This window comes from Humulus lupulus, chromosome 1 (genome assembly GCF_963169125.1).
Source record: "Humulus lupulus chromosome 1, drHumLupu1.1, whole genome shotgun sequence".
Classification (NCBI taxonomy): Eukaryota; Viridiplantae; Streptophyta; class Magnoliopsida; order Rosales; family Cannabaceae; genus Humulus; species Humulus lupulus.
In genome coordinates, this window is record NC_084793.1 from 83190892 (window position 1) to 83251839 (window position 60948).

General features: G+C 35.9%; 2 protein-coding genes across 2 annotated transcripts; both read left to right on the forward strand.

Annotated features, from left to right (window-relative positions):
• The first annotated feature begins 45472 nt into the window (after positions 1-45472).
• On the forward strand, positions 45473-47511 carry LOC133817462 (uncharacterized). The gene is made up of 3 exons (XM_062249992.1): positions 45473-46677; positions 46813-47389; positions 47482-47511. The coding sequence occupies exons 1-3, from the start codon at positions 45473-45475 to the stop codon at positions 47509-47511; spliced, it is 1812 nt and encodes a 603-aa protein (XP_062105976.1).
• Positions 47512-54801: 7290 nt separating this feature from the next.
• Positions 54802-56715, forward strand: LOC133817472 (uncharacterized). The gene is made up of 3 exons (XM_062250005.1): positions 54802-55734; positions 55918-56163; positions 56251-56715. Exons 1-3 carry the CDS (start codon positions 54802-54804, stop codon positions 56713-56715), a joined length of 1644 nt encoding a protein of 547 aa, XP_062105989.1.
• The last annotated feature ends 4233 nt before the right edge of the window (positions 56716-60948 follow it).

A 60948-nucleotide genomic window follows, 5' to 3' on the forward strand; every position in this document is an offset into this window, starting at 1 on the left:
CCTCGAAGGTGTCAATCATGGTGCCCCTGCCCTTGGAGTTCATTACCTTGGCCCAATGGCAGGTCCTCCAACTCCTGCAGCTCCCGCTGTCCCAGAAGCTACCTTGTTGGCCACTCTTCTGGGGCCAATGGTCATAGAAGATGTCATCGACCTTGAGGTCTCCCCCCTCGAGATGAGGGGCCTTCTCGGAAGGGAAAAGAAATCCATTATAGGGTGTCCGACCATCCTTTGGTTAGGACACCTCGCCTAGTGGTCTTCCTCGAGAACTTCAAGGCACAGATGGGATGTCAAGTACTTTAACACCCATCTTGACGAAGACAACGAGGATTTCAAAGTCCTCACAGAGTACCTGCAGGAAGACAGACCACAAGGTCTGGTTGCTCCACCCAGCTGCGAGGAGTTAGAGCCTCTACTCGCAGGGAGAGTCGGGGAAAGGACGACCCCACACACCGCGAAGCTACTCCAGGGATTGGCAGGGTCCCTGTGGGACATGCCCTTCCGCATCTTTCCTTGTTGTGGAAGTGACAATGAGATCTCGCTAATAGCTGCCAGCCACCACATCTCCTTGAGGGTATGGCAAAAAAACCTTCAATTCCCCTTTTGTTCATAGTTTTTTTATTGATCTAACAAGTGTTGTTCTACTGCAGAACGCGACCTTCAACCAACGGCTTAGGGACATCGTGACCATGAGGTCCTTCAAGCTGAAGGAACTTCAGGAGGAGATGGCTCAACTCAAGGAGACTACGGTCTCACTAGCGAAGCACTTGCTGATCTAGAAGGTCTTTGATGATCTAAAGGCCCGTGCCTTAGAGTTGGAGACTCGGCTGGCCACAGAGTAGTCAAAGTTTTCATCTCTCAAGAACACTTCTGCAAAGCTGCTAGAAGATGTCGCGAGTCAAACTCGGTCTGTGGAGGAGGTCAAAGGCAAGTTGTCAGTGGGGCTTAAAGTTGTTCGGGAAGAACTCCGTTTGAGCCGCGAGGAGAAGAAGCTGCACACACCGCATCTTGTGCTGATGACTAGAGGAGTTAAAGAGGGATCTCAATGTGATGGTAGTTGACACCCTATTTGTGGCATGGAAATTCAACAGGTATATGGACCTATCATTCATTGAGGATCCCAACATGCGGATGATGCTTGAGGATCGTCTCTGTGCTGAGGAGGCCAAGGTAGCTCATGAAAGGGAAGCCACAGCGGCCAGTCGTACTCCCGAGATGGATCCTGTCATCGAGGTGGTGGCGGAAGTCCCTTAGGACGATGGCCCGAAGATATTTTATTTCTGTTTCTTTGGGTAAGTAGGCTCGCGTGCCTCTGTTCACTTGGGTACAAACAATTAAATGCTCAAGCCCTCGAGCTCAATTGTAAATACCATTTAACCTCTACAACTTGCACTAATTTTCTTACCATTATTGCTTTTTATTAACATGCTAACATATAATAGATATGCAATTTGGTCTCACTAGTTTAGCTGGGTTTTCACACCACTCAACGTAACCTAATGCCAACCCATCCACATTTTATGGGCCTCGAGTCTTAGAGATTTAGGTCTTGTGCTCGGATCTTAGTGGCCCAAGTATTTATCAACTTCTCTTAGTATTTGGGATTAACTTTTTGTGCGATGTCAAGTGGGATTACTTAATGCTGCCCTATGTCCCAAGTCCCAACAACTCGGGGCTTAGCCCATCCATTATACTTAGAGCTTGAAGATCTCTCTCTGTGTTTAGATGCTTCAAGCTTTTAGTGTTGTCTCCCAGGCACGCAGTCCTCAGAGTTAACTTTAACACCTCGTCAAGTAGAAAACTTGATGGTCCTAGACTCCTGAGTCCCAATAACTCGGGCCTTAGAAGGTCTATTGCGCTATAGGGTTATAGGTTTCCTATCTCAGAATTGGCGCTTTGGGAATTTAGTGTTTGTTCCTAGGCTCGTTGTCCTTGGGAGAAACTTTAACGCATTCCATTCACATCCTTGAGTGCCAATCACTCATGCTGTGGGTGGTCAAATGTACTGAGATAATTGCGCCCCATGGCATACTTTCCTCGGGATGTTGTTTTGGGCTTTCTACCCTGCCCCCCGAGTACAACTACTTGGACCTCCGCCACGTGGATGTCATGAACTCATTCTCCATGGGCTCTAAGTCCGCAGAGCATGCAATTGAGTTTCACGTCCTTAGGTTGGGCCCCACGACGTTAGATTTCTGTTCACTTCTCAAGTTTGCAATCACATTACTTGGATTTCTCATCGCCAGGGTGATTATTTTGGGGTTATGCCCGAGTAGAAATGACTCAGGATTTTGTTCACCTCTTAAGGATTGGGACCTGATTTTCATTCCTCGGGCGTGTGCTGTCCTCGGGAGAATACCTTAGGTCTATCCTCACGTTACTTGGATTTTTCTGGCGCTAGGATTTTTCCTAGGTCTTGGCTTAGGGGTCCCACGGCACATAGGTTGATTCACTCGTCGACTAGCTTAGCTTCCCAGGTCATTGAATTCCAGCGCTAGGATTAACCTTACAGTGCTCAAGTTTTGGAAACCCAAGGTTTTGGGCCCAAGTACAGATGACTTGGGATTCTGTTCGCTTCTCGAGTTCTAAAAACTTGGTCATGGATCCTCGAGCTCAATGTCCTCGGAAGGGGACCCAAGTTCGCTCTTGTGCTGCTAGAATCTTTGAGTCATGGACTTCCCAGACTTTGCTTAGTTCAATAGATTTTTCTATTCCCTGGGTATTGACACTAGGTTGACTCCGCTTTGTGACAAGCTTAGTTTGCTAGGTCATCCTCTGCGAGACACTATACTCTGTGAGGCTGCCCTAACCCCATGCCCCTAAGTAATCAGAGACTAGTTTGCTTTCACTTGTCTAGGCCAGCAAGCAGGCGCTCTACGAGTAGTACGAGTAGGATAAAAAGGGAAACTAAAATATAAGCAAATTCTTTTAAATTCTCTACCCTGTTTTGTCTACACGGTTTCCATTACTTTTGCTCGGAGGCTACAAAATGATTATAGAATTTGATAACAAAAATACATTGCTCACATCACTGGTAATATCGACGGAGATGCTCAGCATTCCAGGTGTGGGGTACTAACTCCCAACCAAGTCAGGCAAGCTTGTAATTCCCAGGACATATAGTGCTCTCGACTTGGTACAGACCTTCCCAGTTAGGGCCCAACACCAGGGTCTCGAGTGGCTAAGAAAACTCTTTGCAACACCAAATCTTTAACCCTAAATTTTCAATCCTTCACTTTGGAGTTAAAATATCTCTTCTGTTAGTAGGAAGCTACCCGAATCTTAGAAGCTTCGTGGAGCTCCTCCACTAGGTCCAGAGATTCCCAAAGTAAAGTGTGATTTGTTGTCGGATCCTATGTATCTCTTCGGTGCATGGAGATTGTTGCCTCAACTAGGAGCATAGCTTCATACCCGTAGGCCATGGAGAATGGTGCGGTAACTCCATAATGCCTTAGGTAGCTCATCGGGCCAAGCTCCTCAGGCCAAGCTCCCTTCGCCTGCTCCAATCTTTTCTTTAAGTTGGATTTAAGCATCTTGTTGACTACTTCCACTGACCCATTTGCCTCCGGGTCGGCTACGGAGGAGAAACTCTTCATCTCCCCATGCCTTTGACAAAAATCCGTGAACAACTCACTGTCGAACTGTAGGTCATTGTAGGAGACTATCTTTCTCGGGAGCCCATAATGGAAAACGATATTCTTGATAAGGAAGTCCAGTGCCTTCTTGGAGTTGATGGTAGCAAGGGGTTCGACATCGACCCACTTTGTAAAGTAGTTGATCACCAGACTGCGAAGGGCCATGGACTAGTCATCTGAGTGAGCTCAGTTGGAGGAGCTCGGGGTATGTTGGCGAAGCGTTGGCACTTGTCACACTTCTTGACATAATCTATCATATCACCATTCGTAGTGGACCACAAGTACCCTTGTCTCAACACTTTCTTGGCGAGGCTCTGCCCCCCAGCATGGTCTCTGCAAAAGCCCTCATTTACTACCGGAGTATAAGACTGGCTTCCCGCCTAGACATAAATCGGAGCAAGGGAAATGAATCCTCACCTATACAACTTACTTTCCATGATGAGGTACCGAGGTGTCTGGTAAAGCTGCTTCCGAGCTGCTTTTTTGTCCTATTGCAACTCCCCAGATACAAGGTACTTCACAATGGGCTCCATCCAGCCGTCCTTTGGCTAAACTGCTTCTACCTCCTCGAGAGCTGAGATGCTCGGAGCAGCCAAGTAGTCAATCGAGACTACATTGATTAACTCAGCATATTTGGTGGTGGCAAGCTTAGCCAGAGCATCGGCATTAGAATTCAGTTCCCGTAGCACTTTTCGTATGGAAAACTTCTTGAAGTTGTGCAACATTTCTTGGACTTTTTCCAGATAAGCAACCATCTTTGTCCCCTGGGCTTAGTACTCTCCTAGCACTTGATTGACTACCAATTTTGGGTTGCTGAATATTTCAAGACCCTCGACCTTAAGCTCAAGGGTCACTCGGATTCGAGCGATGAGTGCTTCATATTCAGCCTCATTGTTTGAAGCATCGAACCCAAACCTTAGGGCACTGTGGACCCTGTGTCCCTCGGGGGAGACCAAGATCAGACCCACTCCAATTCTGTTCTCATTGGAAGACCCGTCCACGTAGGCCCGAAAACTAGGGCATCCCCAGGTCTTTCTCGGTGATGAAATCTGCCATTGTTTGCCCCTTGATGGTTGTCCTCGAGTGATAGGTAATGTCGAACTGACTTAATTCAACTGCCCATTTAAGGAGTCTCCTAGATGAATCCGACTTCTTAAGGACCTACGACAAGGGATGGTTAGTAAGAACCTTGATGGGATGTGCTTGGAAATAGGGTCGTAATTTCTGAGAGGCCACCATTAAACTGTTGGGGTTTTATGCCCTAATTAAAACCCAATTTCTTTGTAATCTTATTTATTATCAATAAAATAATATAAATCATTTTTTGACATGGTCAATCACTTTGCTCACCCGCACGCACCCATGCGCGCCTCCACCATCATTTTTTTCTTTTTAATTTTTTTTTAATCAAAGAAAATAATATTGTGAAAGTTGATTATTTATAATGAAAGCCAAAAATATCAGATTTGTTTTTGCATTTAAAAATGTTTTTTGAAATAAGATATTTTTGTTGGTTGAGATTTAAATAATTATATATTTTCTACAAAGATTCAAATTCAAATTTAAAAATAGACTAACAACTTAATTTTAAATCTTTTAATATATTAAAATATTAGAATTAAGATATCAGATATTTAAGATATTTTCTTTTAAATACTTGATATTTTTAATAAATTTTTATTTGAAAATATAAATATATGTTTATTCTATAGTTTTTAATATTTAAATTATTTGAAATTTGAAATTTGTTAGTTAGATATTTTCATGGATATTTGAATTTGTTTAACTGTTTTAAGATATTTTAGGATTGTTATACCTATTAATATTTTTTTTAAATGGTTAAAATATTAAATTATTGTTGTAACAATTTAAGATATTTTTTAAAACAGTTAAGATATTGATTTTAAAATTTTAAATTGGTTAAATTTTGAAAAATATCATTTTTTTCAACCAATTAATAAAATATTTTTTTAATAAATGAGATTTAAATTAACTTTGGTTAATTGTTGATAATCTTATTTAAATTAAATTAATATTTTTTTTCAAATTATCCCAAACCAAGTTGATTGTTGATAAATGAAATTTAAATTAACTATTGTTAATTGTTGATAAATTTAATTTAAATTGACTTATTTTTGTAAAAAATTAATTAATTCGATTTTTTTATAAATTCTAAAAAATTAATTGTGGTATTTTTGCGAATGAAATAAATTGTGGTATTTTTTCATAAATTCATAGACTTACTCATATAGTAACATGATTAGGCCCATCCAATTATAACATGTTTGTTTGCACTATATGTGGTATTTTTGCAATTGGGCTTAGATGCATATAGTGGCTCATAGGTTTGCTAGATATATGGATTTTGCCAAATAATATATTCATAAAATGAAAGGTTTTATTTGTGCCCATTAGAAATGTAAAGTTTAAATTCCTCTCTTGTGGGTAATTCCACTTGTGAATGCTCATTTGCTTTGCATGACTACAGTGAGCCTAATCAATTAATAAAACGAAGGTTTAAATTCCTGTTTTTTGGACCTTGTATCGAAGTATGGGGGCCTTTGTAGTGGGAACGACATACTGAACCCAACCCTCCTCCATACAAGCCCAATTGTTAAGACCCATTTACCTGGGTTGGACTTAATTGTATAGGTTCATTATATTAGTCAAACCTAAATATTGATTAGCAACAAATTAATTCTAAATTAATTAAATTTGTTTCAATGTGACACTTTAGAATTGATAGGAAATTATAAGACTTTGGTTTTAAAAAAATTTAATCTTTTCAATTTTTTGGAGAACCCTAGTCAATAATTTTCTAAAAATAAATAATAAAAATACTATTTTTTTATAGTGAGCTTATTTTAAGAATTATATTTGATCTCCACCATTGGTTTAACATAGTCTATAACTTAATGGAGCCTTGAGACACTTTGATTCGTCTCCCTACGGAAGGTGTTCATTAGTTATTTTGACAAGGTTAGATTTTGAAAGATAGATAATTATAGGTCAAATTCTACTAGACTTACCCCTACGGTGACTACTGGGACTAAATCTATGATTATCGAAATCGTGGGTCTAGCTCATAAAATAAGAGATTTTGTTTTCTTATTTTGATCGAATAGTAGGTTGTTAATAATAGTGTCCATTATTAAACAAGTTTACAACTTTATTTAACTAGTGGTATTTTTTACTCTCGCCAACCGGGACAAGGATATCATTGATTAGTTAAAAACCTAAAGAAATAGATATATAATTATTTTGGTATTTTTTCTCATATCTTACATATTTTTTATATATCTTGCGCTATTTCTTAAAATTTGTGTGAATAGGAGTTTTATTGAGTAAATGTGATTGATTTCTATTTTATTGATAATTTGTAGTTAGTTAAGTAGTGTCTGTGTCTACTCCCATCCTTTCTCAACTTTCGATGGAGAAACTCACTAGAGAAAACTTCCTTAATTGGAAGCAAAATATCAACATAAAGTTGATTGGTGACAACTCCGAGTTCGTCATGAATGAGGAATCCCCAGAACGAGCACCGTCTCCGCACGTTCTTGATGGCACCTTAAATGCTCGGATAGCACCGTCTCTGCACGTTCGTGATGACACCATAAATGCTCGGATAGCACCATCTCTACACATACGTGATGGGACCGTGAATGCTCGAATGGCACCGTGTCTGCACATTCGTGATCAACTCAACTATGGTCTGACGCAGCTCATGAACGAGCTTCAAATTTTTGAGCCTATCATGGGTGGACCTAGTAAAGGAGAAGAAAATAAGACTACTGCGGTTACTGCTGATCCAGCTAAGGCTGAAGCTAACCCAGCTTCATCTTCGAAAGTTGAAAACAAGAGGAAAGGTGGACAACACAACAACCCCAAGCCTGCAAAGGCTGCAAAGATGAGTGCATAACCAAATGCATAGACGCCTAAGGGGGAGAATAAGAAAAACAGGATTGGAAACAGGTAAAGATAAGTGTTTTCACTGCAAAGAGAAGGGGCATTGGAAACAGGATTGCCCCAAGTTTCTAGCAGCGAAAAACAAAGGTAATGATTATAGTTCATTTATCTTAGAAACATGTGTTTTAGAGAATGATAAATCTGTTTGGATTATTGATTCTGGATCTACCAACCATGTTTGCAACTGTTTACAGCTTCTTGAATCGTGGGAGGAAGTGGACGAATGCGGCTTAAAGCTTAGAGTTGGGAACGGAGCGTTCATTGCAGTCCAAGCTAGAGGAAGAGCTTGTCTGAAGTTCGAAAATAAATACTTAATTTTAAATGATGTATTTTTTGTTCTGGATTTTAGTAGAAATTTAATTTTAGTTTCCATGTTGCAATTAGAACAATTTGTTATGACTTTCACAAGCTCTAATATATCTATTTCCTTCAATGGATCACAATTGTGTATTGCATGTTTGGAAAACAGGATTTATATTCTACAACCTAACGAACCCCTCGCTCTTAACAATCATTTATTCAAAGTAGCTAAACCTAGGACCAATAAACGTCAAAAGACTGATAACGATAATATGACGTATTTATGGTACTTGAGACTAGGTCACTTTGGCTATGATAGGATTCAAATACTTACAAAGGATAGGCCTTTGAAGGAACTTACCTTAGGTGAATTACCTGTATGTGAATCTTGTCTAGAAGGCAAATAGACCAAGCATCCATTCTCTGCAAATGGTGATAGGGCAAGAGAACCACTTGGACTTGTGCATTCAGATGTTTGTGGAACTTTGAATGTACAAGCCATGGGTGGTTTTGAGTATTTCATCACTTTCATTGAAGATTACTCTAGATACTCATGTCTTTACCTAATGCATAGGAAATCAGAAACATTTTAAAAGTTTCAGGAATTCCTAGCGATGACTCAGAACAACTTAGGTAAAGCGTTAAAGATCTTGCGATCTGATAGGATGGAGAATATTTGGATATGCAGTTCCAAGATCATTTAACTGAACTTGGTATTTAATCACAACTTACTACCCCATGTACTCCGCAACAAAATGGTGTAGCGGAATGCTGGAACAAAACTTTATTAGAAATGGTTAGATGCATGCTTAGTTACTCAACTATACCAACTTCGCTCTGGGGACTTGCAATTGAAATCGCGAACGACATTCTCAATGTCGTACCGTCTAAATTAATCCCCAAAACACCTTTAGAACGTTGGAATGGTCGTGAACCTAGTTTATGTCATTATAGAATCTGGGAGTGTCTCGCCCACGTCCTGAGGAAAAAGGAAGGAAAGCTAGAACTGCAAACTGAAGTTTGCATGTTTGTTAGCTATCCTAAAGGTACTCGGGGTGAAATTTTCTATAGTCATTTAGAAATGTAAGTGTTTACTTCTACGAATGCTACTTTTCTGGAAAATGACTATGTCCAAAACTTCAAACCGCGCAGCAAAGTAGTTTTAAAGGAGATGGTTAAAGAATTGATTCCAACCAATGTTCCATCGTCATCAAAACGAGTTGATGATGAAATTCCCACTCTTCATGTCCGACTGACGCAAGTCGATTTAAATGAAGATAGTACCATTGTTCCTTAGCAAATATTGACAGAGCCTCGTTGTAGTGGGAGGGTTTCTAGGAACCCAGTTCGCTATGGTTTGGATGGTGAAACCAATATGGTTGTTGGTGACACTAGTGATGATGATCCATTGTCTTTCAAACAGGCAATGGCAAGCCCTGAAAAGGAACTATGGCTCAAAGCCATGAAACAGGAAATGGAGTCCATGTACTCAAATTCCGTCTGGGATCTTGTGGAAGCACCTAGTGACTTTACGACCATTGGGTGCAAGTGGATTTACAAGAAGAAACGAGGTGTTGATGGAAATATCGAGACTTATAAAGCTCAATTAGTGGCAAAGAGTTATACCTAAAGAGAAGGCGTGGACTATAAGGAAACTTTTATTCCGATAGCCATGCTCAAGTCCATTCGCATCCTCGTATCCATAGCAACTGCTCTCGACTATGAGATCTGGAAAATGTACGTCAAGACAATTTTTCTTAATCGAAAGCCTGACGAAGTCATTTATATGGATCATCTAGAAGGTTTTAAAGTAGCTGGACAAGAAAGAAAAGTTTGCAAGTTGAATAGGTCCATTTATGGACTTAAGCAAGCTTCTCGTTCCTAGAATCTTAGGTTTGATGAAATAATCAAAACCTATGGCTTTGAACAAAGTATTGATGAGCTTTGTGTATACCAACTGAAGGCAAATCAAATAGTGGTATTCCTGGTTCTTTATGTAGATGATATCTTACTCATTGGAAATAATGTTAAGAAATTGTCAGATGTGATGAATTGGCCGAGCACTTAATTCCGGATGAAGGATTTGGGTGAAGTAAGTTATGTTCTAGGTATCCAGATCATTAGGGATAGAAACAACAGACTCTTAGCTCTATCTCAAGAAACTTACATAGATAAAGTGCTTGAACGATTCTCAATGAAAAATTCAAAGAAAGAACGTTTACCGTCCCGCCATGGAATTCATCTTTCAATGAAACAGTCTCCCCATACTCCTGAAGAGGAAGATGCAATGAGAAAAGTTCCTTACGCATCTACAGTTGGAAGTCTGATGTATGCTATGTTGTGTACTAGACCAGATATCTGCTATGTAGTGGGAGTAGTGAGTAGGTATCAGTCAAACCCAGGACCGGAACATTGGATAGCAGTTAAGCATATCCTGAATTATTTAAGGCGGACTAGGGATTATATGTTAGTCTACAAGAGTGGTGTTCTGAACCCCGTAGGCTACACCAATTCAGATTTTCAGACTGATGTCGATGACAGAAAGTCTACTTCTGGAATGGTGTTTATTCTTAGGGGTGGAGCTGTGATATGGAGAAGCGTAAAGCAGTCTACAATCTTAGATTCCACCATGGAGGCTGAGTACATAGCCGCGTCAGAAGCAGCTAAGGAAATAGATTGGCTAAATAAGTTCTAATTGGATCTTGGTGTTATTCCAGAAATGGATAAACCGCTTATGCTGTTTTGTGACAATACAGAGCGGTAGCCAACTCGAAAGAACCTTGTAGTCACAAGAGGAGTAAGCATATAGAAAGGAAGTATTACATTATTCGAGAATATGTGGCCAGGGGAGATGTGAAGGTTATGAAGATTGCATCTGAAGACTATTCTTGCAGATTCGTTTACAAAGACACTACCAGAAGCTGCATTTGATAAGCATATCAAGGAAATGGGATTAGTAGAATTAAGGTATTAATTTCAATTAGTGCAAGTGGGAGTTTGTTGAGATTTTCTGTCCTAATTAAAACCCAATTTCCTTGTAATCTCATTTATTATCAATAAAAGAATAGAAATCATTTTTTTACTTGGTCAATCACTTTGCTCACATGTTTTATTTTCATGATTGTTTTTTTAATATAAACTTCTATTAAATCCCGAGCATATAGCTAATCGTATTTATAGTGACGTAATCACGGTGGAATATAAATATGATTATATGTTCAAAATAAGATTGTCCTAAGATTAGTCAATGCACATGATTTACATTGACTTGCCAATCTACGAAATGATCTACTTACACATTGTAATGTTATGTTCTTTCCAGAACATTAGCAAAGTAGATAAGATCGAATGTATTTGTTACATCGTACTGGACCGATATTGACAGTTGATAGGATAAGTAAGCATACCGTTATTATCTATTCTAGTCATATCATATAGTTGACCATAGGTCAATTCAATCTCAATTCTGAGTGGTTAGTATTCTAACTGATTGTATTATTTGAGTTCTTTGACTTGATCGTTACCAACTTACCTTACGAACTAGCCCATACTTACATCTTGGGAACTCGATAGTATAATTGAGTGGGAGTGTTAATCATAGATATGAACATTTATAGCTCCTGATGAAGAAGTGAAATGATGGTTTCCTTTTAGTATGGTTCAAGGTGCTAAATGATAGAGGTCTCATTTCAGTAATTAATATTAGTTTATTGAAACATCATTTACAAGGAACTAAGTGTTTTAAGGATAAAATACAATGAGGGGTAAAACAATATTTTAGTCCCATCTCATTGTAGACCGTCTATAGAGGATTGAGTGACAATTATGGTTGTAACAATGGACAATTAATATCGTATCTATATTTGTTATAGAGCGTTCTATGAATTCAAGAGTGCAATTCCGAGTCTTTAGTGGAGTCACGATAAATTAATAAGTTAGTAAATTTATTTGTTAGATTTATGATAACTTATTGGAGCTTGATTTCATAGGCCCATGGTTCCCACAGATAAAATCATCTAGATAGTCTCAATTAATTGATTTAATTATCAATTAGAATTATCAAAGTTGACTAGGTCAATTTTGGATAGTTTCACAGAGTTGTGTAATTTAGAGAAGAAAAGATAAATTATGGCGGATTCATTAATTAAGATAAATTGATATCTAAATTAATAAATAAGTTTAAATCAAGGTTCAATTTATAAATAGTTAATTTGATAAAGGATTTCAATAATTATTTAATTAATTAAATCAATAGAAAATAATACATGCCTTGATTTTAAGTCCAACAGGCTTATAATCAAATGGAAAATTTCACGGGCCTAAAGCCCATGATAATTTCGACCTAGGGCTGTTAATTGGCTATTATTTTATTGATTTTTTAATTAAATAAATGACCTAATTGAGTCTATAAAAGGAATGTTAAGAGAGAAGTCAAAATAGAAGTTCAAATTTCTGAAACACAAGTTTCTAATAGGTTTTAGATTCTCTCTAAACATAAGTCCTTTTTCTAAGCCTTATTGTTCTTCTCTCTTCTTCTCTCTATATCTATCTCATGTGTTGAGAATTGTACACTCTAGTCAAGATGATTCTATGGATACTTTGGAAGGCTATGAAGAAAATTGAAGATCGGTTCAATTTCTTGGTAATACTTTGTGACAGAGCGGATACAAGGGTTAGAGAAACTGAAGGAAGGACTCATTCATTCCGCTGTGTATAATGTAAGTACTCTTATCATTATTTCTCGTTGAATTCAATTTTAGAAACATGTTCTAGGTTGTCTCATATTAACTTGTTTAATATTAAATCTACATGAAAATAAATAAAGATCATGTATAAGTTTCCTAACATAGACAAAGTTAACTTCTCCATAAGTGGATATATGGACTCTGCCCCAATGAGTCTTTTACTTGTATAGTGCAGGGGGTGCTAGACTCGGCCTTCCTCGCTCACCAATGCGGCACTGATGGCACTATCCGACACAACCATATAGAGATTGAGTGGTTCTCCATCTACAGGCTTCGAGAGGATCAGTGGGTTGGCCATGTGCGCCTTTAATTTCTGGAATGCCTGCTCGCACTCCTCCCTCCATTCGAACCTCTGACCCGCTCAAAGTATGTTGAAGAATGGTATGCAGTTGTCAGTTTCCTTAAGACAAAGCGGCTCAGAGCACCTATCCTCCCGGTGAGACTCTGCACATCTTTATGCTTGCGAGGGGATGGCATATCGACCAAACCCTTCATCTTCTCAGGATTTGCCTCTATTTCTTGGGTGCTGGCAATAAAACCCAAGAACTTTCCGGAGGAGAGTCCAAATGTGCACTTATGGGTATTAAACATCATTCCGAACCAGGGGAGTAACGAGAACACTTCCGCCAAGTCTTTCATGTGATCGAGAGCTGTTCTGGATTTAATCAGCATGTCATCCATGTGAACCTCCATGTTCCGACCTAATTGGATTTTGAACATACAGTTTACCAACATCTAATAGGTGGCACCAACATTCTTGAGCCCGAAGAGCATCACTTTGTAGCAGTACATTCCATTATCAGTTCAGAAGCTAGTGTGCTCTTGGTTCGCGACGTTCTTGGAAATCTGGTTGTACCCCGAGTACGCGTCCATGAAGGACAAGAGTTCGTATCCAGAAGTGGCGTTGACCATCTGATCTATCTTCGGTAAAGGAAAAGAATTTGTTGGGCAGGCCTTGTTGAGGCTGCGAAGATCTATACAGGTCCTCCAAATGCCATTTGTCTTGGGCACTAGGATTGGATTTGATACCCATTTCAGATAACGAGCCTCTCAGATGAACCCATTCACGAGAAGCTTGTTCACCTCGGCCTTCAAAGCCAGCGCTCGGGTTAGGTCGATAGTCCTATGCTTTTGTTGGATTGAAGCGACGTTGGGATCGATTTTCAAGGTGTTGCATATGATATTCGGGTCAATGTCTGTCATGTCAGAGTGAGACCAAGCAACAAAATCTTGGTTGTTTCAGAGAAAGCTCACCAGAACTTCTTGGACCTTTTCCTTGAGGTTTTTCCCAACCTTGGTTTTTTTGTTAGGGAGGGATGTGTCCATAGTTACATCATCAACCTCCTCCATGGGCTCAACAACCCTTTCTTCTTGAACCCGAGGGTCCTATTCATCAAACTCTTCAGCTTGAACAGCCTGAACCTCCATCTCCTAGGGAGGTTTCTGCCCCAGGGCTGTTGCCTCGATCACCAATACTGGTTACCTAAGGGATGTGTTGTATCATTGCTTAGTCTCCTTCTGGTCTCCACGGATTGTGCTGATTCTCGCCTCCGTGTGAAATTCATGCACATGTGGCGAATTGAAGTGATAGCTCTGAATTCTACCAAGGTCGAATGCCCCAAGATGGCGTTGCAAGCCGAGGAGCAGTCCACTACAACAAAGGTTCACATGTACTAACAAGGCCTAACAAGGCACTTCTCCGAGTGTCACATGTAGATTGATTTTCCCCCATCGGAATGAGCCCTTCCACTGAGAACCCATATAGAGTCAAGGTTCACAGGGACATGTCGCTTGTGGTCAACTCATTTTTCTCGTAGGCTAACTTAAATAGGATGTTCACTGAACTCCCATTTTCCACTAGGATCTGAGCCACCATCATATTGGAAATCTGGCTCTCGACCACTAAAGGATGGTGGTGGGGAAAATGGACCCTCCGAGCATTGTCCTCGGAGAATGTGATGACTTGGTCAGTCATCCTAGGCATCTGTACTTGCAGCTAAGCTAACGCTATCACTTCATCATTGTGATTCAAGGCTTGCACATATCTATCCTATGAACACTGAGAGGTGCCCCCCAAGTGAGGTCCACTGGAGATAGTTCCTACTCTCCTAGTCATTGGGGGAGGCCCGTGGACTAATTGTTATTGTGGGGCTATGGGTACTGTTCCCAGAGTCTGGGGAGTTTCCTGCTGCGGAGGTGCTCCTGCGATCGGGGGCTGAACTGGCCGTACCTCACCTTGAGCATACTGGTGTAGATGCCCTAACTTGATGAGGTTCTCAATCTCATCCTTGTGTTGTCGACACTTGTTGGTGTGGTGCCCCACGCCATTATGGAACCGACATAATTTTTTGAGATATCACATCTCACTGTCCCTATTGATGGGTTGTGGCTTCCGGTAGTGGACATGTTGCTCCGTGGCCAAGAAGTTGTTCTCCCGAGACTCCACCAAGTCCGTGTACTCAGAGTATTGTGAGACATATTTTTCCTCAGGGACTGCCCCTTGTGTTACAAATGTTGCCCCAGTTCCCTTGGGCCTTCCACCCTTGCCCTTGCCCCCGCACTTACTCCTGTTGGAGATCCTGCTTAGTGCAACCGACTGGACTTGAATCGCAATTACATCACAAAATGCAGGTTGAAAAGCATTGTATCCAGTGGGCGCAACTCCATATCCCATCGAAGTAGCATTGAAGCCAGCAGGAGGCATGACACTAAAGTCAATTGACTGGATAGCTAGGCTAAACTACGGAGTACCCACACACTCTTTTGGATAGGAGTGTAAGGGGGTACTGGGTCACTGAAGCCATCAGGCTCGGAGCCAATGAAGCAGGGAAAGTGACTGGTCTGCCAAATACCCCAATCTGGGCATATTCACAGTTTATGTACTCTTGTGCTCGATGTATGAATTCGTCGAACCTTCGGCATCCTCTCCGCTGAAGGTCATCCCACAAAGGAGACCCTCCCTGGATGCCTGCCTACAAGGCCATCAATTGCTGGTCATCATCGACCTTCAGCTTCCTCCTTGAAGTGCTTAATGTAGGCCCTGAGGGTTTCAAGGGTCCTTGCTTTATGTTGGCCAAGGAGTTGACCTCAAAGCTCACCTTTCTAGCTGTTATGAACTGTCTTTGGAATGAAGAGGAGAGTTAGTGCCATGAGTGAATGGACCCTGGTTTGTGTTTCTTGAACCATTCATCTGCCAGACTTGTCAAGGTCAACGGGAATACGTGGCATTTCGCTTCCTCAGAGACATGATGCACCGACATCAGTCAGTTGAACTTTGAAAGATGGTCAATGGGATCTACGCTTCCATCATAAGACGTGATGGCAGGCATCTTGAAGCCTTGTGGCAACGGGGCATCCACTATGTGGGGGAGCACATGATTCCCCTACCTCGTCTTCTGAGTTGTAGTCTTGGCCTTGTCATTGGGCCATCCTGAGCATAATTTCTTTTAAGATCTCCAATTTCGTGTGGGGAGAGTCGCGATCTTTATTGGCACTCTGTATCGGGTGTTCTCTCTTCCGAGCATTAAGATCATCTTGGAGGTCAGACTGACCTTTCTTTCCATGGTTGTACTTGGAGGCTCCTATACCCTAAGAGTATTTAAGCCATCTCACAGGTCTAGTTAACCTTGGTGGCAACCACTATCCTCGAGATACCCTACTTCAGTCTCCCCATCACACTCGATGTTTTCGTTGTTAAACGAGATGTGGAAGCCTTGCTATCGGTGTATGGAGATGTTCCTCTGATTTCCCCTAGGCCATGGGTTCTACAAGGCTGGCGAGGTGCTGAGGGGACACCTTCTCTAGGTCTGGCATGGCCTGTCTCGACACGTCTAGGCAGAATGCTTGTGACACCCCGAGCACTGGCGGCCAGGTGATGTCCTCGGACACCCTCCCCATTTTTCTTGCTTACTGGCCTCGGGACCTTGTTATGTTTAGGGGCTCGACGAATCTTCTTCTGCACTAGAGCAGGGTTTTAGCACACCGTAACCTTATGGGCTGAGCCACGACTCTAATTAAGGGAAATAGACAAAACAGGTTTTTAAGCTCGAGAAATCAAACCTATGGGCTTGGTAAGCATTCTATTAACCAGTTTAGTAGAATTCGAGGTCTCGAAGGTTAGTATATTATTCTAAAGCTTTTAATTGATTTAGATTATGATGGTTATTTATTATTACGTTGTGACTAGGTTTTACCGCTAAGGCTCAGGATTAGGGATCGTGCTTGGGATTGCGTTATACTGTCAGCTCGAGACTCAAGGTAAGAAAACTATTTGTGCCCGTAGAGTAGGGCATGCACCGGTTATCTGTGCTTAGTGTTATGTGTAAATGTTTGTAACTATTTTGTCATATATGTGTTTGTGACGGAGCGGCAAAGGTCGGGAGCGACAAAGGCCGGGATTGGCATTAAGCATGATGAATGCAGGCTGCCATGGCAGAGCCATCTATGGGTGTTGTACTCACCCGCTCGGTTAAGACCGTGAACTTGGTGCATGGTAAAGCACCCGATCGGCTTAGGCCATTGTTGTGAATTGTAATAGAAATTTTTGGATTGTTTGTTGTATATGATTAGTTATGCATTTATTGAAATATATTATTATATGTTGTGCTGTGAAGTTTTCTTGCTGGGCCTTGGCTCGCGGGTGCTCTATGGTGTAGGTAAGGGCAAAGAAAGGTCGATCAACCATGAGTTCCGCATGGTGCGATGCGTACATGTTTGGCCTACTGGGCCAGCATAGTTGGGTACTTTTGAGGAGCACAGTATAATGTCTGATTTTGCCACTTAGGTCGACTGTATAGTGACTTTTAAATTGTAAATATGTTTTAAAAGATATTTTTGGATCCCAATGCAACTCTTTTACGATCATAATGAAAGTACAAATCTTTTATATGAACTTTTATACTAAATGAGTCATTACGTTAATTTAATTACACTATTGAGTGTAAAACTAGATGGTAATGACTCTAGGGTAGTAGGGCATTACAACTTGGTATCAGAGCGTGCCAAGGTTTATGGTTCCTGGAGATTGATTGAACATGTACGCTCATTGCCAGAGATATGCTTGACTCAAGGTTGGTCGGTATTAAGTGAAATATTGTCTAATTGCTTATCTGAATTGCCCTACTTGCCTAATAAATATATATAAAGTGCATGATGCGTGTTTAATGCTAGGACATGGCCCCTTGAATGTCATATGATTATGATATGTGTATATTATATTGGTTTGCTATTTGTGATTGATCGATTCAACATGATGATGGGAACAGATGGGAGATACTATATGAAAGATTCCAGAAGCATTATCCTCCATTTTTTTGAGGGAGGCATGAATCCGTTCAGAGCTGAATAGTGGATGGGCATGACTAGCTCAATCCTTGACTATGTGGGAGTGGTAGGCAGTGATAGAGTGGCTTGTACCACGTATATGCTACGGGAGGATGTCTGAATGTGCTAGGAAGTGGTATCCCAAACCCGGAATGTTGTTATGATGGGTTAGGAAGAATTTAGACAATCGCTCAACGAAATGTATTACTGTGATGCAGCTCAAATTCTGAAGACCAGTGAGTTTATGAACTTGGTTCAAGGTAGTAAGACGGTGATGAAGTATGTCAAAGAATTTCATGGGTTGGCCAATTCACTTTTGATTGGGTACCAACAGAAGTGGCCCAGAGGGAACGATTCGTTTGGGGACTTAACTCTGGGATAGCCCAGAGAGTCAGGATCGCTCTAGTACATGAGATTTCTACCTACGCTTAGGCAATAGGGAAGGCTCTTGCTATAGAGGACACAGGAGATGAGACATGGGGTGAGAGTGTCGTAGGGCAAGACGTTCAGACAATGGCACCCCCATGTGTTGGATCAGTTAGAGGCAGAGGCCCCAATAATCAAAAAAGAAAGACCCCTAATAGTTCTACTACTCCTGGTCCTGACAGGAGAGGTCATAGTATTCAGGGCAGCAATGAGGTCTGGAGAAGTTATCCAGTATGTGCCAGGTGCAAGAGACACCATTTGGGAGAATGCTGAGCGAAGGCATGTTTTATATGTGGAATAGTTGGGCACTTCTAGGAGGATTGCCTGAGATTGAAGAAGGAAGAACCAAGGAGTGTAGATAGCTCGAATCCGGCTCGAGTTTCCACCTTGATGTAGTCAGAGCCAGATGCTAGACCCTCGGAGGAGACAGGTTGGATTTTTAGTTCTTGTTCTTTTATATTGTGTTGATTAAGCCTGATCCTGCGTATCTTTTAGTAGAAACATAGATATGTAGTACATACTATATGATTAGTACGCTATGGGGCTTGAGAAAAATTGGTAATTTCCAGGAGACGGGTCAGAGTATTATTGGTAGGAAGTTAGTAGTAATAATTAATTGAGCTGGTTATATGAGGACTTGATGTGATCTCGGGTATGGATTAGTTTTCCAAGTAAGGGACAACCATGGACTGTAAGGAAAGGATGGGGACTTCAGAGTTTAAAAGGGGAAAGACCTGGTTGCATACACGAGGTACCTAGCTAGGGTGAGAGGTACCACCAGGATTATATCAGTTAGACCTAAGGGAAAACTGGATCAGCCAGTGAGGTTTTAGATGGATTTATGAGGATTCACTAGGATTGTGGTCGCGACTAGGAATTGAGTTTGCTACAGGATTAAGGCAGGGATAGAGCCGGTACTAGAGACATCATGCAGAATAACACTAGTATATATGAAAGAATTAAAGGTTCAATCGAAGAAGTTATTCAATTTAAGGGTGATCAGACGGAGCACCTCACCATGAGACATGTCAACGCCATTTGTTTAGGAGAAGGCCAAGTCTGTGAGAATGTGTACTGCATATGGATAGCCAAATAAATTAATTGTTAAGAATAAATACCCATTGCCAAGAGTGAATGATTCATTTGCTCAGTTTCAAGGTAAGAAAGTTCTATCAAGATTTTACCCTCGATCTGGTTATTACCAACTGAGGATCAAGGAAAGAGAAATTTCAAGAATTACCTCTCGTACCAAGTATGATGTGATGGATTATTAGTAAAGGCTCTTGAACTGATTAATGCTTCAGCAACCCACGTATATTCAACAAGTAAAGAATATAGGAATGGTGTGGACAAGTTGTATTTGGATCGATTGAGAATATTTTGGATTACTTTTAGTTAAGAACAGAACATGAGTAACATTTTTCGCTAATAATACTGAGGTTGAGGAAGCGGGGAGTTACAAGTAAGGTTCCAGAAAGGATAAATTTTGATTTCTCCAGAGGATATTCAAGGTCCCATTATGGGAAGTGATGAGCTCATGTATGATGTAATTAAGATAGAAGCAATAAGGAATTTTCTAAAGGAATGCTTTAGAGGTTAGAAGCACGGTGAGACTAGCAAAACACATCGAATTTTACTTGAAGCATCTTCGAGGACTGCCATACCCTTGACTGAGGTAATGTAGGAACCTAAAGTTTATCTGAATGGATAGTCGTGTGCCATAATCTCAAAAGTTAAAATAAAGGTTAATTAGCACACCATGGTATTAGAATACGCATGGGATGGACTGATACAGAAGGACGGTATGATGGACATTGTCCTTGCTTAAAACATGGATTTATAGTGCGATGCGCCAAGGACTAGGGTGTGCCCGTTGTAGACTAAAAAAGTGATTGTTCGTGCTTTAGAGTGGAAAAGGGAATAAGAATATAACTGTTCTACACGAGACGTTGAGTTGACAGTAATGCCAGATAGCCACAGTTAGGGTGAGGTGACTACACTTATGGGAAAGAAGTACACCAGCATGAAAGTTAAAGCATTTCGTCACCCATAGGGGGTTGACCACGAGACAAAAGCACTAGTGGGAACTAGTGAAGGACTCACATTGAAATCCTTTATTACTTAGATAAAACTAATGTGGAGGCTGACACCTTGAGTGAGAGAGGTCCGTGCAAGTTGTATGATTTGTAATGGACTACAGTAAAGTTAGGTGATGTAACGATCGCGATTGGTATATAATCCGTGATTGATAATTGTCAAACATACCTCTATGAATGATGAAATACAGAAAGAAGATCTTGTAGGAATGGTTAAGAATCCTATTATTTTAGTATGGATATGATAAGATATAAGGATCGGACGAGTGACCAGATGGATGATGGCGTCAAGGTAGAGATTCTGGATGAGTCTTATACTACCCCTTATGATTGTTGTATCCAGGAAGTTTGAATGGATGTTAAGACCTAAAATTTTTATATCGGGAGGCGCACTGCCTAATCCTTTAACAAGTGAGAAATGATAATCAGAAGCCAAAAAGGCTATTATGACTTTAAGGCATCTTGGAGTGAGTATAGAGGGTTATAGTTATGGACCGTAAGGGTGGAACACCTCATATTGCAGGTAAGATGAGTGGATGCGAGAAGTTACGACTCAATAAATTAAGATAGCACACTTTTTTTTTGTGTGAGCGAATTATCATAGGGATAGGTATACGCGAAAGGAGACAGAACATCTCCGTGGGGACACCGAAGTCGATAGCTTCAGAGTGAGACCCTTTATTTCCCAAGTTCTGGAAAAAGGGTCATAGAGGGTGATGAGTATAAGATTGGAATTTAGAATTACTGGTTACCTTTATATAGACTGATAACCTGAAGGGATGACTCAGACTCTAAGAATTTTACCTCGAATGTGTATGTTTTTAGGACATCGAGGCAAATACGGTCCTTTGCTGGATTGTCATGGTGATAAATACCGGTCGACATCCAGAATGATTCTCGATAAGATATTATAAGAAAGGAAACAAGAATTACTTATTCTGGGGGAATGAGATGAGGGACAGGAAATATCCTGGTTTAGAATCGGTTCGGAGGACCAATGAAGTTATGAAGGATTGTTAGAGCAAGAGTGTCTTCTCTATTGAAAGCACATAAGAGTTCGAAAATTTAAACATGGGATCGTGGAGTTCCAGGATTTTAGACTTTGTACTTCTCTGAATATTGTGGATTAAAAAGGATAAGGTAGTTTGGGAAAGAAGAAGGAGTTTTGACACTAGACTGATAGACCTATGGGATCCTAACAAGGATTAGGATAGAGGCCTACAGATTAGCCTTACCCCAGCATGGGTAGATGCTCATAAGGTGTTACTGGTGCCAATGTTAAGGAAAGAGGTGTTGAGAACTACCCCTGATTCGAGGAAGAGACCCTAGAATTTTAGTGGGATTTATTGTGTAAGGAAAAGCCAGTGGAAATCCTAGATAGAAGAGATAAAGTCTTACAGAATAAGACTGTCGCTCTAGTGAGGGTGTTAGAAGAGATATCAAGGTAGAGGACTTGACTTTGAAGTTATAGTTAGATTTGCGGGATTAGTATCCAAAGATCTTTGAATAAATTTCGAGGATGAAATTTCAATAAGGAGGGGATAGTTGTAACGTCCCGAATTTGGTATTAAGGCTGAGTGTCTAGATTACTGTGCTAGGAGGGAATAATCGAATTTATATGTGGAATTAACTAAATATATGTGTGATTATGTGGTATAGATGATTTATACGGTAATGTGAATAGTTATGCATTTGGGTCCGTTTTTGTAAATTTGGGCATATTTGTAATTTTTGACCCGTTGAGGGTGTATTTGTAATATATATATATGCTTTATGAGTGAAACCACGGTATTGCGGAGATATATTTGAGATGTGCGGTTTGAGGCGATCCTAGTGAGCGGATTAGCAGAATAGTCACAACGAGGTTAAATACCCAGCTCGGGGTGAGCCTAGGGGTATTTTGGTAATTTAGTAAATTGATGGGGTTTATTGGGTCATGGGAATTTATTTGCTGATTATTTGGGTATGTTGGGATTATTCGGGAATATATAGGACTACTTGAGGTTTAGCGGGAAAACAGTGGCAAATGACGGTATCATCCTTGGGGGCATTTAAGAGTAAGGCTGGAAGTTAGAGGCATTTGGTCTTTTAAAGGCAATGAATAGGCTTAGTCTCGTGTCGCCTTATCTATCTAGGGGCCTTAGGAAGTCTAGAAGTAATCAGAAAAAAAAAAACCTCTCTTTTCTCTCTCTCCCTTGAGGCTAGGATGGGATTTGATTCACTTTGGAGGAGTTCGAGCTTGTGGCTAAGAATTTCTAGCTGCTGTGAGTACCTATAGCTAAGGGAGTTCAAATTTTCACTGAGGAATTTAGAGGTAAGATCTATTTTAGTAGCTTTTCTGTGGTGTTTTTGAGGAGTTAAGGTTTTTGTTCTTAATTTGAGAATTGTTGATTTTAGAGTGTCTTAGAGGTCATGGGTTGTTAATTGTTGTTTATCTAAGTTGTTGGTATTGTTTTGATGATTGAACTAGGTTGAAATGTTGTTGTTAGAGGTTTCAGTTCGGCAAAACGCTGGCAAATTTTGGGTTTTGAGATCGATCCGCGACGCTATACTTCAAGCACCGCGGCCCGTGTGCGTGAAATGGCCTGGGCGGTTTCTGAAATTACCCAAGCGCCACAGCACAGGGTGTAGCATGCTGCGGCCCATGTCCCGCAGGAGAGAGAGCCTTGGGGTCTCTGACTTGTAGCGCACCACGACCCTATGGGCTGAGTCGCGACTCTAATTAAGGAAAATAGCCAAAACATATTTTTAAGCTCGGGAACTCAAACCTATGGGGTCGAGAAGGATTCTACTACTCGGTTTAGTAGAATTCGAGGTCCTGAAGGCTAGTATATTATTTTGAATCTTTTGATCGAATTAGATTGTGATGGTTATTTATTATTATGTTGTGGCTAGGTTTTACCGCTAAGGCTCGGGATCGTGGATCGTGCTTGGGATCGCCTTGTACTATCAGCTCGGGACTCAAGGTAAGAAAACTGTCTGTGCCCGTAGAGCAGGGCATGGCCCGATTATCTATGCTTATATTGTGCTTAGTGTTATATGTAAATGTTTGTAACAATTATGTCATATATGTGTTTGTGATGGATCAGCAAAGGTCAGGATCGGCAAAGGTCGGGAAAGGCAAAGGCTGGGAGCGACATTAAGCATGCTAAATGCAGGCCACCATGGCATAGCCATCTAAGGGTGTTGTACTCACCCTCTCGGTTAAGACCGTGAACTTGGTGCCTACGTAGCCTGACTAGCTTAGGCTGATGTTGTGAATTTTAATAGAAATTTGTGGATTGTTTGTTGTGTCTGATTAGTTATTCATTTATTGAAATATATGATTATATGTTGTGCTGTGAAGTTTTCTTGCTGGACCTCGGCTCACGGGTGCTCTATGGTGTTGGTAATGGTAAGGAAAAGGTCGATCAACCATGAGTTTGAGGGAATGGAGTGGTGCTTACATGTTTGGCCTACCTGGCCGCCACGGTTGGGGTACTTTTGAGGAGCACAATATAATGTCTAATTTTGTTTCTTAGGTCGACTGTACAATGACTTTTAAATTGTAAATATGTTTTAAACAATATTTTGGGATTATAATGTAACTCTTTTACGATCATAATGAAAGTACAATTCTTTCATATGAAAGTTTTAAATAAATGAGTCATTACATTAATTTAATTACACTTTTGAGTCAAACACATCGATTAGGGAATCAAATACACATTTTAAAACCACATGGTAATGACTCTAGGGTAGTAGGGTGTTACAATGAGGGTCCACTCGCAGACCTTGAGTCGCCATAATGGCCCTCATGGCGTTAACCATCTCCTGCAAGGCAACAATATTCTCCTCCTGGGCGTTGAGTTTTTGCTATTGGATAGCTACCTAGTCGCGGAGCATAGCCGCCTCTGGTGGATCCTTTGCATCCATCGACTGAGGATAATCCTCCTCATAGTATTCGTCATCGCCTCCGCCACCTATGCCGTCTTAATCGACGTTTTCGTCATAATCCTCATGGACCATCTCCGGGAGGTCTTATGGAGGTGGACAACTAGTTCCTCCTCCCTCAGCTCCGGTGGGAGGAGCTGCGTCATTTGGTACGTTCCGTCTAATGGTCTTCATGGTCATTTTTCTTCAAGCTTTTTTCAATCTCTCAATGAAAGCACCAAAATGTTGACTATCTATTTTGCTATCAACCTAATCTAAGAAATTGACAGAAATTAAAATAAAATAACACAGAGATTTTACATGGTTCAGGCTATAAAAGAGCTCTAGTCCACGAACCTTTGGTATTAGTGAGTTTGAAGCTTGTTTGAACAAGCTTCAATGGAGTCTCATGCAGCGTATATATTTCTCTAAGTTTACAACTACTTAATTAGCCAAAATTCTCAACTCTTTACAAGGAGATACCCCAGCCCTATTTATAGAGGTCTGTGTCATTAATGCCGTTGATGAAAATTTAATACACATTCCCCCATTATTTGGTGAGAAAACTGCTAATTAATTACATATGGATGCATTAAAAAAGACCAAGGGCCCAGTGATAACTCTAGCATATAGAGTTATCTTTAATACTTTTAGCTTATAATTTGATTAAAAAGATGAGTGATTTGTGTATTTGTCTATAGAATTGAGTCATTTTCTTCTTATTTGTGTTTAGGAGTTAGTTTAGGTTTTATGAGGGGAAATAAGTAAGAAAATGATAAATTTTATAGAGTTGAGTGAAGTGGAAATGAGCTAATGTGATTTAAAATGATAATTTTTTGTACAGAAATTCTCAGGATGCTGCAGCAACGCTGAAGCATTGTGTCCAGGCAGCAAGCAATTTTGGGTCAACATGAGGAGCTGTCACATCAGCTGTATAAATCAACATTTTTAATTAACTTGAATTGGACTGGAAAGTAAATGATGATATTTGGCCTTTAAATGAGTTGATCCATATGTTAACAAAAAAAAAAGTAGCTCACGCGGGGGTAAGGAAAAGAAGCCCTAATATCATATATCATCATCCTCACCTAATGTACAGAGCAGGAGACGTGCAGACCATGAGGCAGCCACCATTCAAAGAAAGAGAGGAATGAAGAAGAAAAAGAAAAAGAAAGAAAAGGGAGAAGATTCAAGGAGAAGGACAAGAAGATAACCCCTTGGGGAAACCTATTGGGGCTTGATTTTCTCAACCTTCTCCTAGTATTTAATTTAATTTATTTTATTTTTCTTGACAATATTTCCATTTATTATTAGTATTTTGGATAATTTAATTATGAGGTAAACTTTTCATAACTAGAATTGTTAATGAACTCTAATGTGTGATTTTGGAACTTTGTTAATGGTGTTAATGTGAAATTGAATTTTATTCATTCAAGTGGTTTTAATGTTATTTACTTGCTTTTGTTTGGCCATCAATTGTGAGTAAATGAGTTAATTAATAATTCTGAAAATGTTTTAATTAATGGACATACAACTTGAATGGTGCAAGATTAAGTTCTTTGAAATTAATTTGTGTTAGTATAGACATATATTAATTCCTTGCATAATCTTTGTGGAATTGTTGCTTGGGAATTTATTTTTGTAATTAGATTGACATGAACATATGTTAGTTTAACTAGAGAATTGATACCATAATGATTTCGACGGAAGTCTATGAACTAAATTGGAATTCTAGATTAATTATTCCGAGTTTGCCACAGCATTAGCATCAGATTTACATTTTAGGAGGAATTAATTATTCTAGATCATCATCATTGTCTTGCTCTCTCGTTCATTTGTTTATTTTATTTACTTTCTTGTGTAGATTTTAGGTTTAATCAAATATTTATTACTTGTTTTGTTCCAAGTTGTTTAGTATTCATTTTCGCAAGACTATTTGCTAATTCAATCTCTGTGGAGACGATACTCACTTATCACTTTATTACTTTTGCCAATGTATTTGAGTAAAATAACAATTTACTTTTTCTTTAAAAGAAAATCATGATAAATGTTTAGTACCAATAATGTTTGCCAATGTATTTGACCATGAGATTAATTAAATTTTTGAATGTTTAACATTAATTATTTTTGGTAATGTATTTTTTATTATGATTAATTAAATGGTTTAATGTTTAACATTAATTAGTTGTAGTTTTCTTGTGATTATATTTCTTTTACAAATATACTCCTTGTCAATGGTACAATATTTATTAATTTCTATGTTAAGTGTATAGTGAAATCATTGTGATGACATATTTTCATAGTAGTTGGAAATCTACCATTGATTATGTTTAAAATACTAGATAATTAGGCAAGATTTTGAAGACTAAAGTTAACATGAACACTTTTTATAAGTGCGATTATTGATTTTGGACACTGTGGGTGGCAATGCGACCATTGATTATGTCCAAAATACCCAATAATTAGCTAAAATTTCCATTAACTACTACATCAGGGTGAGATCGGCATCAATAGAAATTATTTGCAGCATTTTGACCGCAAAAGTTAACCAGAACACACTTTATAAGTGTAAGTGTTGATCTTACAACACAATGGGTGGTAATCTGATTGTTGATTAGGTCTAAAATACTTCATAATTAGCTAAGGTTGTCTTGAGCTACTACGTCGGGTGGTGCCGATCATAAGCTTTGACCTAAATATTAAAAATCTATCAACTTAGATCAAATTAAATTATTTTTAAATGCATCACTTCAATTCTTAAATCAAATACTTAAATAATAAAATTATAATTTTGAAAATAAATAATTTTGTATAATCTTTTTATTCATTTAAAACTTTTTTAATCACTTTTTGCAGCAACATAGGAGCTATTGTGACGACAACTATTTGAACGAGTAAGTCAATTTTTTTTATTTTGATTTAGAATTTTTTTGTATAATTTTTTTAATATTTGTAAAATTAAATATCTACTAGTAATATTATTTTTAATGCTTACCATTATATATATATATGCATATAATTTACTAAATTTTAAATTAATTAGTAAAAAATATAAGATAAATAAAAAACTAATTAGTTACCAAAAATGTGTCTAAATATAAGTATTGTGGGTAATAGGTCTCACAAAAAAGGTGCAAAGAAATTAAAGTTATTTTAGGGCATGATTGATTAGCAGCTAGAAAATTGTATTTTTAAAATGTATGATTATGAAATAAGATTATAAATTTAGTGTATGAAAACATGTTTTTGAAAATATAATTGGTTGTATTGCGAGTTAACTTTAAAAATTGAATATGTAATTGATTAAACATATGAAAATATAACCGAAACAAAATACGTGATTAGTAGATATGATTTCGAAAATTATTTGAATGATATAACAAAAACAAAAACATATGATATTAAATATGAATTTACTAATAAATTTAATTTAATAAAATTTAAAATTAGTCTATTGATTACATTTATAAGAATGATTCACTCACATAAGCTTTTTGTTTTTTTTTTTTAAAAATGGCTCTGTTTTGGTAATATTTAGATGCCATCTCTGTCATGAATTATTATGTAGTATGCAATTATGATTTCAAGCATTGGAATTTAAAATTTAGAATGAAATATATATGACAAGGAACTATTTCCTTATTAAGTAATTTTCTACATTATATGGCAAAACATTTCTTAGTTGTTGAAAAATTAACAAGTAACAAGCAAAAACCTAATCTGGATTGCTAGTTTGAATAGGACCATCTCTAATTGCTTGAAACCTAATCAAATATAATTTAACACATTATTTTTCTTGATTCAACTATTAGTTAATTGCCCTACTAATTCTTTTTATACATAAACAATATTAAAATTTAGTGTTAAAATTGACACATGAAGCACTAAAACATTTTTAGAGAAAATAACATGATTAATTGTAAATCAAGAAAAGAAATGAATTAAATATTGAAATGACTACTGGGCAGACTAATACATTATTTTACATAAATTTTTTAGCATCCAATATCATCATATATATATATATATATAAATAATGTTTAGGCTTAAGTATAGGCATAAGCACCTATTATGAATAACTTTTTATAGTTTGGATTGAAAAAATCATAATAGAATGAAAAGAGACTCGGTAAGAGGTAAATGAGGGTAAAATAGTATTTTGAATCCTTCTGTACACAAAATTTCATCTAGCCATTTATAAATAATCTTTAAGCATCTATTGGCTTACACAACACGAGGGACTAGGTCCTTCAATGAACTGAGGGATTAAAGAATTCTCCTTGTTATATATATATTTTTTATTGTTGGAGATTTAAGCATGATGTTATGTGCAAAAACATGTTTATTTATTATTGGATATTTAAATTTAAAATGAATATTCTATTTCAATATTTACTTGATTTATTGGATATAAGAAAAAATATATTTTAGTGAAAATTAATAAATAATTTAATATTAAAAAAATCTGGACTAAAATAACTGATCTAATTATGAAATCCGCAACTAAATAAAAATTATGATTAAAACGGTGCAAATTGGATTGGTAGACCCCTATTTGGTATCTTTATGACAATACTCTTTTGGTACCTAGATAATAATAATAATAATAATAATAAACCTCAACTTGAATTTACTAAAAAAAAGGTCAATACTACTAAATTACATTTCGTTCAAAATAAAAATAATATAATAATTATCATTCTTCCCTCTCCTCTCCATCATTATATCCTTCACTCTGACACACACACTCCTTCGATGCCTTATCCTTGTGCTAGAGGGATAGAGAGAGTAGAGGAACTAGGAAGTCAGTATGATAGACCAAAATCCAAACCTTGTTTTCTTCACAACGATTCTGGATTCTACATGTGATTTTTCATTTTTGTTTTTTTTATTGATTTTTATTGCGTTTTTGTGATTGGTTTGATTTTGATCAATCCATTTTCGGAGAAAAAGGCTATGTGGGTTTTATTATTTGTTTGGTGTTTGAGTTGAGTATTATTTTTGGGTTAAATAATGAGTTTGGCAATCAATTGCAAGGATTTATGAGATATTTATCGGGCTTGCCTCTACCACATCACCGGAAGGGATCTCAAAGACAACATAGTTTGTGTGGCTTCTTAGATAAGTGCATAAAATAGAAGAAATTAAACTTATGCTATTTGACTTATCTGTAACATATGTTTGCAATTTAGGACCATAGAGTCATAGATTATGGTTGCGGGTCTGCGAAAATGATTGCAAAGTCTGTAACATCCCGTGTTTTGAACACCATTAGTAGCCGGTCGGAGCCGGTGAAGAATTATGTGACATATTATTTTGATAAATAATATTATGTGAAATGATGTTATTTCGTGAATTTTATAGCCGTTGTGCTAATTTGGTAAAGGGTTTAGGCCTATGCAAAGAAAATTGGTCTTGGACTGAGGGGCAAACCCTAAAAATGGAAAATTTTCAGATTAGGTAAAATGATGAATACTATTGTATAAAAATATTTGGCAACTAAGATTGTATAGTCGACCCAATAAAATTAAGAAAAATTGATTGATGATTTAATTCCAATCTACCGGGCTTAAGAATGGAAATTCTTGCCTGAGCCTCTAAGGACATTTTGGTCAATTTGAGTAAAATACCAAGATTATGTGTTATGTGACAAAATTTTATTTTTGGACACATTTATTTTATTTAATTTAGCTCGGAGATATTTGAAAACTATAGGGTAAAAATTTGGTTAAATTAGAAGGTGAAATTACCAAAGGGTCCTTGAGTGCATTGGAAGTGAGTTAAAAGGAACAATGACATTTTAATCATTTCCAATGGTGGAGAGAGAGTGTGATGGGTGGTTAGGCTATGCCAAGTGTTTAGGACACCTACCCTAGGAAGAGTAAGAGACTTACCCACTCATTGGCTAAACCCCAATAATTTCCCTCTTACACATCAAATCATTTTTTTTTTAAATTTCCCTTTTTTTCTCAAGAAAACAAAAGAACTCTCTCCATTTCTCTCCCCAAAACTGCATTTCCTTCCTCTCCTCAAGCTTAGGTATTCACTCTCCATTGAGGGAAAGAGAAGCTTAAGGAACACTAGTGTACAAGTAAGTTCGAAACCTTGTCACTTTGTTTCCCTTCTCCTTCAAATCTTAAACCCTAAGGGGTGGATATGCATGCATGAAATCTAATGGCCATGCATGGCATGGATCTTGTATTCTAGGGTTCAAGAGATGTGGTTCTAGGAGAATCTCAAAGTTTGAAGTTTTTTGGTGATCTAGTGAAAACAAAGGTAAGGGTTCTAGAGTTTTATGTTTTTCCACTCATCTCCATTTTCTACCCTAACATTCTTTTAAAATCTTCATGTGGAACCTTTGGGGCTCGGTTTGAGTGTACAGAATCCAAGGAGGAAGTTTGAAAAGCTAAGGAATCTCGTCTCCAAGCTAGAACTACAAAGGGTGAGTTTTTGGTTAGATTTTGAGTTGTTTTTGGTTATTGAAGTTAGATCTGGTTGTATAGGCTTTTTTGTTGGTTTTTGAATTTTATTTTATGCTTGAGGGTTAGCTTGGATGATTTGTTGATTTGCATGCATGCATGCGGCTAGGTTTTTGCTAGTTGTGTTTAGTTTTGCTAGAATGTGTAAAAATGCAGGTTGCCAAGTTTTTGTGGTCTGACTTCCAATGGGTCAGATCATACCCTACTACCTCTGTTTGTGGAAATAATTTGTATGGTTGCATAGTTCTAGGCGAGTACTTGACTTTAGGCTTTGTAAAATCGAAAAAAAATGTGTTTTCAAACCTAAGTTATGAATTTTATGGCATCTTGATGCATTCTGGAATATTTCTGGGCATCATGCATTCCCTAGATTGTTTTGAATATTGAACATGTTTTACTGAGAAAAAAGCCATAAAATTTGGTAAAATGTTAGTTTAAATATGTATAAGGATCATAGAAATTTTTTAGAAGAAAATGCAAAATGGTTAAAAAATAATGGTTTTTCAAAGTTTGCCCTAATGATCTGAAAACGAAATTTCTGGGCAGCAAACACTACCCAGATTGTCTTACATTTTTTAATGGGTTCCTCTATCCTAAAAATTATGAAATTTTGAGAGAAACTAAATCGGATATGAGTAAAAATCTTGGTAAAATGTCAGAAAAAACTTGGCTACGGTGTAAGAGAAATAATTTTTCAAAGAACCCTACAAGTCTAAGAAAAACTCTTGGGCAGCGGGCACTACCCAAATTTCTTTAAATGGTTTAATGGGTTTTGCCATCCCAAAATTATGAAACTTGGTGAATTTTTTTTATGATATGTATGAAGTCCCTGGTAAAATTTTAGATTAAACTATGTCACGGTTTAGGAGTAGTAATTTTTTTAAGTTTCCCTAAAAACGGGGAAAATTAGTAATTTCGAACCTTAACAAAAAATGAGTTTTTGGAGGTTAGTTCTCCTAACATAAATCGAATTTTGACGTGAGCTTTCACCTAGTTCCCTCCATTAGGACACATAATACGTGAATATGATTTTAAAGGGTTGTGGTTAGAGAACCTAACATAGAATATGAGCTTAAAAGCGGGATTATTATCGCACTAAAATGAATAGAGAAAAAGTTAGGTTCGAAATTGGAAATGAAGTTGTTTTAAAAAATAGCTAAAGTTTTGGATATCTAACAAATCACAAATTAGCTTAAGGTTATTGAGAATTCATTTTTTACCATTTTCTAAATACAGGGTCTAATTGCCCTGTCTTTTCGAAAATGACATAATAAAGATCCAGGTTATGGATTAAAGATGGTAAAAATGGTTGTTTGGTTTTATAAAACCGTAAATAAAAAAGTATTATCGTTAATGGATAATAAATTGTAAAAGGTTGAAACGCAGTATTTTTGGGTAAAGAATAGAAAACGGTAAACTCCGTACTTGAGTAAAAAGTGGGTAGTTTTCTAAGATTAAGAGTTGTTTAAAATTCCTTTTATAAGTAACCAAAATATGTGTAATACGATTGAGAGAATCATCTAGAGATAGAATATTAAAATGCACATCGCGAAGAGCATTTTGCGATAAGGACAATTTTTCTCAAGAAGCCGTAAATTGATTAAAGCGAAATTTGGTTTTATACACTGTAAAGTGTATAAAAGAAATTTTTAGTATAGAGTCTCTAAGAGAAATTTATTGAATGTAGCTATCATTTAATATTAGATATGCGAGTATGCCATAGTTTAATCCGAGTACATTGTATTAATTATAGTAACCGCAAAGGGAAAAGCAGATAGTGGAGTTAAAAGATCCAGCTAGGAACTAAGGACTCCAAGTAAGTTAGCCTTTCTCTTTCTTGGCTACAACATGAATATACTAGTGTGTGCTTGTAGTAGTAGATTACACTAGTTTTTTTTTTGGATCATTGAGACTAGGGTATGCTTAATGCATACTCTTGCAATGCTTTGGCATTCTACGGATAAATGGTAAGTAGGTTCGGGCTGAAGCCAGAACCTTAGCATAATATAGTCCGGGTTGGAGCCAGGACAATGGTAATATAGTCCGAGTTGGAGCTAAGACAATGGTTATATAGTTCGAGTTGGAGCCAGGAAATGGTAAGTATATAGTTCGGGTTGATGCCAGGACAATGGTAATAAAGTCCGGGTTGGAGCCAGGACATGGTAAGTATATAGTCCGGGTTGAAGCCAGGACAATGGTAATATAGTATGGGTTGGAACCAGGACATAAATGATAAAACCGGGTTGTGTTCAAGATCCCTTGTTGATAATTTAATTGCTTAGTCATGATGTGTGCTAAATATAATTGAATATTCTGAGAATCTACTGAGTGTAGGATATTACGATATGAGTGATATATTATATCTTCTAGGAATTTTCTAAGTGCAGGTTATTGTGATATGAGTGAACTTGGTTGTTAGAAACAACCAGAGTATTTATTTCAGATATGGTTATATATCTGGAATGTCTGGGATTTTCTGGATGCAAGTGGTTTTGATATGTATGAACATTGGTTGTTGGGCACAACCAATGTGCTTGATTTTCTGTTAGGACTATTATTGAGAATTATATGATAGGGTTGGAATTTATCCAATACCCTATGATCGGTAGTGGTAACTACTATAGGGCAACCCGTTACTGGGTTTAATATATTTGTGTGCAAGACTATTCTTACTAAGCGTTTTCACTTACCTAGTTGTTTCATGTTGTAGGTAAATGCAAAAGCAAAGTGGAGCAGTGAGCGCCAGAGTCTGCTTATGGATATGTACATGTGCCTGACCTGGGGAGGTTTTGATGGAACACCATTTTAGAAAGAAATATTGGGAGCTTGTTATTTCTTTTATGACATTTGTTTTGCTTTAACTCTGTAAAATGGTAGTTGTAATTCCGTTTGCTAAAACTAAAAGTGTGCGCACACGATCTTTTTAAAAGTTTTTTTATATGGATTTTTGGTACAATGAATTAAGGTAAAAGTTTATAGGTGTTTGGCTCCTTAACTAAAAACTATTTTTTGTTTTTAAAACCTAAAACTGTTTTCTGAAAGCAAGTAGGGGTGTTTGACATTGTTTTCGGAAAATAATTTTTAAAAACAAAGTTAGAAAAAACTGAAAATTTTGAGAGCAACAAAAAGTTGTTTTAAAAAAAATTGTCAATTTTTTTCTCACATAACTTTTTTAATTATTATTATTATCTCACATAATTTTCTCTCTCATCACTTTTCATCTCCTTATTTTCTCTCTCATTACTTATTATCCCATTATTTTCTCTCTCATCACTTTCTATATTCTCATTCTCTCTCTCTTCAATTTTTATATCTCGTCATTTTCATTCTCATCAATTTCTCTCTAATTTTTTTTCTTGCATCAATTTCTCTCATCATTTTTCATCACTTTTTCTTTCACATTACTTTATCTCATTATTTATTACAAACTTTTAAAAGATTTTTCTCTTTGTAAATTTTAGAAAACATTAATCAAACACCTGTTGTTTTTTGAAAACTACAAAACCTGATTTTTGTTCTCATTTCTGAAAACACAATTTTGAAAACAAAAAACAGAAAACAATGCCAAACAGTCTCTTAGATTTCCGTATGTTTTGGTCTGGTATGTTTTGAGGGTTGTTACAAAGCCATTAAAAGATTTCAAATGATGAGGAGAAAGATTTCAAAAAAGACAATGTTTTTCATATTTGTGTTTTATATTTATGTCTTATATTATGAAAATAATTGATATTGTATGTAATCTTTATTTCATTAAGTATATGCATACGAATGAATATATCTCTATATATAAAAAACAGTGTAGATAACGAATTTTTTTAATTTTAACGGAATGTTTTGTTAACTTTAATAGATTATTCTAAATATTTAACGAATATACTTTTAAAACAAATTAAATATATTTTATTAATTATAATAATATAAAGTCAAATTCAAATTCAAATGTCATAAAATATAATTATTATAACAATATATAATACTATGAAATAATTATATTACAGAATAAATAATAATTTTTCCCTTTGAACTTTTGATACTACCATATTGTGCACCCTAAAATATACGGTATGTTAAAATTTCTCCCCTCAACTATTATTACTATTAGATTGTGCTCTCTATTACAATTTGCATAAAATAATTAGCATTTTCGCCCCCAAACTTTAAAAACTACCAAATTGTGCTCCTTTAATTATAAAAGTTTTAAAATATATTTTTCTATTAGTTCTTAAAAAATTTAATAAAAATTATTAAAAAAATTCAATAAGAGACTAAAATTATTTAAAATTCCTTTTGAATGCATTTAAGTTTAAAAATATTATTTTAAAAGAAAAACTAAATTGTTACAATTAAAAAAAAAATATTCCCTTCTTCTTTAATACTTTTTCTAATTACTTTCTATTCTATCATTTTTGCCCACTTAAATCATTTTAAAAATTAAATATATAAAATATTATACTTTAAAATGTACTAACTTTAAAAGAAATGTATAGAAATTAATTAATTAAAAATATTGCGAAAAAATGAAAGAGTAGATAGTAATTAGAAAAATATATTAAAAATGAATAAAGAAGAAGAAGGGAATATGTTTTTTTTTTCATTTGTAACAATTTAGTTTTTCTTTTAAAAATTATTTTCAAACTTAAATATATTTAAAGGAATTCTTAATATATTTTGTCTTTTATTGAATTTTTTTAATAATTTTTCTTTAGTTTTGTAGGAACAAATAGAAAATTAGTTTTTTAAAATTTTTATAATTAAAGGGGGTATAATTTGGTAGTTGTCAAAGTTCAGGTGGCGAAAATGCTAATTATTTTATGCAAATTGTAACATGGACACGATCTAATAGTTTTAATAGTTCCTGGGGAAATTTTAACTGGCCGTATATTTTAGGGGGCGCAGTCTAGTATCAGTATTGTTTATTTTTAATATAAATTCAAATATTATAAAATATTATTATGATAATAGTATATAATATATAATCAAAATTTTATTATAATTATATTCAATAGAAGACTATATATTTAATAAATATATTAATATAAATTTAAATATTATAAAATATCATTATAATAATAATAATATATAATACATAATCTTAAGTTTTATTAAAAAAAAATTATCATTTATATTTAAAAAGAAAATGTATTATTTTTATTTGATTTAACTTATTTAAATATATATATATTCATATTGAATAAAAATAAATATTATAAATATATTATACATACGTGTTGTGTGTAAATAAATAGCATGACTATGTACTTACATAACAAATTAGAATAAAATTTATCTTCTATCAAGAATAAATAAGCTTATTCTCAAACTATTAATGTCTAATTTTAATAATATCACAAATATTTTGTATCTTAAATATGGTACTCTGATTGAACAATCTGTGGTTGACGCGTGTCCGCACTCAAGTGTGGTAGGTGGCTCGATTTATGAAAGTGGCAGTTCAAAAGTTTCCTTCTCATAGGATTCGAACTCATACTTTTGACGAGGCAAAATGTTACACCCAATTTTTGAGAATAGAAGTTTTTGAACTCGAAAGTTAGGCTCGTAAGGTGCAAGCTCGAAATAAGCCAATTCATCATAATCGACTTTAATGAAAATATCAAAGACAGTCTCGCTGAGCGGTAAATGCGACAACATCGAAATTGGGGAGCTCGGAAACTATGTGGTATCGGAGGAGTTCCGAGGTTATAAGTTAGGCTCGAAGCAACAATGGCAATAATTCAACACTTGTATAAATCTCCTACCATCAGACAAGATGGTTCAAGCTCGAGGATTGTGAGCTCAAAAAGGATGATCTAAAAAATGTTACTTGTTAAGAACATAGGCGAACCGAGGTATCGAGCTCGTGATGGGTGAACGTTCTCGAAGGCTTGTGAGTCTAGTATTCAAGCTCGTAAGCTGTGTGTGAACATGTTTATTGTTATAAAATCCCTATGTTTAAGGGATCAGATGTAATCTGTTATTAAATCTCAAATATCATGGGATTTATACACGTACATAATAACCATACACGTTTATTTGCATTTATTTAATTGATTTGTATCAGAACCCCCTTAAATCTGTGGGGAGATATTCGGTAAACCACTCTATAAATAGAGTGGAACAATTCATTTGTAGAGGGAGAGAGTTTTGTATTGGGGAAGACTCTATAAAATTGCTTCTAGAAAGCTTTGAGAGAATTCCATAAAGTGAATAACACAGACTTGTGGACTAAGCAGATTTTAACTACTGAACCACGTAAAAATCGTGTCTTTTATCATTTGTTTCCTCTGGTATTTTGTTTAATTGCTCTTCATATCTAAGTTGATGAAAAACGACGTCAACAGTTTGCTGCTTTCATTGAGAGCCATTAAACAAGACGTGAGCCTGTTTAATCAGAAAGCCTCCTGAATCATCAATGGTCGTTGCAAGTAACCCCGGTACTGGTGAGCGACCATTGCCCCAGATACCTGAGGAGAAGACTCCTCATGCTAAGGACTACCTCCAACGGCCTGGAAAGCAGCCCATGGTGGATCCGGACCCTAAAGAGAGGAGTGACTCGTCCAACTCTAGGGGGCCACCTGCCCCCAGGCTTGGCGAGGATTTGTATTACAATCCTGAAATATATATTCCTATTGGGGAACTTGAAAGTTGCCAACTGCGCAGCAGAGGCAACAAAACGCAACGAAGAACTTGCCAGACAGGCTGTTGACGCTGAGGCACCTCCCCGAAGGCCTAGGGGACGTCCCCGTGGGCGCACGATCGCTAGGAGGGCGGAGCAAGTGTCGCAGTCGACGCCGCAGCCAAATCAGCCAAGGCCCCAGAGGAGTAACCAGGCTGAGGATACTACCAACTCGACTATAGAAGTACCAATAGAATCGGGTAATAACTGAGCCCCTCCAGTGGCTCGGAACCCGAATCCTGATACTGCGCAAGACAACCCGGAGCCTGACTGGGCAAACTCTGGACCATCCAGGCCCAACAATGGGAGACAGCCCTCGTCGCCATAAGGCATCCACCATCACCAATAAGAGACCCCTTTCCAGTCTGAGAAGTCCCACGAACTGCACCACGAAGGCCATCTCGCAGCGGCAGTCGAGATGGAAACCGATAGGCTACCCGAGATCGCAGGGCTCCTCAGCCATCGGGAAGCCAAATGTCAGGATCACAAATTGCTGGAACAAGAAGGCCAGCAGGGGACCCACCTCGTAATCACCGAGCCACATATCCAGAGAGGGCTACAAGTTACGTAAGCGAAAGCTCGAACTACACTCGGTCTGTAAGTGTTTATAACACCGAGCCAAGGCATACAAGGAATTGGGGGAATCACCCCGATCTGCAGGATCATCTAAACCAAAATCGAGGGCGAGATAATCCCCCGAACCCTAATCTGTGCGACCATCTGAATGGCTGCAAACAGATAGCGTATAACCCTATACCGAGACAAGGAGCTAGAGCTTTTATTAACGATAACAAGCCCCCTCAGGTCCAGGCTCGACCCCTAGTGGATTTAGTCCAGGAAACGATTGACCAGTTAGAAAGAGCATTCAAGCTCCTCCAAGTTGAGCGTAACAGGAACAAAGCTGAAGAGTCTGATGAGGAACTCGAGCCATTTGCCCCACATATCTCTAGCACTCTGCTTCCTCAAGGATTCAGAATACCCCATGTCCCACCATTTGATGAAAACTCAGACCCATATAGTCACCTGAGTACCTTCAACACCATCATGTGAGCCAGTAATGTTGGCTACGAGCTCAGATGTATGCTGTTCCCAGCCACACTTACAGGACTAACAAAAAACTGGTTTGAGAAGTTTAAAAGGCATTCGATCTCGTCCTAGGATTAATTATCTAGAGATTTTAAGAAATAATTTAAGGCTATGATTGGCAACAAGCCTGAGGCTTCAGCCTTAACAAATGTTCGACAGCAGCTGTAATGCCCTACTTCCTTAGGGCCGTTACTAAGTGAGTTTAAAAATGTGCTTCCGACTCGCTAATCGAGGTTATAGGTCAAATAGTGTAATTAAGCCATAAACAGAGGAAAAATTTTAGAAATAATAACTTCCATAGAAAATCATAAAAGTTTTACACTTGGGGATCCCAAAATACAGTTTAGAAACATCTACAATATAAAAATTGAACCAAGTCGACTAAACGACAAAATTTAAGTTTATTTACAAGCATCCCCCAAAATCCTCTGGCTGTGGCAGCCAGGCTGGCCCAACATGTACACGCCGCCTCACGCCTGCTACACTCATGGTTGGTTGGCCTTTTCTTTACCCTTACCTGCACCACAGAGCATCTGTGAGCCGAAGTCCAGCAAGAAAACCCACAAACAGATAACATATGTAACACATATAGCAAGCATATAAACAGGCCACCAATGGGCTAAACACATACGGCCTAGCCGTCCCAGGCGTTTACCAAGCCCTGGGTTCGCGGACCACGCCGTGAGGATATCCTAGGTATCCTTTTAGGGACTCGCCCTGGCAACTCATACTCCACGTGCTCAACGCTGCTCCCGGCCCCTCGCCGTTCTCGGCCTTGCACTCAACGTGTCCAACGCTGTTCCCGGCCCTTCGCCGTTCTCGGCCTACACCGTTCCCGGCTCTTGCCGATCATTCACTTGATAACATACATAGCATAACAAATAAGTACATAATTCTAGCATATTTAGTTAAAGGGCTACGCCCCACAGTTCTAACATATTGGGCTCGGCCCTGCATACCAATTCTATTCAAACACATTGGGCTCAGCCCTGCACACAAGCTCTATGGGAACAAGGGTTTTCTTACCTGAGTCCCGAGCTCTCCGAGCACCGATGTCCCAAGCACATTCCTCCAACTAGAGCCTCTCCGAAACCCTAGTCACAACATATTAACAATATCCACCCATCAAGTTCTAATCCAATAAATAACTTTAAGCCATAACCCTAACCTCCGGGACCTTGAGTTTTATCAATCCGGGTGATAAAATCCACCCCGAGCCTTAACCATTGAATTCCCAAGCCTTAACACCCATAAAAATGCAGACTAGTACGAAGAGCCGCGGCCCCACCCTCAAGTGCCGTGGCTAGCCTCAAAACAGAGGCTAGCACACCCCTGCAACACACACAGGCCGCGGCGCGCATGAACTCCTTGGCCACACTCGGCCGCGAGCGCACACGGGCCGCGACCCTCACCTCCAAACCCAGAGTTTTCCATCTTCTTCCCTGCATTTTCCTCAAGCTAACTCACTCAAAACTTACCTAACAAACCCATATAATTAACACACACACTCCAGCTCAATATCAACATTAAAACCCCACTAAAATCTGCTCCAAAACTCAGCTAAAACACTTATGACAGATCAAATTAACCAACATGCAAACTCTATCAACCAGCAGCAAATCTAAGCATAATCTTATAATTAAAGCTTACCCCTTGCTGAACTAAATCTCTGAAGTTGATCCTTAATCCACAAGCTCCTAGCTCCCAAGATTTCCCAGCTGAATTCCTCTAACTTCTAGCTGTTTTCTCCAAGTTCTCCTTAAGCCTCCAAAGAGAAGATATCCCCTTGTTTAGAGAGAAAGAATGAGTCTTTTCCTTAAGTGTTCTGTATGGTTCTAAGGTTTGTCTTATTCAGCTTATGTCTATGTGGTTACCTCAAGGCTCGGTGTACCAAAACGTCCCCGAGGGAAAAATGGTAAATTTCCCCAGTATTCCCTCCTAGACATTCTATCCTCAAATATATCTCCAAATATTTATTTTCATATCCCGGTAATCCCATAACACCTAGTACCCAAATTACCCCTCGACTCACCCCGAGTCCGAATCTCAACCCTGTTGTGACTTTCCGACTAACCGCTCCCCAGGACTGTCTCGGATCGTGCTGCACAGACATATCACATATATATATCGCATTTATCACATTTATGCCCCTAATATCCAGACGGGACCCACATGCACATTTAACTCAACTAAACATGCATCATTATCATATATTCACATAAATCCACATATAAGCATACTAAATCATGTATTGCCCTCCAGGCACACTTATCAAGGCCCTAAGCCCGATTAGCAAATTCGGGTCGTTACAGTAGAAAGTGAGTCATTAAAGAGTTACCTCACGAGGTTTAACCTAGAAGTGGCCCGAGCTCGAGATGTTGATGATAGCGGTCACCTGAAGGCTGTTAGAGCGGGTATTCTGCCACGAACTCCCCTTTGGGAAGATTTACAAAGGAAACCTATCCGGTCACTAATCAAGTTCAATCGGAGGGCCCAGAGGTTTGTAAATGTAGAAGAGGTGAGGTTAGCACTGAACACGACCTCTCAGCCCATAACTACAACAACAAATATAAACTCTGCCTCAACCTCGGCAAGCCCATCAACTTCAAAACCCCCGGGGATAACCCTTCTAAACGAAAGAAAAATGAAGGGAATAACCCCGAGGTTGATGGAGGGAAGAAGAAGAAGGGGGGAAAATATTTCTCCGTATAAAAAGTGTATACTGAGCTTAACAAGACTCGGGAGAATATTTACCTGGCCAATGAGAACCAGGTCCCGTTCAGGAAACCTGACCCCATGAGGAGCTAGAAGGCAAAAAGGGACACAAATAAATACTGTAGATTCCATAGAGATATCAGACACACAACAAATGAATGTCTACAATTGAAAGATGAGATCGAAGGTTTGATCTCGAGAGGATATTTCAGACAGTACGTCAAGAACCAAAATCCCAATCAAGCTTCGACAAGCCAAAGGGCAGTAGCTACACAACCTACCCAGAACAATACACTACAACAAAAAACCCTTTCCACAACACATGATTATAACTTTATTCAAAAAGTATTATAATACATAAACAAAACATGCGGCACAATAAACAAATATAATACTAATTAAAAAGTATTATAATAAATATGAAAAACTAAAAAAAAGGCGGTAGCTTTCTCCAAAAGCTCGCTAAATCTGCAAATTTTATTTTCTCTAACTTTTTCCTTTTTCTTTTGACAAGACTTTTTTCTAACATCAGATACTGACTTTTATCTTTTGCACTCCCTTGCCCATACATTCTGAAGAGCTCTTTGCTCACCTTCAATACTAAAGATTCTCTTTGCTTCAGCCAATACATTTTTTATGGAAATTATTATCTCTGTTTTGGTAAATCATTTATCTTATTTTTTTTTGTATTTGGGAAATATAATGATTTATTTATTTTCTTTATATCACTATCTCTATTTTAGCTTTGAAGTCATCAGCTTTGTTATCTCTAATCATCTTCATCGACTCATTTTGTTGTCTTTGGTGGTCTACTATCGTGTCTAGCAACATCACTCTCTATCAAGGTAGAATGACATTTATTTTTTAATGGCTTCCTTTGAGATAGATTGGTTAAAACGATAAATAAGAAATAAAGGATTCTGGTTGGTTGCAGAAGACGATATACATATGTGCGGCAGCTTTGTTTTTGTTTTTGTTTTTTTATTAATTAAGTCTGTAGTTCAGTGCTTTGTGTTTTTGTTATTTTCTTGGATTGATTAATATATATGATTTTTTTGGTCTTTTTCATGCTAATCTCGTATGGTACTTGCTTTTTTTGTTCCTATGTTTGTTTTGTCTTATTTGTTTATGGGGTCCAATAGATTATTTTACTTGTTTTATCTATCACTACAACAAAAAGGCTATTTACCGGCGGAACAATTACCGGCGGAGATAGTCCGCCGGTAATAATACGCTCTTTACCGGCGGAAAACGAAGTCCACTGGTATTAAGCTTGTTTTTATTTTTTATAAAATTTGATAATTAATACCGGCGGGAAATTTATTATTACTGGCGGACAACCCGCCGGTAATAAGTAAAATTCATTACCGCGGCAATGTTGCTGCCCATTTATTATTTTCAGTATTACCGGCGGGCTCCGCCGGTAATAATATTTCGATTATTACCGGCGGATTATTGCCGGCGGGTTCCGCCGGTAATAATAAATAAAATATTACCGTTATTGTGCTATTGCCGGCGGACCTCCGTCGGCAATAATAATCTATATATGCGGACCATTCATCTCCTTCGCGTCCGTTCGCCCAAGTCTCCCAAAAATAACTCAGACGATTTTCTTCTCCGTTCGTTCGTCCGAAGCTTTTTTCCTTCTCCCTTCATATTTGCAGGTAAGTTAATGTTTTGTTTTGTTTTGTTTTCTTCCGGTCTGTTATGTTTTGTTTTCTTCTGCCTTCATATTTACAGTTTGTTGTGGTTTATTGAATTTGAAGTGGTATCTATATATGAATCCTTATGCTTTATATTATTAGAGTTCATTATTCAAGATACAGCCATAAACAATTGCATAGTATTTTTCATTTAGTCTTTACTGCATAATAACTCTTTTCTGATGAACCCAGAGCCAATTATTGGCTTCCTTATTGGCATGGTTAGGTGTTGGTAAATTTTGATGTGGCTTGTGGAAAAGAGAACTTGATGCTCGGGGTTATTACCTATTTATAAGTTTAAATTTTTGGTGAGGATTTTTATGTTATTTTTTTTAGTTATATTAAATATTTGATTAAAATTTCAAATAAATAAAATTTAATTATTCCATTAATTTATATCTAATATATATATGTATATATTTCAGGGCTTCATTGGGAGTACTGCATCTTGCTATTGTTGTACTGCAGGTAATTAATTTTCTATTTCATACATTTTTATTTTGTTCATTTAGTTTTAAAGAATATTAAAATATTGTTAGATATTATTAATGAATAATTTTTTATTATTGTTAAATTGTTATTATATTGTTAGAATGTTGTAATGTATTTTTGTTATAGTTTAATTAAAATTATTTTAATATTGTGAAGTTTAGATTTTAATAAATTTGTTATTAATTATTAAAAAAATAGTTTAATGGTAGAGAAATAAAATATTAATAAACAATAAAATAAATATTAAATTAAAGAAAAAAGTTATTTTAATAACTTAGATAGTAATTGATATGAGAATAATAAAAATTAAATAATTAAAAATTTATTTATTAAAAAGTAAGTATTAAATAATATATATAAATAATTATTAAGTAATTATATAAAAGAGTAATTATAGGATTAATTAAATAAAAATAATTTCAATTAATTACATATTAATTATTAAGTTTTTAGAATAGTTATAATTAAATATGTTAAATAACTAAATAAATAATTTATTAATTAATTAAGTAATTAATTAATTAATTATTAATTAATAATTAATTAAATAATTAGGCAAGATTTGAATTAATAATATGATAAATAAATAATTAAATGGATATTAAATAAATAAATAATTAAGTATGAATTATATAATTAATTTTTTAGTAAAGGAATAATTAGATAATAGATAATTAATTAATTAAATAATTAAATAATTAATTAATTAAGTATAAATTAAATAATTAGAACATTAGATAATAATAATTTATTTAAATAAAGGAAAAATTAGATAATAATTAACTAATTAATTAAATAATAAGTAAACATTTAAATTAATAATATGATTAATAAATTGATAAATAAATAAATAAATAAATAAATAATTAATTAAATAATTAGTAAACATTAGATAATAATAATTTGCGTAAATAAAGGAAAAATTAGATAATAATTAACTAATTAATTAAATAATAAGTAAACATTTAAATTAATAATATGATTAATAAATTGATAAATAAATAAATAAATAATTAATTAAATAATTAGTAAACATTAGATAATAATAATTTATTTAAATAAAGGAAAAATTAGATAATAATTAACTAATTAATTAAATAATAAGTAAACATTTAAATTAATAATATGATTAATAAATTGATAAATAAATAAATAAATAAATAAATAAATAAATAAATAAATAAATAAATAAATAAATAATGAAGTATTAATTAAATAATTATTTTTTTAGTAAAGGAAAAATTAGATAATAGATAACTAATTAAATAAATAAATACTTAAATAATTAGTAAACATTAGATAATAATAATTTATTTAAATAAAGGAAAAATTAGATAATAATTAACTAATTAATTAAATAATAAGTAAACATTTAAATTAATAATATGATTAATAAATTGATAAATAAATAATTAATTAATTAAATAATTAGTAAACATTAGATAATAATAATTTATTTAAATAAAGGAAAAATTAGATAATAATTAACTAATTAATGAAATAATAAGTAAACAGTTAAATTAGTAATATGATTAATAATTAAATAAATAAATAAACAATTAATTATTAATTAAATAATTAATTTTTTAGTAAAGGAAAAATTAGATGATAGATAACTAATTAATTAAATAATTAATTATTTACTAATTAAATAAATAAATAAATAATTTTAGGATAAAATAGCATAAAATATTATGATAAAACATAAAATAGCATAAAATTATTAAATGTGTTATAATATAATATAAAATTATTAAATGTTTTATAATATAATATAACAATTATAATTGTTTATATTATAAAACATTTTAAAGTAGTTTAAAACTATTAAATGTTTATAATAGACTATTATAAACATTTTATAACACTTTAAAATATAAGACAATTCGCATATCGTAAACTTATATATTTTTATAACACTTTCGATGGCGATCGACAAGACTTGGACGACATTGAGAAATCGTGCTTGTCGAGAATATTGGAACGGTCTACAAGCTTTTTTGATGATGGCGTCGGAATATAAGGATTCCTCTGGTAGAATTAGGTGTCCGTGTGTTAGATGCATAAATAATAGGCTTGAAACAATACCTATGGTGAAAGCACACGTATTCGATTGGGGTTTTCATCGAGGTTACGAGAAGTGGATATATCACCGTGAAGCGGAAGCAGATGTTGCCAATGTGGTGGACGCCAATGACGATGATGTTGATGAGATGATTCCAATGGTCGAAGACTTCCTTCTACCTACAACCGAAGAAGTAGAAAATAACCCTGCGGCGGGACAATTTTATGACGATCTGTTTGACGAGATTGAGGCTGAGTTATATCCTGGTTGCAATTGGATATCTTCTCTTAACTTTTTAGCAAAATTATTGCATTTGAAAGTTAGAGGCAAGATTCCCAATAAAATCTTCGATGAATTACTGAAATTACTAAAGCTTGCATTTCCGAAGGGAAATAAAATTCCATCAACGTACTACGAGGCTAAAAAAAGATTACAGAAATTAGGGTTAGGGTATGTGTCAATTCATGTATGTGAACATGATTGTTGTTTGTTTTACAAAGAGCATTCAACTAAAGAGACTTGTCCAATTTGCGGAAGTAGTAGATGGATTTCTCCTGAAAAAACTGATGGAAAAAAGGTACCACATAAGGTGATGCGTTACTTTCCATTAACTCCTCGATTAAAAAGACTGTACAGTTCAAGACTTACAGCGAAGCAAATGTTATGGCACTATACTGGGAAATCAAAAGATGATGGGATAATGAGACACCCAGTGGATGGGTTAGCATGGAAGGATTTCAATGCCAAACATCTTGATTTTGCTAGTGAACCTCAGAATGTTCGTTTAGGTTTAGCTGCAGATGGTTTCAATCCGTTTGGCAACATGAGTCAAGCATATAGTATGTGGCTTGTGGTGTTGGCTAACTACAATCTTCCACCTTGGATGTGTATGAAAGATAATAATTTCATATTATCCATTCTTATTCTTGGACCAAAATCACCGGGAAAGGACATGGATATATTCTTGAGACCATTGGTGGATGAGTTAAAGGAGTTGTGGGTTAATGGTGTCGATACAAGAGATAGTATAACCAATACTATGTTCAAGTTGCGTGCAGCCTTATTGTGGACAGTTAACGATTTTCCTGCTCGTAGCTATTTATCTGGATGGAGTGGTCAGGGATACAAAGCTTGTCCGACGTGTAATGAAGACACAACTTCTGTTCGAGTGATCGGTAAGACATCCTACATTGGTCACAGAAGATTCCTTCCAAGTAACCATCGAATGAGAAGAGACACTCAGTTTGACGGACAAATCGAGAGAAGGCGTCCACCAAGACGTTTTACTTGTGAGGAAATATTAGAACAAGTAAACAAACTTGTACCACAAGTTCCTGGAAAACACAAGATGTTTGGAGGTGTCAAACGTAGGCGTATTGCAGAAGATCGAAATTGGAGGAAGAAAAGCATATTTTATGAGCTTGATTATTGGTCTTCGAACACTTTAAAACACAACATTGATGTCATGCATGTGGAGAAGAATGTGTGTGATAGTTTGTTAGGCACAATCTTGGATAATGATAAATCCAAGGACACCACTAATGCAAGACATGATTTGAAAAAGTTTGGAGTAAGGGAATCGTTGTGGATATATGAAGATGACAGCGGAAAGTTAATGAAGCCTCATGCCCCTTATGTTCTCACATCTGATCAAAGAATGCAGTTTTGTAAATTTATTCGAGATGTGAAATTTCCAGATAATTTTTGTTCCAATTTAAAGAAGAAAGTAAATGCTGATTTAACAAATATCAGCGGTTTAAAGTCCCACGACAGTCATGTAATAATGCAACGATTACTATCAGTGGGTGTTCGCAAGTTTCTTTCAAAGAGTATATCGACTACCATTTCTGAGTTATGTAACTTTTTCAGGCAAATTTGTGCAAGAACTATAAAGGTTAGCGATATGGAGGAAGCACAAAAAGATCTTATTCTAATATTATGTAAAATGGAACTCATATTTCCTCTAGCCTTTTTTGATATAATGGTGCATTTGATTTTACATTTGCCTGAAGAAGCAATTATGGGTGGACCGGTATTTATGCGTTGGATGTATCCTTTTGAAAGATACATGAAAAAATTAAAGAATTACGTTGGAAATAAAGCCCGTCCTGAAGGGTCGATAGCCGAGCGTTATGTTGCAGATGAGGCTTTGACATTTTGTTCGATGTATTTCAAAGGTGTTGAAACAAGATTTAATCGTCTTGATCGCAATGAAGATGAGGTGACACCAAGAAATCTTTTTGTATTTCAATCGCAATGTTGACCTATAACAAAAGAAACTCTAAAGCCTCTTGATCGTGCGACTCGTGAACAAGCAGAGTGGTACATATACAACAATTCACCTGAAATTCAGAAATATTTGGAGTAAGTTTCTTCCCAAAAGTTGCTTTTATTTCATTGAAAATGCTTTCAACTGATTCAAAATTTTTGTTCTTATTTATAGTGAACACTTAGAAGAAATTAAACAGAAATATCAGGATGGAGATCATAACATTTTACATAAGAAATATTTTCAGCGATGGTTTCACAAGAAGGTGAAAAAAAAAACCTACCCTATATTCTTTCATCCTTTTAAGTGTTGTTTTCAATTCTATAATAATTTTATTTATTCTTTTAGATATACGACTTACAAAAGCTTGGATCGTTAGATAATGGTGACGAGTTGCTAGCTTTAGCATCTGGATCAGATCATTTAGGAGCTTATTACGAAGGTTGTATAGTGAATGGTGTTCGATTTATGTCAACCAAATGAGATTTAAAGAGGTGCACTCAAAACAGTGGAGTATTTGTTGCTGGAACAGAAGATTTTAACTATTATGGAATACTTGAAGAAGTATTAAAGTTAACATTTACTGGCACATATTCTGTGACATTGTTCAAGTGTAAGTGGTTTAATACAGATCCAAGAAGGAAAAAAATAATTATAGAGAATAATATTACTAGTATAAACACTAGCGGGGAATGGTACAAGGATGACCCATATATACTTGCAAATCAAGCGAAGCAAGTATTTTATCTCGATGATTTACTTAGAGGAAATCAGTGGAAAGTTGTTGAGGGTGTAAACCATCGACAAATTTGGGACGTCGAGAACTGTGAAGCTAATTCAGACATTGATGTGGTACATGATATTAGCTCATCAAATTTTGTGTTGACTGTGGATCTCGGCGAGTTGGTTATGCTACCTACTCAAAATTCGATTGACATTAGTACAGTACAAAATTTAAATGTTAGTCAAGAGGATCACGAGTTAGGCGATGAAGAAGCAGATGAAGAATTAGATGAAGAAGATGATTTATTAATTGATTTTTGTGAAGATGATGTTAATGCTAATTTAGTTAATGAGGGAAGTGATAGTGATTATTAGTTTTATGTAATGATTACCTTTGTAACAAACACAAAAATTTGAATTTGATTTGTATTTTCCAATTTATGTTGATATTGATTTTGTTTAATGTTATTTCATTACTTAATTAAATTTGATGATATTAAATCTTAAATTTGATTTCTATTTTTATTATTAAATCTTAAATATTTATGAATACAAGAGACATGTCAGCTGATATAGTATCCCATCACGGTGGAGATGGTGGTGGTCAAGACCCCACAGATCCTAGCAGGATACCCTCAACTTGCGAGTCAGGTTAATATCTAAATTTTAGTTATGTGATATATTATAATCTGTTTAAATGTTTAAGATTTACTGATATTTTTATTTTTATGTATTAAACAAATTAATAGATCGTCCTGCAAGAAGGAGGGGACGTGGCCCTGCCAGTAATGTTAATATTGAAAAACGAAGGCGGGATGCTGGCAAACCACTTGAATTGCAACTTGATCCGGCGACAGACAAAGTGGTTGGTACTGAGCACCAAGCTTTTGTTCGTCAATTGAGTACTGAAGTTACATTACTATTGCCGGGACATTATTTAGATTTTAAAGATGTTCCTCAGCAATATAAAGACCAGGTCGTTCAAAAGATGAAGGTAAAAACAAAATATAATTTTTTTTATATTATACATTTTAGTCTATAAAAATTTAAACTAACAATTTTTTTTTTTAGTATTACTATAATATCGATGGGCATCCAGAACCTAAAAGAGTTATGGGAACTCTGTATACGGAGATGCGCAAAAGATATTTAGAGAGAAAGAATATTAGGCATTCTCATTTCCAAAAATATTATTCTGGAAATTCGAATGATTTGGATAGTGCTCTCAATGCTATTCCTGAATTGTGCTCGAAGGAGAGTTGGAAAGACATCGTCGATCTGTTTCTGAGCCCAAAGTTTATAGCGCGATCCACGTAGAACAAGAAAAATAGAAAGGAAATGAAGTATTTGTCGACGCAAGGCTCTAAATCAATGGCAGCGATCCGTAACGAATATGTAAGTAAAATACTTAACTTTATTTGATATTATTATATTATTAATTAAACTAACATCGGAATTTTGTAGGATGAACCTGATGATCATGCTATTGATGCTTGGAAAGATACTCATATAAAAAAATCTACGAAGACTTGGGTTAGCGAAACTTGCAAAGAACTACATGTAAGTTAAAGTTTTTTCTTTCTTTATTGATCTTATGTTATATAAATATTGGTTTTTTAACATTTTCTATTGGCAGGAACAAATGACCCAAGAGATGGAGAGACAAATATTCAAAGTAGTCGGTCAGGTTCTGAATCTGCTTCTAGTGAAGGTTCTACTGCTAAATCAATACAGTATAAGGTTATGGATAAAGTTCTTGGCTCGAGGTCTGATTATCAAATAGGAGTGGGATACAGGCCTAAAGGCAAAGGGAAGAAATCAGCATCTAGCTCCACAAGTCGAAGTTCAAGCCAAACTCAGTCACAAGTTCCTACTAATGTGACTCCAGAGATGATGGGAGTTTTGGCTGAGATGTGGGTTAAGATGCGTGATAAGGTCGAGTCAGGAAATTTTCAGACTGATTCTTCCCTCCATGACCCACGCTATGAGAGTTTATTGCAGCAGTTCTTACCTTCTCAACAACAAGGTAGTACATCTAATCAAAGCCCGGGGACGTCGTCGATGCCACAACAACCACAACAAAATTCTCCAAACATATCTAGTGGTTCCTCTCAGTCGCCACTTTTTAATTATATGTTTGGACTTTCTTCCCAGTTTCCTCAGACACAACCTATGGGAAGTCAGTTTGGAGGATTATCGCAGCAGCAGCAACAGCAACAACAACCTATGTATGGTCAATTTGGGTCGTTCATGCAGCAGCAGCCGGTATATCCTCATTATGGAGGATCGACACAGCAACCCGTTTATAATCAGCAGTACTACACTTCTCCGAATCAACAACAGCAGCAGTCTCCTTTGATTCGCCCACAGCCTCGGCCATATTATCCTTCGCCACCAGCACCACAGTCTCATGAAGGTTTGAGTCGAAGCACGAATGTTGAAGATTTTCTAAATGAAAATTTTGATGAAGACAATAATAATTAGTTTAGGTTTTATTATTTATTATTAAATTTAAGTGTATGTTTTTTTATTTTGAAAAGACAATATTAGTATTTTAAAGTTGTATTTTTAATTTGGATATTAATTTAAATAATATTGATTTTATTTCTAAATTTTTTTAATTATAAATTTAGTTATTTAATATTAATTATATATAATTTATAAAAATTAATTATTTTTTAAAAATATATTTTACAATTACCGGCGGAAACCGCCGGTAATAATGTGTCAGACGTGAATTCTGACCAAATTATAGCCGGCGTGATCCGCCGGTACTTATCCGCCGGCAATAATATTAATACCGGCGGGAGGATAATTCCGCCGGTAATAGCGGCTTTTGCCGACCGGTTTTTACCAGCGGATTTTTGCCGGCGGAGACCGCCGGTAAATGTATTACCGGCGGTTTTCCTGACTATTGCCGGCGGTTTTCTCCGCCGGTAATAGCTTATTTTCCTGTAGTGTATTTTCTCTGTGTCATTTTCTTGTCCATGTAATGGCCCTTGAGTTTGTGTTGTGCTATATTCTACTTTGTGTTTAGTAAATTAAGTTTGTGGCCCCTGCCTAGAAAAGTCTCATTTTAACGAAAAAAAACCCAACTAAGCTTTCATATATCTATAATATATATAATTGTGATGAATAACTTTCGTAAGTCATTCTTACTTTTGTCTTCTTAATTTATTTATTTACTTTAGTCTTCTTTTGTTTTATTTTATGACCTTTCATTATGTGACAGTTCAACTCTACAAAAAAAGACAATGAGTCTTTGTTTTTTTTTTTCCTTTCTACGACATAAGAGTATTCCTCACAATTATTTTAAATTATGATGCAAACTAACTTCTAATAGCATTATTTAGTAAAATCAATATTCATAACATAAAACAAATATCTCTATATATGTAGCTACATGACTTATATCATATATCATATTATATAATATGTATATTTTATTTCATCCCTATATATGTAGCTACATCCCTTCCTGCTCTCTGTGGTCACAAATAGGTAGCAAACAATGAAGAGTCAGGAGAGTATTTACTTTTACATCATCAAACTACTTGTACATGCACCCCATTAATATGCTTTCTATTATCTTCTCCATCATATTACATAATATATGAATACATATATAGTACAAACTTTCATATGCGACTGTCTTTTCTCATTTTACAAGAGAATAAATAAGTTAAAAGTTAGTATATGATAAATGAATATATGCATAATATAATAATATAAGTTAGGAATACAAGTTTCTTGAGTCTTTTGGAAGTGGTTTCATATATAAGCTTTCATATTTGTCTTGGAGTATTAATTTTTATCTTTTTCTTCCTTTCAATATATATGTATATATTATTCCATAATTAAATACATATAATAATTTTATTTTGTTTGTCTCTTTGAATATATATTATATATATATAAGCAACCATTGTTATTATAAATTGTTACTATAAATTGTTACCAGGTTCATTTCACTAAACTCCAAAGTTTTTTTAATATATATTTTGTGGTTCCATATATGTATAATAGTAAATTAGCACTAGTGTTTGGATTCCTGCGGTGGCCACTTTAATCATGCCTTATATTAGATTTTTTAGTTTCATTAGTGTTGTAACATTTTTCATATTTTATACATGTTCCTTCTTCTTTTTTGAAAAAAAAATTACATGCTAAATAGTTAAAAACTTATATTATTTAAAAAGGCTTTTGTTTATGCAGACAAAGAACACATTCTGAATGATGATTCTTCATTTTTATTCAACATTGTTAGTTTCGACTATTTTTTTCCTTAGTCCTTATAATAATATGATAACCATATATACCAAAAAATTATATATAAAAGAAATTTCTTACTTATTGTATCATTTAATTTTAATTTTGTATTAATCTTTTACGTATTGATTATATTCTTTAGGTTGTGGAACGAATTGGCAAGGAGCATTGCAAAGTTAATTAACTTGATTATTAATTGCAAGAGGTATGGAAATATGTTCTCTTAACTCTTTTATTAATATCATACAAATGTTAGAGGAGTTTGAATATCTTAAATATTCATTCATAGAGAAGTAGGTTCCGAGATTAAAATTGTGTGTTGCAGTGGTAACGGAAGGTTGAAAACTTGTGTGTCTTAGAGAAGTAGGTTATGGAAAATTTGTTTGTGTGTTGCGATGATATAAGGAAGAAAACTTATTGTGTGTTGTTTGCATTTTTTTACTTGGTATTGATAGATGGTTAGGTAACTTTTATATGGGAAATGATGTAAGATTTTATCTAGAATCATGTATTATCTTCTTACAAATAAATTGTGTTTGCTTGAATTGGTTTGAATATATTGATAGATATCTCGCCTGGGGTGTGAATAATGGTAGTTTTCACATCCCCAACCTTAGGGTTTGAATAATAAAACATTGTACATATGAGTTGTGATTAGCTTTTTTATATCTATGCTTATGATATGCAAATGGATAAAACTTGGATCCATCTTAACATGTTAGAAAATAAAATTATATAGTTTAAGCTTTGGTATTTTATTATTGAAGTATCCTTCAAAATTGTAGAGCTACAAAGGAATATGAGAGAAAAGCTAGGGAGTTTGTGAAGACTGCAGTAATGAATGCCGGTTTTCCGAGTAAGATTCTTTGTTCATGCAACAAATGTCAGAATCTAAGACATCAACTCTCGGATGAAGTTGTAGAACACTCAGTTTTGTACGACATGGACAAATCATACAAAACATGGTTTCATCACGGGGAAGATCTAGTTCAAAGTAGCACGACAAAGACAAGTTCTACATATAATTTATTTCGAGCTGCTGGAGTATGTTCAAGTAATGTCAATGATTTGGATGATGATAAGAACAATGATGATTTTGATAGTCTATTACGAGATGCTGAATCTCCATTGTATGAAGGTTGTTTAAAATACACCAAAATTTCATCCATTGTCGAGCTATACAATCTAAAAACAAAGCATGGATTCTCAGATGTTGGCTTTTGTGAGATGTTGGAGATGATCAAAGCAATGTTGCCAAAAGATATTCTCTTACTAACATCTATGTATGCAATTAATAAGTTTCTAAAGATGTTTGATCTGAACTATAAGCGTATACATGCTTGTGTGAATGATTGTTGCTTGTTCACAAAAGAAAATACTAATGCCCAAGTGTGTCCCACCTGTCACTATCCAAGATGGAAGCAAAATGAACCCACAAAGGAGATTCTACAAGGGCAGCCTGCAAAATTGTTAAGATATTTTCCTATTACACCAAGGTTTCAAAGGATGTTCAGAAATGAAGAGACAATTTCACGCTTAAAGTGGTATTCAACTAATAAAAGAATGGATGGGAAAATGAGCCACCCGGTAGATTCAGAGGCTTGTGATGCAATTAATGAGAGATGGCTAGATTTTTCACTTGAACCGTACAACCTTCGACTAGGACTTGTTGCTGATGGGATCAACCCTTACAAAAATATGAGTTCTACATATAGTTGTTGGCCAATAATGCTCGTTGTATACAATTTTCCACCTTCAATGTCCATGAGAATGAATTCACATTTCTTTCTATGTTGATTCCTGGACCAAAACAACCTGGGAATGACATAGATGTTTATTTGGAGCCCTTAATAGATGAGTTACTAGAATTATGGAAAGGTTTTTATACATATGATGCTTCTACAAAGAATATTTTTAATTTAAAGGCCATGCTGTTATGGACCATAAATGATTTTCCAGCTTATGGAAACTTAGCTGGATGTGCGACTAAAGGGAAGTATGGTTGTCCTATATGTGGAGAGAACTCAAATGTTGTTTGGTTGAAGCATAGTAAGAAGATGTCCTTTTGCAATCATATTCGATTTATTCCACAACATCACCCATATCGAAAGAAGAAATATACAACTCCTAGGGCAAGGGAAAGAGCACCACAATGTCCAACTATATTAACAGGTGTTGAAGTAGCTGAGCAGTTAAGTGAATTCACTAATGATTTTGGCAAGGGTAGAAATAGGGGTCGTGGTTTAGAGTTTGATAAAGGATGGAAGAAAAAGTCAATTTTTTTAGGCTCCCTTATTGGGAGATCTTGGTTGTTTGTCACAACTTGGATGTTATGCATGTTGAAAAAAAATATTTATGAAAGCATTCTTAACTCATTGTTGGATTGCAAAGGAAAATCTAAAGATCATTACAACTCGAGGTTAGATTTGACAGAGATGGGCATTATGAGTCATCTCAACCCATATGAAGAAGAAGGAATTACTCGTCTTCCTGCTGCAGCTTACACTTTGTCAAAATCAGATAAGAAGTTGTTTTGTAAGAGACTATTTGACTTGAAATTGCCTTATGGATATAGTTATAAGATTAGCAACTGTGTAGATATGGAGAAACATAAGCTAACAGAACTTAAATATCAGGACTGTCATGTGATTATGCAACAATTGTTAGCTATTGCTATAAGGGGTTTAATGGAGGAAGGTTGTAGAGAGACAATCCTTAGACTTTGTAGGTTTTTCCATGAATTGTGTCAACGTGTGGTTGATAAGGAGGAGATTATAAAATTGGAATTAGAATCTGCTGAAATTGTCTACAAACTAGAAGAATATTTCCGACCTTCTTTCTTTGACACAATGATTCACTTGGTTTTCCATTTAGCGCGACAAGTCAGACTTTGTGGTCCGGTGCAATTTCGATGGATGTACCATTTTGAGAGGTATATGAAAGTATTGAAAGGATTTGTATCAAATTATGCACGAACAAAAGGATGTATTGCAAATCACTATCTTGCTGTTGAATGTGTATGCTTTTGTGAGACCTTTTTGAAGCATAATGATAATCAAGATAGTACTGAAATTGAAGAAAATCCACTATCAGCTGGAGAATGCTTTGAACTTGACCAAGGGGATATAGCAGTAGCCCACCGATATGTGTTATTCAACTCAGATATTGTAGTACCGTTTCTCAATATCCATATGGATGAGCTAAAAGAAATGCACAAAAACTTGAAGGATAATCAAACTTTGTTGTGGAATCGACATTCTGAAGGGTTCCCCTTATGGTTTTATGATAAGGTTACACTTTAAAGCAAAGATACAAGTTTACATTTTCATTTAGTATGAGAAAATTTATTTGATATCAATATTTTTTTTTCTTTTCAGATTTCTAAATCTAACAAAGTAGATGACATCTTAGCTCAATTAGCTGAAGGCCCAAGTTGTAGTGTCATTTCCTATAAAGGTTACATGATTAATGAAATTTGGTTTCATAAAAGAGGTGTTGAAAAAACTACTCAAAACAGTAGTGCATACTTGGAATCACATGGCAGTGGGCAGTTGAATGATATAGAAGAGTATTTTGGAGTTATCAAGGATACACTATTTCTTGATTATTTTACTTTTAAGGTGCCTTTATTTTGGTGCGATTGGGAAAATATTCAAAATGGTGTTAAGAAGTTGGATTTCTATACACTTGTAAATTTTAATATAGGGCAAAATCAGTCTATTAGGGATCCATATGTATTAGCATCTCAAGTTAAAAAGGCATTTTATGCAAGAGAGAATGAGTCATCTAATTGGTATATAGCTTTAAAGGATTCAAATAGAGGGTGTTTGGGGCTAGAATGAAACAATATGTATAATTTCATTCAAATTTATGCTACTCTTATGACTCTTTAAATGTAATTTTTTCATACTTTCAATGAAACAAAGCTGATTTTATTTACTCTTTGACTGATATTGTGTTTCTAATTTTATATATTAATTATTTATCTTATTTAGGAAGATAAGGATATGTATCATTTATGATTTCAGTTCTTATGTTATTTTGTTTTTTATTGCAGTAATTTCAATAAAAAAATGAGTACATTACGAAAATCTCCTAGAAAGTAAAAAAAAACACCTACACCCAGGTGCATTATGCAATATCGTTGCCCAAAAAAGAAAAAAATCATTAAAAAGCCAAGTTGACTGGGATGATATGTTGGACCAGAGCCCTATTCTAAAGAAAAAGAGTGTCCTACGTAAGTTTTCAGCACCTTCTAGAGTTGTAATAGACTCACCACCTGCTCTTCGTACAAGAGCAGCAACTCGTCGTATGGTCTACAATGGGGAGCCATCTCCAAATGATAATATGGCAAACATGGAGATGCACTTGGAAGTTTAAGGACTAGAAGATCCCTTAATGATGAACTAGAAAGGTTATTAGAAGCTCGAAGAATTTTTAAAGAGGTTGAAAATGAGGAACTGCAAGAAGTGGCTGAGGCTGAACATGAAAAAATGGTCGAGGTAGGAAGAATTGGCTGACATAATACGCGAAGACCCAAAATCTGGAACTATAAACAATACTGATGAGGATGCATTAACAAAATTATTTGGCAATCCAAAATCTAGACGCTTAATCGGAAAAGGAAGGGGGGTAACAAGGTCAAAATTAACTGTTGTTAATATGTGTAAAGACTAGATGACATTGTTGGAAGAAGAGAAACTAAATATGAAGATTCAAATTACAGAAATGTTGAATTTACTTAAAGGACACTTGGTAACAATTCTTTCTCGTACTTATATAACTAAAAAAATTTATTTTTGAAATCCATCTTATCATGTTGTTTATATTTAGGGCGGTAGAGCAACAACAAGTGAGGGGCAGTCTCACAATATTCCACAATCCAACAATATTCCTTCTCCTAAGGTAAATCTTCAAATTGTATTCTTTCTTTTTAAGGAAACAAATACAAAAACTAATATACTGTCTTCAAAATTAATTTTGCAGAGTGTTGGAGTTAAAAAGGGCCATAACTTTACAGAAGCAAGGAATGCTTGCTACTTGCTCGATTGGTCAGATGCAATTATTGCTGAAGGCCGTTGGGATTCTAGTGATCTTGACTTAGAGGTACACGGAATTCCTCTTGGACCAGATTTTATGCGTGTATGGGTTGATGTTGTTGTTGTGCCTGGTGCTTGTTTATTTTTTCCTAACTATGCGATGCTTACTATACGAGAAGCTGTTGGTTCTACAGTTGCATGGCCTTCTCAAAAGGTTATTCCAAGAGGTATTTATTTGGCTATTTGATTATATAAATGCTTGTTCAACATTAACTGATATGCAATCCAAGATTATGATAGTATTATTTGATTGAATTGATAGGGAAGATGAGAAAGACAAAATGATAACGAGGCCAATTTGAATTAATATTATGCACCATTTAATTAAAGTTCCAAGGTCACTTGAGTATAGATAGTTGTAGTAATGTGTGTAATATAATAACTTGTTTATTATTCAAACTCAATTATTGTAAATTTGGTTATGCGTCATGATATTATTGACTATTTTAGATGAATGATATGATATTTCATGACCTCATTAGTTTTTCTTTTATGTTTTATTTACCAGATTCAACAAGTGAAGTGCAAAAGAAAATCTGATTTGGAAGGCTTTGGTATGCTGACATTTGGAAGATCATGAATTCCTACCTCTACTTTTAAATATGCAACTGTTTAAGACTATTTTGTTGGCTATTATGAGAATGTTTTTGTTTATGTTAATTAGGTAGTGTTGAATATCTTAAGACTTTTGGATTGTTTTTTTAGATAATCTTGAATGTATTTTGACACAATTATTTGGTTATATGTGTTATGAACTATAATTGGTACTCAAAAATATATTTGTACAATGTTAAGGGTGTCTTAAGTATATTAAATGAAGTGGGTTTTAATTAAAGCAATAAAAAATAATTATAATGTACAGGTTTATATAAAAATAATTCAAGCTTATTCAAATATTAGAATAATACAAAAAATGTGTTATTGTATCTTTTACAATAACACTGGTTTATAAGCAAAAAATTATGTTATGTAAACTATTTTCTATAATGCAGAAAGTGTGTTATTATAAAGTGTCTCATAACACTACTTTATAAGTACAAAAAAGTGTTATATAATCTATTTATAAATAGCATAATGAAATACTTATCTAACTATTAAAATAACACAACAAAAGTATTATCGTAGGCTATGCCATAACACATGCCTATAGCTATGGAAAAGTGTTATGCAAAGTGCTCCGACCTACTATAACACCGCTTTCCTTAACACATCAAAAAGTGTTATGGTATATATTTGATAATACTTTTTCGGACTTATTGAAAGTATTTTTTCTTGTAGTGATAACTCTCGAGCTCGGGAGGACGAGTGACCCCCTCTGATTGATGGAGAGGATATAATAACCATCACGGTGGGACCTCATATCGTAGGTTCGGGCAGGAACGCCCAAAAGAGATACGTGAATGAGCTAAAGGCTGGAGACGATTCTCACTATGAACCTGAACCATGAGCTCCAAAACAACAGATGGTTGAGACTTAACCCATAACATTTACTGAAGAGGACGCATCACACGTCCATTTTCCTCACAACGACCCCTTGGTCATAACTCTCCAACTCACGAACAAGAGGGTATGCCGAGTCCTGATTGATAATGGGAGCTCGGTGAATATCCTTTATAAAGCCACTATAGAAAAGATGAGACTCACGCTTTGTGATTTGAAAGCATGTGCAACAACATTGTACAGTTTTTTAGGAGAAGGGATTGCCTGTATGGGATCCATTGAACTCCCTATGATATTGGGAGACTATCCAGTCTCAGTAACCAAGATGATGGAGTTTGTCCTGGAGGACCTCCCATCGGCCTACAATGTACTACTTGAGAGACCCGCCCTGATTAGGTTGGGGGTAGTATCATCTGTTAGGCACTTGGCCATCAAGTTCCCGACTTCTAGTGGCATCGTGACATTGAAGAGGGACCAGCTCACAGGAAGGGAGTGCTACAACATCTCCATACAGGGAAAAAAATCAAACAAGTGCACAAGCACTTGTAATTATTCAGGAGAAGGATGGGTCGATCTTCGAGATAGATGAAGAGATCGACCCCATAATAGAAGAAAGGACTGACCTCGAACCTCTAGAAGAGCTTGAGGAGGTCAAGCTCGACGAAGTAGATACCACGAAAGTAATAAAAGTGGGTAAGAATCTTTCTAAAGAAGCGAGATTGCAATTAATCAACTTCTTAAAAGAAAACCAGGATGTGTTCGCATGGTCACATTTAGACATGGTGGGAATTAGTCCGAATGTTATAAGCCATGCACTTAACATTGATAGAAGCTTCCCCCTGAAGCAACAAAAGTGAAAACTCCTAGACGATGATAGAAAGAAGGCTCTCAAGGAGGAGGTCTACAGGATAAAGGCAAATTAATTCATACGAGATGACTTTTATCTTGATTGGATTTCCAATCCAGTGTTGGTTCTGAAGCCCAACGGAAAATGGCAAACCTGTATCGACTACTCATACCTTAACAAGGCATGCCCTAAAGAATGTTTCCCTTTACCTCGGATAGATCAGCTCGTAGATGCCGGTGCAGGTCACGACATCATGTCATTCATGGATGCTTATTCTAGATATAACTAGATTGCCATGAATGCGCTGGACCAAGAACATACAAGCTTTGTAACCAATAAGGGGTTGTACTACTACAATGTCATGCCTTTCGGGCTCAAAAACGCTGGAGCCACATACCAAAGACTGGTTAACATGATGTTTTCCGAGCAGATAGGAAATAACATGGAAGTTTATGTTAACAACATGCTGGTCAAGTCCCAACATAACAGTAACCATGTGGATGATCTCGCAGAATGATTTAATGTACTACGAAAGTATAACATGAAACTTAACCCACAAAAGTGCTCTTTCGGAGTGTCTTCGGGAAAGTTTTTGGGATTTATAGTAAACACACAAGGAATAGAGGTTAATCCAGATAAGATTAAGGCATTGATTGATATGCCCTCACCTTGAAAGCATAAGGTGTTGG

Bases quoted from the DNA above. Each gene is read 5' to 3' on its own strand.
- LOC133817472 (XM_062250005.1), top strand. From the start codon at position 54,802: ATGCTGTTATGGACCATAAATGATTTTCCAGCTTATGGAAACTTAGCT. The intron at 55,735-55,917 runs GTTTTCCATTTA...ACCTTTTTGAAG, and splicing joins TTGACACAATGATTCACTTG to CATAATGATAATCAAGATAG. The intron at 56,164-56,250 runs GTTACACTTTAA...TTTTCTTTTCAG, and splicing joins CCTTATGGTTTTATGATAAG to ATTTCTAAATCTAACAAAGT.
- LOC133817462 (XM_062249992.1), top strand. From the start codon at position 45,473: ATGGCGATCGACAAGACTTGGACGACATTGAGAAATCGTGCTTGTCGA. The intron at 46,678-46,812 runs GTGGACAGTTAA...CATTGGTCACAG, and splicing joins AAGTTGCGTGCAGCCTTATT to AAGATTCCTTCCAAGTAACC. The intron at 47,390-47,481 runs GTAATAATGCAA...TAACTTTTTCAG, and splicing joins TAAAGTCCCACGACAGTCAT to GCAAATTTGTGCAAGAACTA.